The sequence below is a fragment of the Miscanthus floridulus genome, chromosome 14, assembly GCF_019320115.1.
Source record: "Miscanthus floridulus cultivar M001 chromosome 14, ASM1932011v1, whole genome shotgun sequence".
Taxonomy (NCBI): Eukaryota; Viridiplantae; Streptophyta; class Magnoliopsida; order Poales; family Poaceae; genus Miscanthus; species Miscanthus floridulus.
In genome coordinates, this window is record NC_089593.1 from 19,530,498 (window position 1) to 19,602,586 (window position 72,089).

A 72,089-nucleotide genomic window follows, 5' to 3' on the forward strand; every position below is an offset into this window, starting at 1 on the left:
GGTAAGCCATAGGATAAGATATATGATAAGTATTGACTAATAATAATGATAAATCACTCAGAGTACTCCTTTCTATGGCATTAGCATGGTCAGGTAGAATATTAGAGGAATAATTAATAAGTTATTTTTAATTACAAGTCAAAGCATACATTGATTAGTGCAATTATACCTAGTAGTCATTGCTAAGATCATCTTCATATCTATACATAAGGGATATTACTAAAGGGGGTACAAAGATTATACCAAACCACGCTCTTGACAAGATCAGGAATCCAAGCGAAGCTTGCTTGCCTCCCTCTAAACCTAGCCCAACTAGCTATGCCCTAGAATATGGTGGAGCTCTGAGGATGATTAGGGTTTCTGTCTTCTCAAATGACTTGATGACTAGGGTTATGCTCGGGGGGTGGTAGGGGCTGATATATATAGGCCGGAGCGTCCAACGTGAACCCTTGGATCAAACCGACTTAAAGGACGGCGTAGATGCAACCTAGGAGGCGGCAAAGAACTGACATAACAATAGGGACTGACAGGTGGGTCCTCTCGAGTCTTCTAGTGTCTTCTGGTGTTCGTTTCACTGCGGATAAGAGCAATTAAATCTGACATGTAGATCTACCTTGATGGTTTTCTGGATAAACCCTACAGAAAATACAGATTCATCAAAACTCATAGAATTTGTTAGTTTAAACCCCTAAACCTTCGTTGGTGATTATATTTATGCCCTTATGCATGTTATATTGATGGTTTATAATGGTTGTTAACTACCATCAATAGTAAGCCTACTAAAGCAGAGGTATAAAGTTATGATCTCGTCTGTAAGTATTTATTTGATCAATTCTCTTAGCCTTGTTCCCCTCTCCGGCAACGGCGTCAGAAATGCTTGTTGGCATTTCTTAGCATCACTCTTTACTAAGTTGTCATCCCTAGCAATGATGTCAAAAATGCATTGTTGGTAATTATTGAGAACACTTGTAAATTTATACATATTAAGTAATCCGCAAGCGCACAGATAATGTACCATTGTAGCATTTCACCCGGGAGTATGCCAAGTATCGTTATTTATATTTTCCATAGGGAGGAGCTATGGGGTTGCTAGACATATTGACAAATATATATACTTATGACAAGATCATTAACTCTCATGCTATAGTAGGGGTAAGTCAAATGATAAAAAAATGATAAGTGTAAGACATTGATAGTAATTCAAATATAGAAATAGATACTCATAAATATAATATGGCTAGGCAGAAGATTAGTTAAGAGCAAAAGATTCCTAAGTCATTCCTTACTAAGTCTTTTGTACACCCTAGTATATATACTTTCATCTATAGCATAATTAACTCTATATCTATGTATAAGGAACATTACTAAGGAAGATCAAGAATAGAGCTTGATTTCCTTTGTAATCGGGTTCTACTTGTTCTACAAACGGGGAGTGGACTACAAAGGACTCAATGAGAGTGTCACACTTGCGATCTACCACATGACCTAGAGTGTAGAGTGCATCTGTAGGTAAACAGTATTTAAGCACCATGCTTACATAATGTCGACCACTTAACTCACTCGAGTACTGAGCTAAGCGCTTTGCGAACATATGCATAAATTCATCATCAGTCATGACTAAATCAAGCTATAACCATAGCAAACTAGGAACATAATAAATAGAAACACAGTACTGAAGTAGCACAAAGTCATAAAATAAAGGGGGATAAAATGGCTTTACCATCCTCCAGACGACGAATCCAGAATCCTAAGCAATAGCCCAAACTCTGCTTAAATCTTGCTAGCTAGCCTATAGTAGAACTTTGAAGAATTGGAGCTCTATTCTCTTCTCTCTAGAAACCCTAATTTCTGATTTGATCTTGACTTATGATCGAATGCTTCAGGGAGGGGGATAGGGGCTAATATATATAGGCCAAAGCATCAATTCTGAGCCATTGGATCAAACTGACTTGAATAAACGGCATACATGCAATCTAGGAGGCGGTAGAGGAACCAACATCGAAGCAGGGGTTGACATGTGGACCTAGGGGGCTGGCCGGCCTATAGGTGGGGCCAGCCGACCCCAGCTGGCATCCTCTCGTGTCCCGCTTCAGTGGAGTGTCTTCTAGTATCCTCTAGAACCTTCTAGATTTGTTTACACCGTGGATAAGCATGATTTAATTTGATGATTTGATCCACCTTGACGGTTTTCTGGATAAACCCTGTTGAAAACACATATTCACCAAAACTCATGAAAATTGTCAGTTTAAACCCCCTAAGTCTATGTTGTTGATCATTTGCATGCATGAATTCAAGTCATATTGATGGTTCATTTGCATGCATTCAACCTGCCGCGCCTCCCATTCCGCCTGGGTCAGTAGCAACTGGCCTCCTTGCATGTTCACAGCTCCCCGCCGTGTCCACTCCTCAAATGCCTTAAACCGACCCATGGCTTTATCGAATGCCAAAGACTTTAGATCATAAAACTGCTCGATCCCGACCATGACGTTGAGGAATCATTCGGGCATGGTGTCGATCAGTTTCTTTACCATCACCGAATCCTCCAATGACCCGCCTAGGTTGTTGTATCTCACTGACATCATCGTCAACTTCCTAGCATACTGATTGAGAGTCTCCTCCTCCTTCATCTTCAGTGCATCGAACTCTGCCTTCAGTGTTTGCAGCCGCACATCATTCATGCGCTCTGTGCCCATAAACCGCACCTTTAGGGAATCCCACACCTCCTTCCCTGACTTCTTCGTGACTTGCATCAGCAAATCATCCAACAAGCACTGGAACAAGTGTGCCCGCACCTTCTTGTCCTTGTCGGCTGTCGCCTTCGTTTGCTTATGCGCTGATGTCCCCCCCCCCCAGCGGCTCAACCACTTCCCACCACCCCTGCTCCTCCATAATCGCCTGGACATGGATACTCCAGCTGGTGAAATTCTTCGCCGTTAGCATTGGGAAGACCTGATGGTGTCTCCCGCTGCTGCCTCCCCGACCTCCATCACCACTCATCACCAACATGGATGAACACTAGATGGGATTGGCTGTGTGAATTGCGGCTCTGATACCAGATGTTGGCAAAATAGGATCACAATCACACAACCATATACGTGGCTAACCAAAGCAATCGAAGATCAAAGCAATGCGCAAAGTAAGAACCGAGAACACAAGATGAACACATGGCAACCGCTAGGGAGACAGTGCCCCTTTTCACTCTAGATAGTCTTGGGTACAATGACAGATACAATGTGTCAAAGGCGCTAACTCACACCTTTACACGCCCACTACTTAACCCAGTAGCTAACTCACCTAGTACACACACCGAAACTAGCCAACACACATGATACAAGTTGCCACACTACAACTGACTCAACACAGACGCACTCTGGACGTGGTCACCGCGACAACTGTTGTTCCCGCCGTGCACCTCCAATTCAAACATGCCAGGCTTCTGCTTCCCGCTTCAGCTCGGCTCCAGCTTCTATGGCTTCAGGATTACATCAATAGTGTGTTTGCGTTCCTGGTGCAGAACGTGCGGGTCAGAGTCCAACGTTGACCGGCTACATGGGCAATGTGCTAGAGGCGCCCACGTGGCTGTTGGAAAAGGCCAAGGTTTTCCGGGCCTGCTGCTTCAAGAGGCTAGAAGCTCACACACGAGATCAAGTCCTGTAGTTGGCGAGCGAGCGCAAGGCAGCAGGGGGGCCGGTGCCAGCACTGGGAAGCGATTTCTTGGGCTCCATCATCAATAACGGGCCATGAGACAAGCGGGGTCACTGCGATGTGGTGCCTCATGCTCCTTGTTGCACACCCGGAGTGGTAGGACCGAGCACGCACCGAGGTGCTACATGTCTACGGCGACAGCGACGGCAACGCGTGCTGGACTTCGACGCAGTCGCCAAGATGAGGACGCCACACGTGGTGGTCCTGGAGACGCTACGCCTCTTCCCGCCCTCATCGTTCGTGGTGCGGGAGATGTTCCGCAACATGCATCTCGGTAGGCCATGCGCGCCCAAGGGATATACATACACAGTGCTAAGCATGAGTGGCCTGTCCCACGGTTGCTACGCCATGCACAGTGCGCATCGCCAGTGGCGCGACGGCATCATGCACCGCCCTAAGCTGCACGCATCGCCGTCCTTTCTGTGCTCCCATGCCGATCGCTTCCTCATCCTCTCATTGCTCTCCACGGCGGGCTGCGGCATGCTGTGCGGCAGCGCCAGGCCCAAGGCCACTGCCAGCATCAACCTCTAGTTTGGCATGCTGCTGGTCATCACCCACGCGAACTGGGCATGCGAGGCCAAGAGCTCGAGGTAGCTCACCGGAGCCAGCGGCGTCATGGTAAGGACAGTGGTGACAAGGTCTAGCGCACGCATCTGCTGGGTAGGTTCGCGATAGGTGTAGGGTCATGGTGATGGGAGCACACATCAACAGGGTGGGCTTTGGTGGTGGGCGTGCACATCAGCAGGGCACACCGGCGATAGGCACGTTGAAAGGACCTAGGATGCCGCCTAGAGGGGGTGAATAGGCGTTTCTTAAAATTAACACCTTTAAATGCGGAAATGATTAGTAAAGGGAGTTTCCAAAATGGAAACTCCAAATAACGAGTAATACCACCCCTCACAAATTAGACACAAAGTATACAAGGTATAAAGAATATATATATAGAAGCTACAACCCTGCAACACAAAGTTAGAACAGAGAACAAATATATTCAGCACTAGCAGGAAATACCGGATGTGTCCGGTATGTATACCGGACGTGTCCAGTATGCACGGTTTCTGCAGAGCAGCCCCAAACTCGCTCCTTTTGATTTCTATCTTCAAACCAAACTATAGGTATCTACTAGAGATGACAATATACATAGAGAACCTACACAAGAGCTAGAGCAACACAAATATCAAATAAAATGTGAATTGAGACACAATATTTGTTTTACCGAAGTTCGGACTCATTTGAATCCTACTCTCCGTTGAGAGGGTTGCGGGCGACCCAGCGAAGGTCAGCCCTAGAGGGTACCATGAAGGTCACTCTAGCCGGAGTCTTTTTCAACTCATTTTCCTCCTTCCACTAGTTGATTCCGAGGCGGCGGAATCGACCGTTACAAACTTTCCAAGGCACACCACAATCTCTCGGGTGCTCTTCGGCGATGCCTAGCCGTCTAGGACCGAAGAGTCTAAGAGTAACAAATGTGAATCACGAGATTGACAATATGCGCAAGTGCTCAAGTGGTGGCTTGCTCTCTTTTTCAAATTCTCTCTTAACCCACAAATGGATTTTGCGATTTGGATCACACACTCACTAAGAGAGGGTTTGAGAGAGTTGGCAAGGCTCAAAAACGTGTATGTGTATCAGCAGAATCAGTAGCCTCCAAAGGTGGAGGCTTGGGGGTATTTATAGTCCCCTTGGAAAAACTAGTCGTTTTATAGTCATTGCCATAGACTTACACTGCGTCAACGGTAACTGAGTTATAGTAACGTTGTGAGGCGTCAGAACTCCCAATGAAAGTCGGAACTTCCGATCGTCGGAACTCTCGACTCACGTCGGAACTCCCGACCCTTAGCACATTTGAAAACTACGGTAATTGAGTTAAAGTGTGTGAGGTGTCAGAACTCCCGACGCATGATGGAACTCCCGACCATTAGAACTCCTGACCCTCAAGGCATTTGAAAACTAGCCATTGGCCTCTGACCATCCATATCGGACATGTCCGGTATGACCAGGACAATGAACTCTCTAAGTCAGTTAAAGCGCAAGACGTCGGAACTCCCGACCATTGCCCGAACTCCCGACGAACCAACCCGAGAACAACAACTTTACCATTGCTGGGAAAATACCAGACACGTCCGGTATCCATACTGGACACGTCTGGTATTGCCAGACCAGCAAAAACAGGTTAACTCTTTTGTCTCTCAAACACTCAAAACTCACATGGGTTGGCTTGAGCACTTATGAATAATTATCTATCAACATGATGCATCCCTCTTAATAGTACAACATTCATATTAACTCAAATTTAAAGAGTATAACGAATTTAAACCTTTTGAGTTGATCTCTTTCAACAGAAGCCATGTATTCCAAACTTCATCAAGTGAGGGTGCCAACATGTCAACTTTGATCTTTATCACTTGAGCATAGCCATCTTGAGCACGTGACTTGATTCCATTCATTAAATATGAATAACTCCAAATGCATCAAGTCACTTCTAACACTTTGTCCACTATAGATTTGATCCTCCACATCAATATGACCATCATAGCTTGATTAGTACCTCAACTAAATGAAAGTACTTTCTTCTTCACCCTAGCTAGGTTCTTTGGCCGCCAAGCCGTCGCTTGCCCCTCACCCTTGCTTAGTACCTCGAAGCCTTTTACTTGCTATCTTCACCATCTCAAGCTATCAAGTCACATCTTGTGTTGAATCATCCATTCATTTGCATTGTTATCTTTTTCATTTCAATTTAGCAAGCTTCAAATATGAGACCATTCCTTATGCAATCCCTCATCTCTCATCAACTAATTTTTACCAGGCTTGCTTTCACATAGTACATGGAAATCCCACAATAAATAAGCCTTTGCATGAATTCCATTTGCATTGTTGTCTTGTGCTTGAACTAGATTGTTTATACAACAATACATCATTTTGATTTTCATTAAGTACTTGTGAGATAACCTATTACCTGTCCACACTTAGCAAACGGGTTAGACATTTAATCACGTTATCATTCAATCATCCAAAACCCACTAAAGGGCTAGATGCACTTTCAATCTCCCCCTTTTTGATGATTGATGACAACTTGATTAAAGCTTACAAAATAATATAAACATTTAAGCTTTTGGGTTCAATGATTTATGAGAGGCTTCCCCTTAATATGTGCTTCTGATTAGAATTTACAAAATGACCTCAAATGTCAATTGCATATACTAAAACATATATGAGACTCCCCCTAAATCATTGCATCCGTGGGGTGCATGTGTGTGTGACAAAGTAAAATCATGATGCATATGATAAGATATATCACACAAGAATAAATATAAAGATATCACATTAAATATTTTCATTCTAGCATGCATAGTCCTTATGAAAATAAATGCAACACATGTATGTCACACATAGCACTCATTACACATTTTCTCAAGTCCACAAGCCACTGATATATAAATAAAGATCATGTCTCAAGAGATACATAGATAAAGCATAAGTAAGTCTCATCTCTCACATGATACAATTTATCTCAAACTCAGGATACATCAATGAAGCTCAAAAACTAAAATGAAGCTCAAGAAACTATAGCCTGTAGTACATATCTTCAGGTACAAAGATAAGCAAATGAAACAAATATCATGAAGCTTTAATCAGTCTCTCTCCCCTTTGTCATCTATCACCATAAAGGTCCAACAATGACATACTAAGGACAAAGGGGCTACAAGCCGTCTCTGAAAGCTATGATCACTCATCTTCATCTCCACCAATATCCTCATCATCTAAGTGTGGAGCACCAGCTGGACGAGAACCACCTGCACTAGACGGGTCATAGCCACCAGACCCGTAGTAGCCAAAACTACCCATGAGGTCACCCCACCAGTCTGAAGCATACTCGTCTGTAGCACTGGGACGTGGCTCAGAGTGAGTAGGCACCCGAGCCTATAGTGGTAAAGTGTCAGGGTGCTTTGGTGCCTACTATTGCTGCTACTGTCGCTGAAGAAACTCAGCAAACTCTCTATCGTACCTAGCCTACTGCTGCTCCTCTGTCTCTGGCTCACTGGCTGCCTCATCTGATAATGGAGACCTAGGAGGATCAAGCTCAAGTCTAGCAGCAATCTGCTTCAGAGTTTGAGTGTCCTTCCTTCTAGCCTCTCTCTCCTTCTGTTGGCAGGTCTGGATGTCCTTGCACATCCCAAAGATAGCACTGAACATCTTACGAATAGGAGAAGGAGGACTGCGACGACGTGAAGAAGAACGTGAAGGAGCATGTGGTAGAGGGGAAGCTCCTCCAGCTGCTGCACCACCTGCCGGTGCATCTGCCTCTGGTGCTGCTGCTGCTCCTCCTGGTCTAGCTGGAGGTACCACAATCTCAGGCAAGTCTACAACAATCTTTAGGGCCTTATGTACCTTGTCATACTCAAAGATATGCCCTATGACCTACTCAATCATGTGCATGATATAGGGAACAAAACCACAGCCCTTGAGGGGCCTCTCGCCAACGCTCCTCATCTCGCACCATATGAAGTTAAATACACTGAAGGGCCGTGCACCTGGAGCCATCCTATGGAGCAAGTTCCTAGAGTAATCTACAATGTTGCCGTTGTCTCCACCCTTGCAGTCAATGGTCTTCCTGAACATCCTGTCCAGGTATCTATAGGTAGGGTGAAGACTTAGAACCTTCCCTACTGCTCCTCTCTCACCTCCTGATGGATACATGTAGGCAAGCTGCTCTAGAGGCAACACCTGCTCTGTGTGGATCCTATCTATCTGAAGATCATCATCTGGGAAGCCAAGTAGAGCTACAAAAGCATCATAATCAACATTGTACCACTGGCCCTCAAGCATCCAGTGCATACGCCTCTCATCCTCCTCAACATACAGAGTGGCATAGAATTGAGCAATCATCTCTGTGTTCTAGTCATGCTGGAACTCCATGATCTCATATACCCATGTATGCTCACAAATAGCAATAGCATGATCAATGGAGGACTTCTACAAATCTCTGACGTACTGCCAGTCAATCCACTGAGACCTGGCAATCACTGGGTTCCTGGTGAGGATCACACTGGTGTAGAAGACCATATGAAAGACTGTCTGAAATTGATGATCAAACTGAACCCTAGGCAAGCCCCTTGGATCAATTCTCCTCTCATCTCTGACCCTTTTGGTCATGTCTTTCTCTCGATAGTCAACTCTGGACACATAAGAGGGTACACTAGGTGGATGTGTCTCAAGTAATCCATAGTACATACCCTGGCCTGGCTGGTGCTGAGCTGGAGGTACTAGCTGCTCCTCCTCAATCTCCTGCTTATCATCTGAGTTGTCCACATCTGAACCTCTGTCAGTGCTCTTCCTTTTTCTGGTACTAGGCTCCACTCTATACTCATATGTATCTATGTCAGCGGAAGAACTATTGTCTCCCTCTTTGTACTGTGGAGCACCCCTAGTAGCTCTGGAGAGCCCCCTACTGCTGCCCTGCTCCTGCTGACTATATCTGGGATGGATGTCCTGCGTTGCCTTCTTGTATTTCTATAGTGCTGGATCATGCCTATGCTTAGACCTAGGCTCCTGTCTTCCACTCATGGTTGTTGTCTTGTATCCAAAGATTTACAAGGAATTTTACATACATACACAAACGATAGCTTATTTCAGTTGAAACATAGAAATAAGAATAATTATCCTATGCTCTACGATCACCTTAACCTAAACTATGTACATCCGTACCGATAAATGAAAAGAATCTACGTCATTTCGCAGCAAATAAAGATAAACCGCGTACACTCATGCACGCAGATAACTGCTCCCTATATTTCATCTACTAGTAGCAGTAGCTATACTTCGGACTTGCGTGCCATGCTAACCACATGATCAAAACGCTGCGCATCACAGGGGACCTTGAGGGGGGCTGTTCGTACCCAAACTGTTCCTCGGCCGCCTCCAGCAACGCAGCCATGCACGGCTCCTTGAGGTCGCTCACACGCACCAGCACCCTCGTCTCCGTCGTCCCTGCACCGCCCTCGCCGTCGTCGCCGTCGCGGACCAGCACTATGGGGAGGTACCCTTTCGGGACCCTGGTCTTCCTCTGCTTGTCGTCGTCGCGAGTGACACCGCCGGCGGCGGGCACACGGCTCGCCAACAAAGCGGCCTTGTTGCTGCTCGCTTTCCTTGTCGTCCAAGCGGCGGCCATTGTCGTCGCTGTTTCTGTAGTAACATTATATGTGCTGTTGGATTAGCTAGCTGTTTTGATCTTATGACTTGATCGATCGATGGTCAAACTTGATGATGGACAAGGGATGCAATGCCATGCAGGGGCTTATATAGTGGTGGATCGGAGGTTCAAAGCCAAATTGGACTTTTTCCAGATGAGTAGACAGACACTGCGTGGCTTGTGTGATTCGGCATAGTGATAGTGACCGGCCTGTGCGTATACGTACATGCATGCAAATTGATGAGTCGTCGGTATTACTGTCCCCATCAACATCGTTAATCAAACTTATTAGTAATAGAAGGCTCCTATATTGTAATGAAAACTATGGTGGGGTTTTTTTTTTTTTTTTTGCCGTGCGTGAGGATTGAGGACACGTTCGTTAGAGCTCCGGCTCCAACCAAAACAGATTCATCTATAGCTTCATCCGTGCAGCAAATTCATTCGAGGAGCTGAACCATTTTTTTTACTATTTAGCAAAACAGTTTCACCTAGTAGTCCAAAAGGGTAAAATGTTGATAATACCCATCTTTTTTTTCTTTTTTCTATTTTTTTCTGAAATTTATTTCCTTGTCTCTCTCGCACACCTGCCTCGTCTCTTCTTCCTCCCGTCGGTCGTCGCTCCCCTATTCCTCTTCCTCGCGCCTTCCCGCGCCGTGGCCGCGGCTCGTGGCGCCTCCACGGCCGCGCGCGTCGCCCTATGTCTTCCTCATCCCACCTCTATCAGGGCTGAGTCGCTCGTCCAGGCCAGGTTCCAGCGGGGACTTCGCTCCCCAGCCACTCTCTCCGGCGTCTCGTCCGCACGGGCTCGCCTCCCTCGCCGCATCTCGTCCGCATGGGCTCCCCGCCCCCACCGCTTTGCCCGCTGCATCTCATTCGCACGGGCTCGCTTCCCTCGCCAGGCCGCCACTCGCGCTCCTCTGTCCACTTCTCCAAGAGGCTCGCCGTGCTCGGAGGAGCAAGGTTCTTGGCTCGCAGCTGCGTCCGGCACCGGTGAGGAGGGCAAAATTGGATCTTGCCTCTCTGGCAATGCAAGGACGCACACGGAGCCGGTTGAAGCTCTTTTTTTCCGCTTCATCAGGTGGCAGCGGGCTATGAGAGTGCATTTTCTGAGGATCCTCGTGAGGAGAACCTACAAAAACAGCCGTTTGGTACAGGGAGCTTAAAAAAAACTGCTCCAGATTCTGCCTCGAAATCCACACCAAACTGCCCCTAATTATTTGCGTTTAGACTTGGACCTCGTTTAGATTGCAAAAAAAAAATGAAGCCGATAAATAGTACCACTTTCGTCTTATTTAGCAAATATTGTCCAATCGTGGACCAACTAGGCTCAAAAGATTCATCTCGTGATTTCCAACTAAACTGTGTAATTAGTTATTTTTTTACCTACATTTAATACTCCATGCAAGCGGCTAAAAATTGATGTAACGGAGAGAGAGTGAAAAAACTTGAATTTGGATGACATCTAACCAAGGCCTTGTAGTCAGTCAACCGACATCGTCTCTGACCACGTACGATAGTGTTCTAGGACGTGTGATCTTTCACCGGGTATGGGCTATATATAAAGGTAACATATCATGTGTAAATCAATCAATCTGTACAAATTTAAAAACTACTTATCAGAATCACCAGATGCTGATCTAATGGATAAGGTGAAGGGGCTTAAGTGCAAAAAAAAAAAGGCAACGGGTGAGGGTTTAAGCGTAAAAAAATCCCACCTCTCACCCCTTCTATTGAATCAGCGTATAGTGGTCCTAATTGGTAGTTTTTAAGTTTATTTGCATATAAATCCTCTTGTACTCTGGTTGGGTCGGCAGTTGTCACTTCCACACTTTTTTTGAATTTAGAGTTGTATGTAAAACTTCTATTAGGATCACACCACCCATGTTATAAATTGGTTGTTGAAGCCTCTTTCATGACTTCATGTCACGACACTCGCACGGAACGTATGGTACGTCTTTTATCTTTTAAACTCACAACATGTGTGCACATGACAACCACATATGAAAGTTATTGAATCAATCCTATATCAATTTGTCGGTGTAGAAAGTGACCAACACGTAAATATTACTAGTTTTATCGTACGTTATGAACGGATGTAGCCTAGCACTCAATGACATAGGGTTTATACTAGTTCAGGCAACGTGTCCTACATCCAGTTTGACTCGGTCGGTGACTTTATTCATGAGCCCAGGTGCTCGAAGTTTGCTGTGGGTTTACAAACGAAAGGGAGTAAGATGGGGGTGCAAGAGGTCCGGTCGAACCCTGATCTGAAGGGCCGAGAGTGACGGGAGCTCCTACGTGCGCTAAGTATTCGTACGTGTGCTCGAGGTTTGAACCTGATGGTTCGGTTGTTGTGTGTGAGTGAACTGAGGGGTCCTTTTGTTGGGAGTGAACTCATCCCCTTTTATAGATGAAGGGGACGGCCTTACAAGCGAGAGAAAGAATACGTATGCTACTAAATCTTGTTGCTCATGTCGTCGGGTACAAGATGATGGTAGGCGCCCATAACACTGTTGTTGTCAGATGCATGTGGGAGGTTTTACCGTATTCACCATGTATGGTAAATGACGACGTCCACAACACTATTGATGCCCAGAGGTATGTGTGGGGAGCCTTACCGCGTTTGTCTGGTATGGGAGTTGATGGCGCCCACAATACTGCTTGGGCTCTGGCATGCCTGAAAGGTTGCAGGACACCTTTCTGACATGTCCTGTCGGTTACTGTACTGCAGGTGTGCAGGGTACGGTCCTTGGTATTTGTGGTCGACTTGAGTGTCCTACCTTACTTGCTCCGTTCATTTCCTGGTCCTCATCGAGCGGGCGTCCCCGGTCAGTTGGTCCTAGTCGGCTCCGACTGCGTCAGTCGGAGAAGAGCTGTAAGCAGGGGTTCGGTGCACCCCGGTTGGAGACGTAGGTCGGAGTCGGAAGCGGTGTTTGGCTAGGACTTCTAGTCGGAGAGGCGGGCCGGAGTCGGAAGCGAGCGTTGTTCCTCCTTGGCCGGACCTTCCGGTCGGAGAGGCGGGCCGGAGTCAGAAGCGAGCGTTGTTCCTCCTTAGCGAGGCCTTCCGGTCGGAGATTGGATCGCCCTTCTGGCCTGTCGTTTAGGTATTTGGGCCGGCCCAGGAGTTGCGCATCGTTCACAACGTTGTCTGCTGGGAAGCTGGTCCATGAAGGACCCCGAGTTTATGAACCCGACACAATTTTTCATATAGGAGTATGGGTCATGGAATTTCTTTAGTCTATAGTTGAGCAAAGCCCGATTAAATCCACCAAAAATGGCTAGCTCATTACTATTTGCACGAGCATCACGCGACAAATTGTGCAACTTGTTCCAACACATGGAAATATTTTCCAGCATTATTAAAAAGCGAAAAAAAATCTTTTATCTCTCGCTCTCTACACTCAATCCATCAGTTCAGCATCCCACACTCTCTCACCCTTCTTATTTTGAGTTTAGAGTCGTAAAACCTTCGTTGGCATTGCACCACTCATGTCATGGACTGGCCACTTGAGCCTGTTTGTGGTGTGGCATGTGTGCAGGCACGTGGATCGCCTTCCACATCTTTTCTAAATGCACAATAGTTGCATTAGTAGTCATCTATTTAAGTTGAGACGACGAGGTTGACCCTTTATTGCACTTGTATTTATTATAGGCCTTGGAGTATATTTGATTTAAGGTTGGACCAAGGCCAATAAAATCCAACAGAAATTGCTAGCTTATTAGGGCATTCCCAAATGGGATATTTGTGGTCGTTTATATCCCTATTAATTATCCTGCTAGCTAAGCAAAAATCTGACCAGTCAATCTAATTAATGAGGAAAGAGAGAAAATCTAATGAAACTGTTTCTTAGGAGGGAAATCACGTCTACTCGTCAACCTATAGGTACAAGTAAATCGCTACTTTGGCGTTGAGATAAAACGAGCGGTTTCTACGCAGGCGGCCCCCGCGATAGGACTTCCTCCTCCGCGCTTGTTGTAGCACCGCCGTCACCTAGGCCGCACTTGCTACCACGCTCATTGCGCCGCCACCGCCCTTTGAGGGTGGATCAACGATCGCAATGCATGGCTAAACATCACATAAACCGAAAACCAAAACCCATGTAAAGCAACTCTTATTGGATTGGGACGCGTTGCACCAAAACCTTTAGAACACAACCCACAACAAGTGCAACCAAAAGAAACATAACAAAGAGGCAACAATCCCCACCAGAAGGTCCCAAAAAGCATGACCTTTCGCACGCATGAGACTATTGCATTGGGTAGTCTGCGTAGTGTTGAATTATATCCTGATCAAACTTCCCATCCTTCCCAGTGATGCCCAAGTTCCTCAAACTATTGCACTGGCCAAGGCGAGCACTCCGATGAAACAACGATCTATCATAAGACTTGCGCCTGCATCTTGTTATTGTTGTCAATGGCATCCTCATTATTGATAGGAGATGCATATCATCGTCTGGAGGTGGCATCACCTCCAGTAGTAGATCGATTAGGGGCTACGGTGAGGTAGGGCTATCGTCGTCGAAGACAATGATAGGGTTTTCTTCCTCATCATCAGATCCATCTCCCACCAACACGATATCCTCATTATGGGTGTCAACCTGTGCTCCTTCAATCTTCACGATGTTGATATCCATGTGAATAGTTGCCTGAGCAGTTCGTTTGATAGCTGAGGCTCTCTCTCTCTCTCTCTCTCTCTCTCTCTCTCTCTCTCTCTCTCTCCTTGATCTATCTCGACAAAAGGTTGGTTGGATCCATCCTTGGTGACAGCGAGGGCAATGGGGGGGGGGGGGGGGTGAGTAAGTTGAATTGGCCTGTCCAAAGGGGTTTAGTCCATTTCGCCTATCTATTCACATCAGAATTTTATATAAATCTAGATAGATTGATTTTGGGGTCATCTTTTTCTTCTTCATTTGACTTCCACGCTAACAAGCTTTTAGAGTTGTCTTTTTTCTTCTTCTTTGTTTGACTTTCACACTGACAAGCTTCTCAAGTATCTGTCAGACAGTCGCCGCTATCTCACCCTTTGGTCCACTTGTTTAGGGCAGCTTAACTCAAACTGCTAGATTTGGCACCCTTCCGGCCACAATGATGGTAGGGACAATCTAAAGTGGAGGCGGGCTGGCTGAGCCTTCACTCCTTACAAAATTATCCAAAGCCTACGCTTCAGCTCTAGATGGGACGACTTCTCATGCCAAGTTGCCCACCTTTGTTGCACTACCACATCTCCGCAAACATTCTTCGCCATGGTCCGCGGATATCTTTTCTCCTCTGTCGTATATCCAAAACCTTAAACCCTGAACCCTTAGCAGTAACACCAAAATCCCCTAAACCTCTTGTATCTTTTTTATTAAAAAAAAGAATATGGTCAGGCGAGATTGCGCTCATAAGATGAGCACGTCGTAGGTTGGTACACCGACAAAAAGGATTCTTTCCAAACCAACGGATCAATTGAGGTCCTGTTGAACTATAAACAATACAACAACCTGTTACTCTGTTAGACCTGCTCCGTTATTCTTTGCACGTACGCGTAGAGCTGGGAGCACAGCAATCGTTATTCTTTTTTTTTTCTTTACAGAAAGCTACGTAGTAGGTTCCTTGGGCAAGCAAAGACGTTTGCTCTGAAAACGTTCCACCACATTTCTGCCGCCGTACGTGTACGAACGACGACTGAACAGCAAGAACCAATCAAGTAGCCTTTCCGCCGACCTGAGCCTGAGCATCTCTTCATTCCAAACCCACCCCGGAGAGGAATGCATCCGTGCCGTGCTACCAATGCAAAGGCACCACGCCGGGCGCTGGCCATCCTGCCTCCAAGCTCGATCAAGACGCGCTCACATTTTGGGTCCAGTCCAGACCTGCTCCGACTCCGAGGTTTAAGCCCCACAGGAATCCACCCCACACGCATGGAACCACCACCACAGATCGTTCATGCCGCCGCGGCAAGCCAGGCGGGCGCCAGCCATGGACCTCGACCTCGACCTCGCCGTGCAAGTCACCTGCCCGCCCGCGCCCGGCGAGGACTTCGCCTTCGTCACCACCGAGACCGATGCCGCCTTCCTCGTCCTCGCCCACACATACGCACGCAGCATCCATCCTGATCGATCGATCGTCCGCTCGTAATTCTCCTCCGATCCGTTGGCGTTGCGTGCGCGTGCAGGCTACGCCAAGGATGAGATCGAGGTCAGCGTGGGCGAGGCCGGCACGGAGGTGGCGGTGGCGTGCGCGAGCAAGGACGCGTTCACGGTGGACGCCGCGGTGGGGAGGCTCCGCGTGGCGCACCGCCAGTTGGTGGACGGGTTCCACCGCGTGTTCGACGTGCCGCCGGGCGCCGATGTGGCCCGGATCACCGTCGGCTTCGACGAGGACGACGGCCTGATCGTCGTCATCTTGCCCAAGCTGCTCCCGCCGGACGGCGACGAGGAGGAGGCGCGGCTCGACGTCGAGAGCTCCGGCTGCGTGGAAACCGACAGCGACGTCAACGTCGAGGAGGAGCTCGACCTCGGCGGCGACGAGGAGGCGTCCAGCCTCGAGCTCGAGCACGAGGACTGGATCGACGTCGAGTCGGAGGAGTCGGAGCCCGAGCCGCCTCCGCCTCCGCCGCGTGACGTGCCGCTCGTGACGGAGCTGCCCGTGGTCACGGACGTGGCCGTGGAGACTCCGGTGCCGGTGGAGACGCCGGTGCCGGTCGTCACGGACGTGGCGATGGAGACTCTGGTGCCGGTGTGGCGGTGGAGACTCCCGTGGAGGTGGAGGAGGAGGACCGATACGTGCCCGTGGAGACGCCGGTGGAGGTGGAGGCCGAGGCCGAGCCGCGGGTGGTCGACATCGAGTGCGACGTCGTGTTCGACCCGCCGCCGGAGCCGGAGCCGCTGGTGGAGACGCCGATCGAAGTGCTCGGGCCGCCACACCGCGAGCCCGACCCTCCGGCCGACGTGCCGCAGCCTCCAGTGGACATACCCTGCGACGTAGTGGAGTCGAAGCCCGAGCCGGCCGTCGTGCAGGAGCCCGAGGAGCCGCCGCCGCCGCCAGCGGAACAACCTGTGGAAGAAGAGCCACCGGGGAAAGAGGAGGAAGAAGAAGAACCCGTGCAAGAGCCGCCGGCGGAAGAACCTGTGCGAGAAGAGCCGCCCGTTGAGGCGCCGGCAGAAGAACAAGAACCCGTGCAAGAGCCGCAGCCGGTCGAGGCGCCGGCCGAGGAACCTGTGCAGGAGCCACCCGCCGAGGAGCCGGTGCAAGAGCAGCCACCGGCTGAGGCGCCAGCCGAAGAACCTGCGCCGGAGCCGCCTGCCGCCGAAGAGCCCGGGGTGGAGGTTCCAAAGCCAACGACACCACCAGCAGAGGAGAGTTCGGGAGGGACGACCGAGTCGGAGGAAAGCAGCAGCTCTGACGGTGAGGGGAACCGAAACGGTGGCAGCAGAAATCGTCGCGGCAACAAGGGAGGAGGGCGAGGGCGGGGCCGGCGGCGGCGACGGCGACACGGCGGGTTCCGGCTCGGCTTGGTGGTCGGCCCCGTGCTGATCCTGCTCGCGCTCGCGGTGGCCGCGGCCAGGCGGCGGCAGCAGCAGCAACAAGGCCGGTGAGCCGGGCGGCTTTGTCACCGTGCATGTTGTTGGGCACAGGAATGACAGACACAGGTGTTGTGCGCAGTAGTGTACGTAGCGGTGCAGTGAGTGTGGTGTGTGCTAGCATTTTGTGAACGCGTGGTGTAGAGCGTAGTATGGAATGGAGTTTTTCGTGTGATTGCTATAACAAAGTACAGATGATTTTTCAGATTGCAAGCATCTGTTCCGAGGTCCTTTACGCTTCAAACAGAATTTCTCAATGTCATAGTTTTCTTTTTTTGTATTCAAGGTGCTCTTTATTACTCATTCATACCAGCTAAATCGCTGGTCACCACAACCTTAATCTCATGAGGTACACCCTCCCAGGTAGCCATATGCCCACTGCGAAAATTATAACCATGAGCAGCCAAAGCGTGTGCCACTCCATTACAAACACGATTTCAAACACTGATGTTACAGGAAGGGGACTCTGTAGCTAACAACAGTTTCATCTCAGTAATGATACCTCCGACCGCAGAGAGCCTGTGATCATCCGACTCCAGAGCTGCCTTGACGAGCGTAGCATCCGTCTCGATGTGTAAATGGGCGATCTCCATCCGAGCAGCTTCTTGCAAGCCCGCTGCGCAACCCAGGAGTTCTGCATGGAACGCATCCAGCAAGAAACCCTCTCCTCCTGCCCCCGCCTTGATTATCTGGACTTAGTCATCTCTGATCACAAAGCCCCACCCGCCGTCCTTCCTCTCTCTTTGCTAAACGCTCCATCATAGTTCAGTTTCAGGACACCCTCTGGTGGTTTTTTCCATCTAGGTCTCTGACTGTTATCCGATAATAGCGTGCGAGCCGGTGTTTTCAGAAATTTTGCAGCGTAGAGACTGCTGCCAAATTTGCCACCTCTGTATGTGACCGACTTCTCCCCTCTTCCCTTCTCTTGTTCCTCTCATTCCACCACATCCATAGCAATAGGATAACGATGAGTTGCTCCTTACCCCGTAAGCCCAGTATGGACTCTATGACTTATTCTTGCCGAGCCTGCTGCCATCAGGTTGTTGCACCTGACCCCTTCCAAATTCAGTTTGCGCCATGCAACTTTCACTTCCTTGCACTTCAAAAACAGATGCCCGCCATCTTCATCTAGTCTGTTACGTACAAATGCTGCAAAGAGTATCAGTCTTCACCCCCCTGTGCTTTAGGACTATCTTCACAGCTAGAGTATTGTGGTTAATCCACAAAAAATGTTTGACTTTCGGCGGGCACTCCAGTCTCCATATCTGTTTCCAAAACTCTAACCCCCCGTTACTACCTCCTACTCCAGCATGACCAAGGCTTCTTTGTCCACTAATTTCAAAAGCTTGCTGCACTTTGTACACAGACTTCACATAGAATATACCTTTCGCATCAAAATGCCACCCAATGACATCATCCATCTCCAAGTGTGTTGGTATGGATCAAATGATTTGGACGTCCTCCTCTCTGAAAATTTCTTCAAGCAATGGGATATCCCAATGTTTAGCGTACGGGTTTGTGAGCTCATCCACCTTGGTGATGAGATTTCTTCATGGTAACTGCTTGATTGTTGTCAGTAGTAGTACCAGATCCTATCTGGACCATACGATACTGAAAACAGAAACTTACCTATTTACATGGGAGGATACGTTGTGATTTTTCAGAGGCACCCTACGTATAGAGACTACTGGACCATCTTTGTTTCCATATAATTCTACTTTGATAACATCAACAAGTTTGTCGCGGGGAAAGTTAAATGTGCCCTTGAGGGCATATGCTCCCATCCTCATTGTTGTTGGATTCGTATTGGGATGGGTGCATTGCAGGAGAGAGACACCCAATGTGAATCCAATGGCAATGGGGATGGGAGCACATGCCCCTGAGGGCAAAAAAAACTACGTCGGTTCGTTGAAAGAAGAGCCGCCAGTGGAAAAAATGTGTAAGAGGAGCCGCCCATTGAGGCGCTGGCTAGAGAACCCGAACCCATGCAAGAGCCGCTACCGGTCGAAGCCCCGGCCGGGGAACCTATGCAGGATCCACCCGCCGAGGAACCGGTGCAAGAGCAGCCACCGGCCGACCGAAGAACCTACGCCGGAGCCGCCCACGGTGGACCTTCCAAAGTCAGCGACACCACCAGCAGAGAGTTCGGGAGGGACGGCCAAGTCGGAAGAAAGCAGCAGCAGCTCTGACGGTAAGGGGAACCAAAACGGTGGCAAGAAAAAACACGGCAACAAGGGAGGAGGAGGGCGAGGGCGGCAGCGTCGCGACGCCGACACGGCGGCGGCGGTGGGGACAGCAGCAGCAAGGCCGGTGAGTCGGGCGGCTTTGTCACCGTGCATGTTCTTTGGCACATGAGTGACAGACATAGGTGTTATGCACAGTAGCGTAGCCGTGCAGTCAGTGTGGTGTGTGCTAGCATTTGCGAACGCGTGGTGTAGCGCGTAGTATGAATTGGAGTTTTCGTGTGTGTCGGGTTCATAAACCCGGGGTCCCTCATGGACCGGCTTTCCAGCAAAGGCTCGGCTCAGCAGACAACGCGCAACTCCTGGGCCAGCCCAAATACCTGACGATAGGCCAGAAAGGCGATCCAATCTCCGACTGGAAGGCCTGGCCGAGGAGGAATAGCGCCCGCTTCTAACTCTGACCCGCCTCTCCGACCAGAAGGCCTCGCTTCCGACTCCGGCCCGCCTCTCCGACCGGAAGGCCGGGCCAAACGCCACTTCCAAACTCTGACCCGCGTCTCCGACCGGGGATACACCTAACCTCTACTTACAGCTCTTCTCCGACTGGCACAGTCGGAGCCGACTGGGACCAACCGACCGGGGACGCCCACTCGGTGAGGACCAGGTAATGGGCAGAGTAGGTAAAATAGGACACTCAAGTCAACCGCAAATACCGAGGATCGTACCCTGTACACCTACAGTACCGACAGGATATGTCAGAAGGGTGCCCTGCAACCTTCCAGGCATGTTAGAACCCAAGCAGTGTTGTGGGCGCCGATATTTGCCCTATAGTGTTGTGGGCGCCATCAACTCTCATACCATGACAAGCACGGTAAGGCTCTCCCCACATGCTTCTGGCCACCAACAGTGTTGTAGGCACCATCATTTGCCCTACATGGAGAACACGGTAAAAACCTCCCATATGCGTCTGATAATCAACAGTGTTATGGGCGTCTACCATCATCTTGTACCCGACGATGTGGGCTACAAGACTTAGTAGCAAGCGTACTCTCTCTCTCTCTCTCTCTCTCACTCACTTGTAAAGGCCATCCCCTTCATCTATAAAAGGGGATGCGCTCCCTCCCAACAGGGGGATCAATCAGTTCACAACTCAAACAACACACACATGATCCGAACGACCAAGGATCCCAATGAACAATAGACGCTCGAACACTTAGCACATAGCGGAGCTCTCGTCACTCTTGGCCCTTCAGACCAGAGTCCGACCGGACCTCTTGCACCCCCATCTTTCTTCCTCTCGTTTGTAACCCCACAGCAAACTTCGAGCACCTAGGCTCAGGAATAAAGTCACCGACCGACTCAAACTGGACGTAGGGTACGTTGCCTGAACCAGTATAAATCCTGTGTCATTGAGTGCTAGGCCACATCCGATCACAACGTACGGCAAAACTACAAATATTTATGTGTTGGTCACTTTCTGCACCGACAGTTGGCGCCGTCCGTGGGGAAGACTTTGTACGTTCACACTTTTTGTCATCGGATGGCCCACTTTTCCGCCATCTTTGCCATGGCGGGCTCAAGCGATATGAGTCGCTTTGGCTCATTGGAGTTTCCCGCACTCCCACCTGTTGGGATGTGGGTTCCACCCATCTTCGAACCGTCCCAGACATTCCTCTTCAGAAGCCTAGACTTCATCGTCGACCGGCTCAGCGCGCTCCACCTCTGTGAGGAGGCACCCATCCCGGCCCCCGTCAGAGGGGCGCCCTCCATCGGCTACGGGACACCCGATGACTTTAACGACGAGGCGCCTGCGCTTCATTCCGAGCATACGCTCTGCTCAAACCCCGCTGTGAGTAATGTACGCTTTGTTATTTACTCGCTATTTACTATCTTTCGCCGATTCTCCGGAGGGACGCCGTTGTCCCCGCCGCGACCGCCATGCAACCAATTCCCCTATGGCCTCGCATCCCCCATGGACGCGTATGCCCGAGGGCTCTGAAGGATGCTGGCGCCGCCCCTTCTCACATCTGAATTCATGGGGATGGCGAGCTACGCTCCCACCTGTTTCCACAACCTTATGGATGACGATGTTGAGAGCGACGGCTCCAACATCGGCGACATCGAGGCACCTAGACACCCTCTGTCCTGGAAGTGCACTATGGCAGATGCCCTAGGACAACCGCCGGTGGTGGTGGAGTCTCTACAGACCCACACCCCTCTGGACCCTCGTGCGGATGCCCTTGCGTGTGCGTAGGCGCATGGCGAGGAGCTATGACAAAGGCGGCAGAACTAGTCGCCACCTGCGCAGCGCGCTCGACGCACCACGATGCGCCCCGTGCGCGTAACCCGACGAGCGGTGCCCGGGGTCACACCCGCTAGGTCCAGCATGGCATCATCCATGGGGGGAACAATCCTCCATAGTTCGCTCGGGCTAGCCAAAACATCGCTGTGGCGCTGATGCTCCTGCATGGCCTTCCCGAGCCAAACAACCCCCGGGAACAGGCAATACACCAAAACCTTCGGGCACTGGTGGAGACCGCCGCCGTTCAACAGGCGGTAGCTCCACGTCATGACACCGACTCATGGCCTCCCTCCCCACCAGGGGGTAGGGACACACCAGACGCGTCGCTCCATCCGCTCACCAGTATAGCCACCAGGCGCGGAACAGGAGGGCGCAGCCACGCCACAGCCTGACCCAGCACCCGCTCCACACCGACTGCCTGTGCATGAATGCCTTGGGCCAAACCAAGACGCTCACAGCATCATCAGCAGCCGGCCTTGGGCCCGACATGATGATGACATCCATCGGGCGGCAGTGAGAGCAGACAACACGGGCTCTGACCGGACCATCGAGGAGACTAGGGAGACGCACCCCAGGCATGGTCGCCGACCAAATGACCGGAGTCCTAGCCCGGATGGCCTAGGACCACGGGCCTTTGCCTGGCGCATCTAGAGAGCGTCGTTCCCACAGTGCTTTTGACCGCCGACCAACATCACTAAATATACCGAGGAGACGAATCCCGGTATATGGCTCGAAGACTTCCGGCTCGCCTGTCGAGCCAGGGGAGTGGATGATGATCACTTCATCATTCAGTATCTCCCCATCTATGTAGGGGAACATGTTCAAGCATGGTTCGAATTTCTCCTGCATGATAGCATCCGTGACTAGGCGGACCTCAAGAGGGTCTTCGTTGGGAACTTCTAGGGAACGTATGTCCGTCCTAGAAACTCCTAGGACCTCAAGAGCTGCCAGTAGGAGCCCAGCGAGTCCCTGCAGGATTACATCTGTAGGTTCTCAATGCAGTGCAACTCCCTACCTGATGTCGTCGACACGGACGTCATCAACGCATTCCTCTCTGGGACAACCTGCAAGTCCCTAATCCATAAGCTTGGCTACTTGAAGCCTTGAACCACCCGTGACCTACTCAACATCGCCACGAACCATGCCTCCAGCGAGGAGGCAGTTAGAGCGGTCTTTAATGGAGGCTAGGACAAGGGCAAGGCCAAGCGCGAGGACCAAGACGAGGGCCCCTCCACATAAAGGGCCAAGAAGAACAAGAAGGATTGGCGCCAACAGACCAACTCTGCGTTGGTCGCCGTAGCTGATCGCGTAGGCAAGCAGCCCTAGTAGGGCATGCCTGACCACTTCAACAAGCTCATGGATAGCCCGTGCACCAACCACGCCTACCCCGTCAAACACCTCTACAAGGACTGTGAGCTCCTCAAGCGTTTCCTACGATAGGCTGGCAGGCCAAAAGAAGGGAAATGGCAAAAGGGCGACAGCCAAGAAAGGAGGCGCAATGGGCAAGGACGAGGATAGCTTCCCTGACCCTAAGGAATGCATCATGATCTTCAAGGGATCTGACGCCATCTGCTCCAAGTGCTAGCATAAGGTACGCTACAGAGAGGCATGTGCCACCGAGACGGCCGTCTCCTCCTTCCTTAGCTGGTCGGAATCTCCGATCACCTTCGATTAGAGGGACCATCCCTTCCACGATGCCAGACCAGGACACTACCCACTCATCGTCGACCCCATTGTCCACAAGAAGTGTCTCACCAAGGTGCTGATGGACGGAGGTAGTGGCCTCAACATCCTCTACGTCGACACCCTCGACGCCATGCGTATCCCCCAGTCGGAACTCCGCCTAGCGGGCTCTCCCTTCCATGGCATGATCCTAGGAGCGCAGGTGTACCCGCTTGGGTAGATGGACCTGCCCATCACGTTTGGCAACCGAGCCAAATTCCGCTCGGAGGTCCTCACCTTCGAAGTAGTGGACTTCCTAGGGTCCTACCACGTCACCTTGGGGCGACCATGCTATGCCAAATTCATGGTGATCCCCAACTATACCTACCTCAAGCTGAAGATGTTGAGACCGAACGGCGTCTTCACTATGGGCAGCACCTTCTCACATGCCTTCACGTGCAACCATGAGCATTTTGAGCTCGCCACCGCCGTCATCAACTCGTTAGAGCTCCCACAGCTTGGGGAGTCATCAACCCCAGCAGTCCCGGACTACAACAAACCAACCTCCTCGACGACCTTTCACCCACTCGAGGAAACCAAGGCGATAGGAATTGACCCCATTGACCCAACCAAGAAGGTGCGGATCGGGACCTAGCTCTCGGCCAAATAGGAATGCGAGCTCGTCGACTTCCTGTGCGCCAGTCGTGATGTCTTCGTATGGAAGCCATCTGACATGCCGGGCATACCCTGGGACGTTGCTGAGCACGCACTACGCCTCATCCCAAGCTCGAAACCCACCAAGCAACGCCTATGCTGCTTTGACGATGAGAGGCACAGGGCCATAGGCGAGGAGATCACCAAACTCCTAGCGGTCGGATTCATCAGAGAGGTATTCCACTTTGACTGGCTTGCCAATCCTGTTCTTGTTAAAAAGAAGACCAGAAAATGGAGAATGTGCGTTGATTATACTGGCCTCAACAAAGTATGTCCAAAGGATCACTTTCCTTTGCCGCGCATAGACTAGATAGTCAACTCCACCTCAGGATGCGAGATCCTCTCTTTTCTGGATGCCTACTTAGGCTATCAACAGATCACGATGAAAGAGTCCAATCAACTCGCAACCTCGTTCATTACCCCGTATGGTTTGTACTATTATGTAACCATGTCTTTTGGTCTAAAGAATGCTGGCACCACCTACCAAAGGTGTATGCAGCAATGCTTCGCTGACCAAATCGACCCGCTAGATCAGCCTGGTTAAACCGAGCGGCCGAAACCAACAATCGCCGTCTATGTTGATGACATAGTGGTCAAAACGGCTTAAGCTTGCGACCTGATCGCAAACTTGGCCGCAACGTTCATGAACCTTCGAAGGTTCAACATCAAATTGAATCTCGAGAAGTGTGTTTTTGGGGTTCCGAAGGAGAAGCTGCTTGGATACATCATATCTAAACACGGCATCGAGGCCAACCGTGAAAAGATCACGGCCATCTCCAACATGGGCCCCATACACAACATCAAGGGCATAAGAGGCTCACCGGCTGCCTGGCCACCCTGAGCCAGTTCATCTCCTGGCTTGGCAAACGGGGGATGCCACTCTATGAGCTCCTCAAAAAGACGGACACCTTCATCTGGACTGAGGAAGCACAACATGCTTTGGAGAGCCTCAAAGTGTCACTGACGTCGGCCCCAATCCTCATTGCTCCTGAACGGGGAGAACCCCTCCTCCTCTATGTCGTGGCAAGAAACCATGTGGTGAGCGCCGCCCTGGTCGTCAAAAGGGAGGAGCCGGGACACCACTTTAAGGTCCAGTGACACATATACTTTGTCGAGGAGGTACTCACCGACCCCAAGGTCTGGTACCCCTAGGTGCAGAAACTCCTATATGCCATGCTGATGGCAACCCAGAAGCTCCTGCACTACTTCACCGACCATGAAGTCACAGTCGTCACTTCATACTCGCTCGGAGACATCGTCCACAACCGTGACGTCGTGGGACAAATCTCCAAGTGAGCACTCAAACTCATGGGCCACGACATCAGGTATATCCCCTATACCGCTATCAAGTCTCAAGCTCTCATGGATTTTGTTGCTGAATGGATGGAGGTCTAGCTACCGACCCTAGATGTCACCCACGAGTACTAGACAATGTACTTTGACGGATCTGTAATGGCGCCCGACTTGGGGGTTGGAGTGGTTCTAATCTCCTCGGACGGGAGTAGGCTTCGCTACGCTATCTACCTCCATTTCTTGGCCTCAAACAATGTTGTGGAATATGAGGCCCTCATCAATGGGCTATGTATCGCCATCGAGCTCGGCGCTACGCGACTCTACGTCCACGGTGACTCAGAGTTGGTTGTTGACCAAGTCATGAAAGAGTCCTCCTACAAAAACCCCCTCATGGCAGCATACTACTAGGAGGTATGCAAGCTCAAAGACAAATTTCAGGGGATTGAGCTGCATCACGTCCCCTGAAAGGACAACGATGCCACTGATTTTCTCACAAAATTGGCCGCCAGACGGGATCCGTCTTCGAGTGAGATCTTCATCATCGATCTCCATGAGCCATCTGCCCGCATCCTAGAAGGTCCAAGCCAAACACACCCCGACACCAACCCGGTGCCCGAGGGCTCCAATCCCGACGCCAAGCCGGCGGTCAGGGGCTCTGACCCCAGTGCCTCCATGATGACGTCGCCCGCTAACGTCGCCGTGTTGGCACTCGATCAAACTGACTGGCGAGCGCCGCTACTCGCCTACCTCCTTGAGGAGGTTCTCCCACCCAAAAGGACTGAAGTTCGATGGGTCGCTCGATGAGCCAAGACCTTCATCACGCTCGGTGATGAACTCTACAAACGGAGTCCTTTAGGGGTGCTCATGAAGTGCATCCCTACCAACCAGGGGAAGCAGCTCCTCCTCGAGGTCCATGCCGGGATCTGTGGACATCACGTGGCCCTGAGATCACTGGTCAAAAAAGCCTTTCACCAAGGTTTTTACTGGCCCACCGCACTATGAGATGTAGAGGAGGTTGTCTGTAGGTGTGAGGGATGCCAATTCTATGCTTGGCAAACTCATTTGCCGGCGCATGAGCTTCAAACCATCCCCATCACCTGATCGTTCATGGTCTGGGGCCTCGACATGGTAGGACCCCTCAAAAAGGGCCCGGGCGGCTTCACTCACCTGCTCGTAGCGGTCGACAAGTTCACCAAGTGGATAGAGGCCAAGCCCATCACCAACATCCGCTTGGAAGAGGCGGTCAAATTCTTCCTCGACAACATCTACCGGTTTAGCGTTCCTAACTGTATCATCACTGGCCACGGAACTAACTTCACCGGGAAGAAGTTCCTGGACTTTAGTGATGGGTATGATATCAGGATTGACTGGGCCTCGGTCGGACATCCACGTACTAATGGTCAGGTTGAACGTGCTAATGGCATGGTTCTCCAAGGACTTAAGCCACACATCTTCAACCGACTCAACAAGTACGTCGGGCGATGGGTTGTAGAGGTCCCAGCGATCCTCTAGAGCCTAAGAATGACCCCGAACTGATCCATAGGGTTCACACCCTTCTTCCTGGCCTACGGAGCTGAAACAGTGCTGCCCTCCAACCTCGACCATGGCACCCCAAGAGTGAAGGCTTTCGATCGTGACCGGGCCACGGAGTCTCAGCAAGACGCTATCAACCTGCTCAAGGAGGACCATGAGATAACCGTCATCCGCTCCGCTCGGTACCAGCAAACTCTCCACAGGTACCATGAAAGGAAGATCAGGGGGAGGATCCTCAAAGTCGGTGATCTCATACTCCGGAGGACCTAATCAACGAAGGAGAAACACAAACTCTCTGCACCATGGGAAGGTCCCTATACGGTGACCGAGATGATCCGATCGGGTGCCTATTGACTGAAGGACGACAACAACAGCATTCTCACTAACACTTGGAACATTGAACAGCTATATCGTTTTTCCCCTAAATTCGGTCTTACCGCTTTTATTCAACACTTACCCCTGTAAAGCACCCCAGCCTAAACACTTTCGGCCTAGGTCGCTCGGGGGCTCCATGAGGGTACAATATCACCTCTCTTTTTTACTATCACATGGTAAAAACTTTTCACCCAAACAAAAGGGCATTCCATTCCTTTGATTACCCTACGTGACTTTGTTTTTACTCCCTACCAAGCGCACCCCGCCACAACCTACGGTAATGAGCAGCCGAGCCTTGCAGGCCATGCCTAGGTTCTTAAAAGTTGCAGCCTACGAAACAAATGGGCAGGTGCAAAAAAAGAAAGGATAAAAACAAAGCTATGCTAGGATAAAAAACAAGGAACAGATAGTAATTCTATCACAAAGCAGAACTGATGTATTCATTAATACAAAAACTATTCATATGGGGGCTCCCCCATGAACTTAACAGTTACATTTGCTGACTACTTCTACTCCAAACGCTACTGTGGCCGCTCGACGGCATCGGCTGATGCTAAAGGTGAGGCCACGACACATGCCGCTGGACATAAACCACCACCGCAAGGGCCCCACCCGGTTCTGCTCCTTCAACTTTGTCGAAGCGCAACGGGTACCTCAAGGGCGTTGCACCCATAGATGCTCAGCAGAAGAGCATGGAGCTCCGGACCTTCTCATGTAGTCGAGGCAGCTCCTAGATAGGGACGTTGTTCGCTGAAGTATGGCCACCGTGGCTAGAGGATGCCTTATCAAACTTTATGAACTGGTCAACCGGAGCAGCTGCAAGGGTGAAACCCCCCACTAGCGTAGTCCTGAGCGGCTTCCCCTCCGACAAGACTCTCCCAGAGAAGATTCGCCAGAAGGAATCCACATGCGGCTCTATCCCAATGAAAGCCACGTAGACGGTGACGAAGCCGATGACGTGTAGTACCCTCCAGTGCGCCACCTCCTTCAGCGGAAGCAGCCCCTTCTCGGCGAAGGCGCCAACACCACCTCATGTACGCTGGATGACTCCTAGCTCGGCATTGCGCTCCAAAATCATGAACGGTCTGTGAATTCTCCTTAACCTCTCCTTTCCCCTATTTAAGGAGGAGATGCAGTAGTTGAAGAAGGGCAAAGGATTGGAGCGAGAAACCCTCTCCCTTCCCCCATTCAATGCGGATGGAAAACAACAGGACGCATGACCGATAGGACACACCCTGCCCGATAGAACGGTGCCTGGTCAGACGAGACGTGGCCTAGGTATGTCCCACCACTACCACACGCCGGGCGCAAAAAACAAAGTGCCACCACGCGCAGGTGGCCCTCCACCTTCACAGGCGGGACTTGAAAAAGCCTAACTACGGGATTTTTGTCCAAGAGAGACCATCGGGCTTCCTAAGTCGATCGAATGGCTTAGGCAAACACCGAGAGACAAGTAAGAAACAGAGGGATGCCCCATGTGGGCCATGCCGACTCCATCACAAACGACGAGCGTGGATCCCGGTCAGACATATCCGATAGGAGCTCCTCAAACCCCGTCACTCGCGTCATCGAGGTAACATTACCAAACACCCACTATTTCTTTTATATCATCATTCATTCACCTGTTGTCATTCGTACATTCATACATGCATTCATGTTCATTCATTCCATACATCCGAAGCATCGCATATACAGTTAAATGCATCACAACGCTCCGTGTTGCGTCATGAAGCGGCAGTTGCCTCATTCAACATGAGCAACGACCGATCGGGGTTTGAAGGCCGACCCACGAAGGGCTCGAGGCCACCCCGCGTCAAACAGAGCTAGGGGAGAAAACGCAGATGAGCCCCGAGCGGCCCTCACCCAGTCCGCTCCGAAGTAGACAGTGTCATCTCAACCTTCTCGTTCAATCCTAACCTCGAGCCATGCCCATAGAATCTCCATCGAGGGGAGGCCAGCGGGCCACCCGGGTTGGTCTCCAAAATGATCTAGGCATCTGTCGAGTTGTGGATTAAGGAGCAGTGGAATGCCATATGAGGGCTATGCCGACCTCATCACAAACAACAAACCCAGATTTCATTTGAACATGCTCTTTAGCGAGCTCACGAGTGCGTCACTCGAGCCATCGAGGCAAGCGACGTTAGCTCAGCCCCTCTAGTTGCGAGAAACCATGGACGGGGTAATGCACGAAAACTCAACTTGACCCCTACCAAGCCCAATGGGGCTTAGGGGCTTAAGACGCCCAACGCCTCGGCACGTACGACTCTAGGATCTGGGAGTCCATCTCGCCTGATCCCCAAACTGCCTCGGCTGCACCCGATGTCAGGATCTGCGACTCCATCTCACCCGATCCCTAAAACCTGCCTCGGCTACGCCCGATACTAGGATCCGCGACCCTGTCTCGCCTGATCCCTAAACTGCCTCGGCTGCGTCCGACGCTAAGATTCACGACTCTATCTCACCCGATCCTTAAACTGCTTCGGCTGTGCCCGACGCCAAGATCCATGACTCTGTCTCGCCCGATCCCGAAAAACTACCTCGGCTGCGCTTGACGCCAGGATCCACGACTCCATCTCACCCGATCCCTAAAAACTGTCTCAGCTGCGCCCGACGCAGGATTCGCGACTTTGTCTCGCCCGATCCCTAAAACTACCTCGGCTGCACCCGATGCCAGGATCCGCGACTCCATCTTGCCCGATCCCTAAACTGTCTCGGCTTTGCCTGATGCAAGGATCCATGACTCTGTCTCATCGATCCCTAAAAACTGCCTCGGCTGTGCCCGACGCCAGGATCCGCGACTCTGTCTCGCTAGATCCCTAAAAACTCCCCTGGCTGCGCCCGATACTAGGATCCGTGACTCCATCTTACCCGATCCCTAAACAGCCTCGGCTACGCCCGACATCAGGATCCACGACTCCGTCTTGCCCGATCCCCCGTCTCGCCAGATCCCTAAAACTCCCTTGGCTACGCCCGACGTGCACACTCGCTGACAAAACCCCTCAGGCGATTCTACCCGAATCGCCCGGGGGCTCAGGGGCTACACCCACGGGTGCGCTCGTGCGCACCCTCTGTCAAGACAAAAATCCCCTAGACGATTCTACCTGAATTACCCGGGGGCTCGGGGGCTCCTATCGGGTTCATAAACCTAGGATCCCTCATGGATCGGCTTTTCGGCAAAGGCTTGGCCCAGCAGACAACGCGCAACTCCTGGGCCGGCCCAAATACCTGACGATAGGCCAGAAGGGCGATCCAATCTCTGACCGGAAGGCCTGACTGAGGAGGAACGACGCCCGCTTCCGACTCCGGCCCGCCTCTCCGACCGGAAGGCCTCGCTTTCGACTTCGGCCCGCCTCTCCGACTGGAAGGCTTGGCTAAACGCCGCTTCCAAACTCCGACCCGTGTCTCCGACCGGGGATACACCGAACCTCCACTTACAACTCTTCTTCGACTGGCGCAGTCGGAGCCGACTGGGACCAACCGACTAGGGACGTCCACTCAGTGAGGACTAGGTAACGGGCGGAGTAGGTAAAATAGGACACTCAAGTCAACCACAATACCGAGGGTCATACCCTATACACCTACAGTACCAACAAGACATGTCAGAAGAGTGCACTGTAACCTTCCAGGCATGTCAGAACCCAAGCAGTGTTGTGGGCGTCGACATTTGCCCTACAGTGTTGTGGGCGCCATCAACTCCCATACCATGACAAGCATGGTAAGGCTCCCCCACATGCTTCTGGACACCAACAGTGTTGCATGCGCCATCATGTGCCCTACATGGAGAACACGGTAAAAACCTCCCACATACGTCTGACAATCAACAGTGTTATGTGCGCCTACCATCATCTTGTACTCGACGACGTGGGCAACATGACTTAGTAGCATGCGTACTCTCACTCTCTCTCTCACTTATAAAGGTCGTCCCCTTCATCTATAAAAGGAGATACGCTCTCTCATAACAAGGGATCGATCAGTTCACAACTCAAACAACACACACGATCCAAACGACCAAGGATCCCAACGAACAACAGACGCTCGAACACTTAGCACATAGCAGAGCTCCCGTCACTCTCGGTCCTTCAGACTAGAGTCCGACCGGACCTCTTGCACCCCTCATCTTTCTCCCTCTCGTTTGTAATCCTACAGCAAACTTTGAGCACTTGGGCTCAGGAATAAAGTCACCGACCGACTCAAACGGGACGTAGGACACGTTGTCTGAACCAGTATAAACCCTGTGTTATTGAGTGCTAGGTCACATCCAATCATAACGTATGGTAAAACTACAAATATTTACGTGAGTCTGATTGCTATAGCAGAGTACACATATTGCAAGCATCTGCTCCGAAGTTCTTTACGCCTCAAGCAGAATTTTCTGATCAATCAGTCTGTTCGGTTGGCTGATTCGTATCGTTGCTGATTCGTAAAGAAGTATTGTTGTCTAGTTTGTGTGAGAGAAAATACTGTTTCGACTGGAAATTTACAATCGTTTACGATAAGCCAAAGCCAAACAAACAGGCTGAATGTTATAGTTTTCTATCGTATGCACTGCTACCTCTGTAAAAAATATAAATCACGGTAAGTTAAAGAATCTTAATTTGGATAAGCTTATAAAAAATTACATTTAGATCTTTAATTATGTTTTATGATTAATCTAATAATACTTATTACGTATCATAAATATTAATACTTTTAAATAGATATTTGGTTAAAATTAAATAATTAAGATTTACGATTTTTTTTTTACGGAGGGAGGAACAACTGCACAGGTCCGGGATTTGGGCGGAGCCGTTTCCGTATTCGTTGGGCGGAGCCGTGGAGGACTCAGCTCGAGCCGAAAGCCAAGTCGCCGCTGGAGTCCGCGATTTGCTGCGTGGACCGCAGCCCGGGCCCGTGCACAAGCCATCCAACGCATGCGCATCCAACCCGCCCAGCCCAGCCCATACAAGCTCAATTTCATCCGGACCACGAAGTGACGTCACTCAAGCGTCCCCGGTTCCGGCCCGGCCCAGCCCACCCAATCATAGCCAACTACACGACACCCACCTTGCCGTCCTCGGCTCCTCCACCCCCGTCCTCCCCTGCCCCGTCGCGTCCGACACTCGCCGCTGGCAACTCCCACCGCCGCCGCTGCAGCAGCCGCCCATCCGCTTCCATCGCCTCACGGACGCCTCCCGCTCCGCCTCTCCCGCCGCCCTCCTCCGGGTCCCTCGGCCGCGCCGTGGCGCGTTAAACCCTAGATCTGCTGCCCCCGCGCTGGCCGCGGCCGCGTCCCGACGTCGGCGCGCCGCCGATCGCCGCACGTCGCTCGATTCCAGGTGACGATCGGTTGCTGCTTTCTGCGGACTGCGTATCGTGGTCACGCTGCTTAGTTCATAGTTCAGCTTTTAACAACTGATCGCTCCATCTCCACTGTTTTGAATCACCGCTGTTACCGATTAATGGCTTGATTCGTGCCGAGTTTGATTTCTGTAGTGCTCGGATTCCTGCTTGGGCGCACGTGTGAGCCAGTGTTGCAGCGGTTGGTAGAATTTTGACCTTATTCTCTAGTTGTGAGTGCCAGTGTTATCGGCACAGACTTAGGTTCATGTGTCTTTTGCGTTGAACTGCTCATTGAACCCATGCTCCCGTTTCCGTAGTTTAACTAGCTTGTTTGGATACATGTGTGAAGTTTTCAGCTGATAAATTTTAGGAAATGCTGTTTTTGGCATTAAATGATCTTATTAATATATATGGGAGGCCCAGAGTGTCTACCTTCCGTTATTTTGATTTCTGAATTGCCACGTTTCACACGAGGGTTGTTATGCATGTGTGGCACTACTAGATGTTGTTTGTACCTTCTCTATCTGTGCACAGATTTTTCCGATTAGGTACTTGCTGAAAGCTATTTCTTCTTGTGCTATGGTGGACCATACTAGCATGTATTAGTTGTGATCCTAGTGCCCTTATGAAATATTTATCACTACTTTGTAGGTTTAGCTGCTCCGAGTTTAGATAGGTTCCTTCAATGCATCGTGTTGGGAGTGCTGGTAACACGGCTGGCTCGACTCGACCGAGAAAGGAGAAGCGCTTCACATATGTGCTCAATGATGCTGATGATAAAAAGGTATGCTGTCTATTAAAATAAGCCATCATTTGCAGCTCTTTCAGTTTTTCCCTTTAGAACTAGCTGTTCGCAGGTCTAATATATACATTTGAAACAATCCATATTTCATTCAAAGGTCTTGCTAATGCATTTATTTCTGTTTGTTTTCAGCATTGTGCGGGGATCAATTGCTTGGCTTATCTAAATGGTTCCACATTTAGTACACGTGATTATCTTTTTAGCGGGAGTCGTGATGGTACCTTGAAAAGATGGGAATTGAATAATGGGGATGCAAGCTTCTCAGCAACTTTTGAGTCTCATGTTGATTGGGTAGGCCTTTTTCTTTTCTTTTTTCTTTTTACTCAACTAGACTTGCTGTTTGAAACAGCAACCAGTGCTTGAAATAGCCATTGTGTTCATAAATTTAGTTATGTTTCTTTCAAATGTTCTCTCCGAGTTAGGCCTATCATATCCATTCCCCCATCTATATATTTAACATGATGTCTGAGGTCTACTATTTGGATCCAAAGCTGAGCACATTTGTTCTAGTGTCCAACTGTCCATATATTTTACCATCAACATTTTAATTGACATTTCGAGTTCGTTTTATTAACAGACATCTAGATTGATATGTTCAAGTTGGTTTCCATCATTTTCTGCCCTTTCTTCTTTACTTTTTCTTTTTTCCGTTCTTAGTTGCAATGTTTAAATCAGAGCACCACTGATTTATATTCGACAAAATTTAACAAAGGGCTAATGTCAAAGCGGGACTTCAAATTATTATTTTTTTGTTTGGCATATTTGCTAGATGCTTTGTTATTTTTTTTAGAACAAAACAACGTAACCTGTAAAGAAGAGTAATCGCATGCTTTAGGACTAGTAGTTATCTGTGTCCTAATATGCCTGGAAATTTGGGAAGGTGGTGGCAGTGTATTTAGAGATACCTCCTTGGGAGTTTGAAACTAACACTTAATTTCTGTTTGTAAGTGGAATAGTAGCGTGGCTGGGTGTTTTATATTGTTTAAACTTTTCTTTATTGTGCAGGTTAATGATGCCATTATAGTTGGAGAAAAGGTTGTTTCCTGTTCCTCAGACACCACAATAAAGGTTTGTTTCCTAACACTTTCTCCTCTTAAATATTGTTCGCTGAGCGTGCACATCTTTCATTTCCTAACTTCACAGGTCTGGAATTGCTTCTCTGATGGTGCCTGTACCAGGACTCTCCGCCAGCATTCTGATTACGTGATTTGTCTCGCTGCTGCTGAGAAGAATGTAATATTATCCACGCTTCTGCTTTTCTGTGGTACTTTTAGCTTTGTCATTTTTGGTTTTACACTTGTTTTTGTGCCTCTGAATTGTAGAGCAATATTGTAGCCTCTGGTGGTCTTGGTGGTGAGGTTTTCGTTTGGGACCTTGATGCTGCTCTTGCTCCTGTAGCAAAATCTGTGGATGCAAAAGAGGATGAGGTTCCTAATGGAAACTCTGGGCCTGCTTTGTCAACATTGTGCAGCGTAAATTCTAGTAGCAATATTGCTTCCTCTAATGGTCAATCACATGGGTACAATCCAATTGCCGCCAAAGATCACAAAGACTCAGTTTATGCACTGGCTATGAATGATACAGGAACCCTTCTTCTCTCTGGTGGCACTGAAAAGGTATTACGCTCTTCATCTAACAGTATAAAAATGGATTTTTTCTCTGTGATTAGGAGACCAGTCAACAGCCAGTTTCAGTAGGCATCCCCACCCCCCTAAAGAACTATTTACTTTATTTGCAGGTTGTCCGAGTGTGGGATCCGAGAACAGGTTCAAAAAACATGAAATTGAGAGGGCACACTGACAATATCAGGGCCTTACTTGTTGATTCTACAGGGAGGTTGGTGTCTAGGCATATGCTGTTCCAGTTCCTTGACGACATTGCTTAAACATCAAACCACATCTTCCTTATCACTGCACACTTCACTTTCATCCTAAATGCTTCCATGATTATGTATCAGTAATGTTTGAGTTTACGTATGTACGCATGTGTTGACAAATTGACAGTTGTAATACCAAGACATTTGTGTTTCCTGGTTTACAATTTAGGCCCTGTTTGGATGCAAAGTATTTTTGGAGTTTTAGAAAAATACCATGGTTTTGCGAAACACATAAGTTTTGGAGCACCATGAAGTGTTGGATGCAACAAACTTTTTGGTTTTGAAAACCATAATAGTATTTCTAAAACTTTGGAGTTTTAAAAATTCCACTCTACCTCTTCTTTCTAAACCTTGGTTTTGCACATCATGCACATCTATGGGTTCTAAAACTGCAGTTTCTTAGGGGGTTTTGGTTCTTTAGTCGCTTCTAAAATTCATGTCACATCAAATGTTTAGATACTAATAAGGAGCATTAAATATAGATTAATTACAAAACCAATTACATAGATGGAGGCTAATTTGCGAGACGATTTTTTTAAGCCTAATTAATCTGTCATTAGCACATATTCACTATAGCACCACGTTGTCAAATCATGGACTAATTAGGCTTAAAAGATTCGTCTCTCAAATTAGTCGCAAGTTGTGCAATTAGTTTCGTAATTAGTCTATATTTAATACTCTATACATGTGTCCAAACATTCGATGTGACAGGAATTTTAGGAGGGACTGCAGTAACCAAACATGGCCTTAATACTATGGTTTCTTGATGCTACAGCATCCGAACATGCACTTACTGTTCGTTCATAAAGATTTTGGATTTCTATTATTTGTGCATGAAAGAGAAGTTTGTTTATGGATGAGTTTACATATGTTGACTGTTGTAATACCAAGACATCTGTGTTTCCTTGTTGTTTACCATGCTAGTACTCAGATTGCCTGGTTTACTGCTTGCTCAGAAATATTTTGGACTTACAATTATTTGTGCATAAAGAGAAGTTTGTTTATGGATGCATGGTTTTATAGTTTTATTTTTTTTCCTGGTCAGCAATCTTTTAATGCAGTGCATATAGGATAATGTTTGCTCCAGAAACACTATTTGGAGTCAGTCAGCACTCAGAAATAACTGTTTATATCATCAATCAGTTCAAATGAGGAATTTAACCGTTTAGATTAACATGTTAACGTCAATGGTGACCTGAGTTTGCAGAGTCGATGTCCTGGTTACCATCCAAGTTGAGTAATGTGGCATGTAATCCACTTTCATGTTAGTGCAATGAGTTGATGTGGAAATGGCTTATCCGCTTATGTGACACATTATATAACTATAACTATGATGATTAAACCATGGTGGTGTACCTGGAGGCAGCTGTTTTTTTTTCACATTTTAACCTGAATATGTTTTTTGTATGGCCAAAATACTGATTTTCTGGATGATAACACTGAGTGATCTCTCACTGTGGCCTATCAGTTAAGTCCTGTCTGCTTTCACCAAACCACGTCCTAATCATTTTTTAACGATGTTTTCAGGTATTGCCTATCAGGGTCATCTGATTCCATGATAAGGTAAACACGCAGCTCCAACATCCCAACCATCTCCCTCTGTTCCATGTGTAGCATAAATGCTGTGATTAGTTTGACATCATAGGTACATATTTTTATATACTTTGCAGACTATGGGATCTAGGACAGCAGCGTTGTGTTCATTCTTATGCTGTGCATACTGATTCAGTTTGGGCGCTTGCAAGCACTCCTTCATTTGGTCATGTCTACAGTGGTGGAAGAGACCAATCTGTGAGTTAATTGTTTTGTGTGTATTATTGAATAGTCACTATACTTCTTCATTCTGAACTTTTATGTATTCCCTGTATTGCAGGTATACCTAACAGATTTGTCCACAAGAGAGAGTGTTTTACTGTGCACAAATGAATACCCTATTCTACAGTTGTCTCTGCAAGATGACACAATATGGGTGGCAACAACTGATTCTTCTGCTTATGGATGGCCAGCTGAAGGGCACACACCCCAAAAGGTCTTCCAAAAGGGTGGTTCATTCTTAGCTGGGAATTTGTCATTCTCAAGGGCAAGAGCATCTTTAGAAGGATCAGCACCTGTAAGCATGAGGGTTATCTTCTTTGGTCAAATTATATTTCTTTTTTTGAAGACGCTGTACCACATGCCATGATTTTTGGGTTTCTGCAGAGACACCATTAAGTTACTCTGTTTACTAGTAGTATGAAATATACGGACCATAATATGGGTGTCTGTTGTGCATAGTTGACACCATACTTGCAGGTGTAGAGGTTAACTTGAACTTGTCTAAGTGCTATTTTTGGTAGTATTAATTGCATAGGATCTAAAAAGTTCTGTAAAGAAATAAACTTAAGCTTGAGATCTTTCCCAAGTGCTCCCAGTAGGTCTTTCTTCTCAGTCTAGTATTCTGGTGATTAACAGTTTCACTTTAACTTCTTAACCTACTTACTATTCGGTTGTTGCCCTCTAGGCTCTAGTGTAATTTTAACTAATGGTAATTAATAAGGGCTTGCGATCTATTTCATTTTAGGTTCCTGTATACAAAGAGCCATCATTTGTTATCCCAGGAGTTCCAGCAATAATTCAACATGAGATAATGAATAATAGAAGGCATGTACTGACAAAGGTGAGATTTTTTTACTTATTCTTTATTACTAAACTGCAAAGAGTGGCATCATGATATGTGCACTCATCTCCTTCAATGCAGGATACCACTGGTTCAGTCAAATTGTGGGAGATCACCCGCGGTGCTGTTATTGAAGACTTTGGCAAGGTTCTTGTTTGCCCTCAATTTCTTGGATGTTTTTCCCTCGGATTTATACACATTGTTAAGAACTAAAATCTGCTCATTTGTATCCCATTTTTTTATCACCGCAGTTCTTACTTGATAGCCTTTTGAACTAGCAAGATTTTTGTAGAATGCTAAACTCCTTCATTTTGATTATGCAGGTTTCTTTCGAAGATAAGAAAAAGGAGTTGTTTGAGATGGTATTACTGAAATGTCATGATTTCTATGTTTTATTAAAAAAAATTGCTGTGTAATTTATTAATTGGTTATTGATTATTAGGTAAGCATACCTGCTTGGTTCACCATGGATGCTCGATTAGGATGCTTGTCTGTCCACCTGGATACTCCACAATGCTTTTCTGCAGAAATATATGCGGTTGATCTAAATGTTGCTGGAGCACAAGAAGATCTCAAGGTTTGTACAGCCACATATCATTGTGTGTACTGGTTACATCTGTTTTCACACTTCAGTCTATAGAATTTTGTTGACCCTTTGAATATTGCTGTTAAGAGCGTAGGAAAGATACTTTTCTTCGTTGATGGATTTTTAATTCTTAGTTGCTGAATAGTATTTATGACACATCAATACATGCATTTTGGCAAAACTATGATTGCTGCTACCTACAGTTCAGTGAAGTGAGATACTGAGTCTACCCAATCTCATCTTCTGAATGGTTCTCCCAATAATTGTGCAGATTAATTTGGCTCAAGAGACCCTTCGGGGTTTGCTAGTTCATTGGAGTAAAAGAAAGCAGAAATCTAGTTCGCACAGCTTGTCTAATGGTGATAGTTCAATAGGGAAAGATGTTCCGTCAAAAGACTCGCCCCGGTCAAGATCTGAGGTGGACGATGTCACTGAAAACCATGCAACTCATGTGCTTCCATCATTTGAGTTTTCTACAGTTTCACCTCCCTCAATTATCACGGAAGGTTCTAGTGGAGGGCCTTGGAGAAAGAGAATTACCGATTTGGATGGAACTGAGGGTGATCTTCCATGGTGGTGTGTGGACTGTGTTACTCACAATCGATATCCAAAGGAGAATACAAAGTAAATACTCAATACAATTCCTAATTTCTCCTCAGATGATATTTTTCCCTTGATATATGATATATCTTAAACTTTGTTTGTTGTCTGGGAGAGATTAACTTGGAACATAATAGCACCCTTCTATTTTCTAAATTTTAAGCTAATGTGGTTTTTAAGTTCATGGTGATTGATATGTCTTCAAAACAGTTCAGTTGGGGAGAGCTTTCATAATATTTCTATTTAGCTGTGATTATGTGCTACTTACAGTATGCTAACTCAAAGACATTGAACTTCTATTTTTTAATGAATTGTTCATCTTTGAGTTCTGGTAACTACATATTACTTTATTCAGTCAACAACAACAAAGCCTTTAAGCCCCAAACAAGTTGGGGTAGGCTAGAGTTGAAACCCAGCAGAAGCAATCAAGGTTCAGGCACGTGAATAGCTGTCTTCCAAGCACTCCTATCTAAGGCTAAGTCTTTAGGTATATTCCATCCTTTCAAGTCTTCTTTTATTATCTCTACCCAAGTCAACTTCGGTCTTCCTCTGCCTCTCTTCACGTTGCTCTCATGGCTTAGGATTCCACTACGCACCGGTGCCTCTGGAGGTCTTCATTGGACATGTCCAAACCATCTCAACCGGTGTTGGACACGTTTTTCTTCAATTGATGCTACCCCTAATCTATCACGTATATTATCGTTCCGAACTCGATCCCTTCTTGTATGACCGCAAATCCAACGCAACATACGCATTTCCGTGACACTTATCTGTTAAATATGTCGTCTTTTCGTAGGCCAACATTCTGCACCATACAACATAGCAGGTCTAATCGCCGTCCTATAAAACTTGCCTTTTAGCTTCTGTGGTACCCTTTTGTCACATAGGACACCAGATGCTTGCTACCACTTCATCCACCCTGTTTTGATTCTATGGCTAACATCTTCATCAATATCCCCGTCTTTCTGTAGCATTGATCCTAAATATCGAAATGTATCCTTCCTAGGCACTACTTGACCTTCCAAGCTAATATCTTCCTCCTCCCGAGTAGTAGTGCCGAAGTCATATCTCATATACTCAGTTTTAGTTCTACGGAGTCTAAAACCTTTGGACTCTAAAGTCTCCCGCCATAACTCCAGTTTCTGATTCACTCCTGTCTGACTTTCATCAACTAGCACTACATCGTCCGCAAAAAGCATATACCAAGGGATGTTTCCTTGTATGTCCCTTGTGACCTCATCCATCACTAAGGCAAACAAATAAGGGCTCAAAGCTGACCCTTGATGTAGTCCTATCCTAATCGGGAAGTCATCCGTGTCTCCATCACTTGTTCGAACTCTAGTCACAACATTGTTGTACATGTCCTTAATGAGCCCGACGTACTTCGTTGGGACTTTATGTTTGTCCAAAGCCCACCACATAACATTCATTGGTATTTTATCATAAGCCTTCTCCAAGTCAATAGAAATCATGTGTAGGTCCTTCTTCTTCTCCCTGTACCTCTCCATAACTTGTCTTATTAAGAAAATGGCTTCCATGGTTGGCCTTCCGGGCATGAAACCAAATTGGTTCATAGAGACCCGCGTTATTGTTCTCAAGCGATGCTCGATAACTCTCTCCCATAGCTTCATAGTATGGCTCATCAACTTAATTCCCCGGTAATTAGTACAACTTTGAATATCCCCTTTATTCTTGTAGATCGATACCAATATACTTCTCTACTCATCAGGCGTCTTGTTTGATCGAAAAATATGGTTGAACAGCTTGGTTAGCCATACTATAGCTATGTCCCCGAGGCATCTCCACACTTCGATTGGGATACCATCCGGTCCCATCGCCTTACCTTCTTTCATCCTTTTCAATGCCTCTCTGACCTCAGATTCTTGGATTCTCTACACAAAGTGCCTATTGGTGTCATCAAAAGAGTCATCTAACTTAAAGGTTGTGTCCATATTCTCACCATTGAACAATTTGTCAAAATACTCTTGCCATCGATGTTGAATCTCATCCTCCTTTACCAAGAGATGCTTCCTTTCATCCTTAATGCACTTAACTTGGTTGAAGTCCCTTGTCTTTCTCTCACAAACCCTAGCCATCCTATAAATGTCTTTCTCTTCTTCCTTCGTACTCAAATGTTGGTAAAGATCCTCGTACGCTCTACCCTTTTCCACACTTACAGCTTGCTTTGCAGTCTTCTTTGCCACCTTGTGCTTCTCTATGTTGTCCACACTCCTGTCATGGTAAAAGCGTCTATAGCATTCTTTCTTCTGTTTAATAGCCCTTTGGACTTTCTCGTTCCACCACCAAGTATCTTTAGCCTCACCTCCACTTCCTTTGGTTACTCCACACACCTCTGAGGCCACCTTCTGAATGTTGGTTGCCATCTTCTCCCACATGTTGTTTATGTACTCTTCTTCCTTCCAAGAGCCCTCTTTGATAACCCTTTCGCTGAATACCTCTGACGTCTTCCCTTTCAGTTTCCACCATTTTGTTCTTTCAATCTTAGCTTGTTTATCCCTACGGGCACGCACCTGAAAACGAAAGTCTGCCACCAAAAGCTTATGTTGAGAAACAACACTCCCCTGGTATCACCTTGCAACCCAAGCATGCTCGTTTGTCCTTTCTTCTTACGATGACAAAGTCAATCTGGCTAGAGTGTTGTCCGCTACTGAAGGTCACTAGATGAGATTCTCTCTTTCTAAAGAAAGTGTTGGCTATCATCAGGTCAAAAGCTACCGCGAAGTCCAGAACTTCCTCCCCCTCCTGATTCCTACTACCATACCCAAAACCTCCATGAACTGCCTCGAAACCTGCGCTTGTAGTCCCTACATGCCCATTAAGATCTCCTATAAAAAGCTTCTCACTACTAGGTACAGCTGTAATCAGGCCATCTAAGTCTTCCCAGAATTGATTGTTTCTTAGCACTCTCGTCGAGGCCTACTTGGGGGGCATACGCACTAATTACGTTCAAGACCATATCATCAATGACAAGCTTGACTAAGATAATACTATCTCCTTGCCTTCTCACTCCCACCACACTATTCTTGAGGCTCTTATCAATCAAAACTCCTACTCCATTCCTATTCGTGACTGTCCTTGTGTACCAAAGCTTGAAACCTGTATTGTCTACCTCCTTCGTCTTCTAACCCTTCCATTTAGTCTCTTCACGCATAATATATTTACACGCCTCCTAGTCGCGGTATCAACTAATTCTCTTAACTTATCTGTAAGCGACTCTACATTCCAACTACCTAAACGGATCATAGTTGGTTCGACTAGCTTCCTTACCCTTCGCACCCGTTGACTCAGATGCGAAGACCCTTGCTTATTTTTCACTACACCCGGGCGCCGATGTAGCACGCCACTAAGGATGCGACGACCCGATCCTTGCTCACTTGACACCGTGCCTAGATCGCGACACGGCGCGTCACGGGGGTGACGACCCGGCCCTTGCTCATTTAACACCATACCCGGGTTCCGATATGGCGCGTCGCTAAGAGGGTTACGCCCAACGGTTTTCTTTCGGGTTTCATCTCCATTAGAATGGCTAGATTTAACGTTGGCTCGCCACGCCTATCACAACCCTCCTCCTTTACCAGGGCTTGGGACCTGCTATGTTGAGACAACATAGGCGGAGTTATATTACTTTATTCAGTCCTGTTAGTTTTTCTCCTGTACTATATCTTTATACAGAGAATCACATGCAGACTGTCCCTAGAGCTTTGTGTAGTCCAAACAGTCGGATAGTGAACTATTGAAAAACATGTGTACAAATACATGCATCAGCATCCAATATGGTTTTGTTTACGCCCTACTGGACATTTGAGCTACTGAAGATTAATGATGCTCCCTGGCCCCTGCTATGTAAATGTGATACTGGGTGCCCTATGTAACCATTGCTTTCATGGATTATTTCTTCTTCTGATGTTCATTTATTTATGTAATGCAGATGCGGCTTTTATTTACATCCTGCTGAAGGCTCGCCTGCGCCAAACATAACTCAAGGGAAGCTTAGTGCTCCACGGATATTGCGAATTCACAAGGTAAGAGTTCTCTAAATCATTGGTCACAGCAAATGCAAGATATCATCAAATGGTGAATCCTCTAGCACACAACATATGATAAAAGCGGTTGTTGGAGATAGGGTGGGGGTGGGGGGCGGGATGAACTTTGTTAGTAAACTAGTTTGCAAAACAGCTAACTATCAACATGTTTGCATTAGACTAGCCAAGCATATACCATTTTGCATGCAACCTTAAAATAGTGATGCTTCAGGACACTAGATTTGAATCATTCAGATATTTACAGCTTGACTGAATAGCATAGAGTAATTTATTGTCATTATAAAGGAACTTCTGTTATTGTGTAAGTCATCTTATTTACTCCCTGAAAGTTTACAGCTATTCCATTTCGTTGTACAGGTAGCTAACTATGTGGTTGAGAAACTCGTGCTTGACAAACCATTGGATGGAGGCTCTGACAGTGCGTTTGTTATGGGATTGACTTCTGCTCAATCACAGCTCTCAGCGCTAGATAGTTCTTCACGGCTTGGACTAAAGTCATGGCAAAAAACAAAGCCATGTATTGAGATACTGTGCAATAACCAGGCAAGTTCTCTAAATATAGCTATTTCATTATATAGTTAGACACGTTTTTACCTACATTACAAACAATTGGAAGAATACCCTGGTCCCTGTTTCTGTAGGAAAAAGAAAATTGCACAACAAACTACGTACAACAAGCTTGTGTTGTCATAAGATTTCAATTGATAATTTTCTTCATTTATTTTCCACCTTTGTTAATTGTTTTCTCCATCAATAGATTCCTATGATTATGGTGCTACTTTTAGCTCTCCATGTTTTCAAAGTTAGCTGCAGTGTGTCGACACCTTTTGAGCAGAATCCAAATCCTTAGCTAGTCAAACTCCTTAGTTTTTCTGTAAATTCTGCCATACGCTCTTTAGAAATATATCTTCTGTTCCAGTTTGAACTCAATTAATAGAGATATTCGTGGGACTGTATTTATTTGTCTCATATATTTCCTGATATTCCCATGTTTGTAAATAAGCACTATAGAAATGTATTTGCAGTAAACTACCCTTATCTCCAGAATCTAATGCTTATTTCATGTTCTTCCCCTATTGCTCTTGATTTATTTATGTGGCCTGCATTATAAAGCAATTTGCTGCATAGTCTGTCTTTTGCTGTTGGGCTAAAGTGTCCTCTGTGGATCAGGTTCTATCACCAGAGATGAGTTTGGCTACAGTGCGAACATATATATGGAAGAAGCCAGAAGATTTGATTCTTCATTATAGAGTGGTCCAGTCGAGATAATCACGGCTTCAGATGTACATGCTCACATGGTTCTCCAGATATGTTCAGCATGTCTGCACGATAGATAGTGTTGTTCAAGATCACCTTGGCTTAGAGAGGAAAACGTCATCTTACAGAGGAAATATTTTGCTCTTGTGCCCCCGTAGCCGTTCCCAGAATCGAGACTTGTTTGCTTCTTTGTAAAGTTCCTGATCTTGCCCTGGTAGTAAGATGTATCATAGCACAGGTATAAGGTTCTCTGCTGGCTGCCAAGCTTGTAAATGTAGAAGATTGGGTGCTTAATAAAGATCAAATGGATATGTTTTCTTTTTTTTCTTTCTCGTTTTTCTTTGACAACGTTTGTAAGGAAAAAGGCTGATGCTCGGCTCAGACCGTGACGTTCCGAGGTCGATTATTGGATTTAACCCTGTCACATGCTCTTGGACCTGTTTGGTTGAGATCAGGGTAAGAGGTGGACTGGATGTCGTGAGCAATAAAGCTGTTTTTGGGATATATGTTTCGAGAGCTGCTATGCGCGACGGATTAGAAAGATTGCAGAGACTCGGAGATCTTGTGAACCTTTGCAGTACAGTTATGTATTTTTTTTCCTAATAATAATAATAAACTCAAGATCGTACGACAAGTCGACAATACGGGTCATGTGAGTTGCTGAATGGTGTTTTTTTTTTAATTATCTGTAAGCGTTTTACATTGAAGTATAAATGTAGAGTGTCTCACAAAATTCTGGTAAAAACTACCGCCCTCGTTCCGAACATAATTTAATTTTATGCACATTCTTTTTTTTTGTTAAAGTTTCTAAAGTTTAAACGTATATAGTAGAAAACATAGAGAAAAAAGTCTAGATCACCCTCTCACCTATAACAAGGAGTCTACTTCACCCCTCAAACTATGAAACCGTCTGTTTTACTCCCTGAACTTTCCAAAACCGTCTATTTTACCCCCTGGGCGGTTTTCAGCGGCGGTTTTGCTACAGTGACAGCGGGTTTGCTACAGTGACAGCGGATTTGCTACAGTACCGTCTGGTTTAAATTTCTTTTTTTTTATTTATTTTCGATACGTTTTTGAAAAATCATAGTAAATCATAGAAAAATCATAAAATGAAAAATCTAATTTTATTGGACTCCACATGAGTAGATCTACACAGTGAATATATAATACGGTATGCTTTAGTATAAATTTTTTTTGTAGCTTTAGATTAATTGAAAAATCTAATTTTGTCTGTAATTAATTAGAATTTATCTATAACTAAGTTATACATAGTCCAATGAATACGAAATTTTTACTATAGTTCAAGCATACAATAATTAGCGTACCATAAAAATTTCACCACAATTGGACCATAGAAGCTGCAGCTATGAATTATTCCAATTAATTACAGATAAAATTAGATTTTCCAATTAATCTAAGGCTACAGTAAAAATTTTGTACTAAAGCATACCGTATTATATATTCACTATATAGATCTACTCATGTGGAGTCCAATAAAATTAGATTTTTCATTTTATGATTTTTCTATGATTTACTATGATTTTTCAAAAATGTATCGAAAATAAATAAATAAAAAGAAATTCAAACCAGGCGGTACTGTAGCAAACCCGCTGTCACTGTAGCAGACCCGCTGTCACTGTAGCAAGACCGCCGCTGAAAACCGCCCAGGGAGTAAAATAGACGGTTTTGAAAAGTTCAGGGGGTAAAACAGACGGTTTCATAGTTTGGGGGTGAAGTAGACTCCTTGTTATAGGCGAGGGGGTCATCTAGACTTTTTTCAAAACATAGATATTACGTAAGGGCTGCAGGTTACAGGAGCTTTAGTAGCACCTGGGGTTCTAAGTTCGACTAAGTTTGACTGTTCCCGTCAATAAGTTTGTCAGATCAGTTTTTTGAAGGTGCTCGTAGGGTGACTGTTCCCATCAATAGGCTTGTCGATTAGTTTTTGAAGGTGCTCGTACTTGTATAATCTTAAAAATATATATGTTTATGAAAAAATGTTTGATATCATAAATATTAATAATTTTATATACACTCCTCCGTGTAAAATTATAAGTCGTTTTGACTTTTTTTTGTATATAGTTTTGCTATGTATATAGACATACACTATATTTAGATATCTAGATACATAGTAAGTTTATGTAAAAAAAGTAAAAGCGACTTAAGGTCGTGTTCGCTTCGTTGAGAAAATAAGCTGAAAAGTACTATTCACTGAAATGTTGTGAGAGAAAAATATTATTTTTTTACTGAAAAAATATGCATCTCGTTCGGATGGTAGGCTGAACAGTAAATTTTGGATGGTTTCGAATAATTTAATAGTATTCTGTGAGAGAGAATAAACTAAAATAAACTGAAACAAGCGAGAAATAGTACAATCGAACGCCGTGATTATTTATAATTTGGAACCTAGAGAGAGAGTAGTTAGAGGGAGGGAGCCGGAGCACCCACCCCCAGCTCCCCATTCCCGTCGTCCACGGTCACCGGTCGGGGGCACCAACCAAATACCAAGTGGCGTCCTGATCGGCTGTGCTTGCGGCGGCCGCAAGACACAGCACACAGCAGAACCGAGAGCACGGCCGTCTCGAGGCCGAGCAAGCTCGGGACGAGCCGCCGGATCTTGACCTGCCGTGCCGGGCGCTGCCGTGTCCAACAGGCAACAGCGATCACTCTCACTCGCATTCACGCAGACAGAGGCAGTCACAGGACACGACACACCGGCTGCCCGGCTGGCATATTCCCCGTCCAAATCAATCAAGCACAGTGTCGCGTGGCAGAGGAAAGAAAGAGAAAAAAGAACCGTGAAGCACAATCCCTTCACGCGCGCCCCGCTGCCCGTGCCCGTGGCGAAGAACCGGATGATCGTCCCCCTCCCTGTCGCATTTTTTTATTTTTAACACTTTTTTAAACTATTTTAAAAATGGATACTGTTTTAATTTTTTTTAAACTAATACTTTTGAACATGGCTGTTTGCACGACGCGATTAATTCACGCTGTCGCGCCATGCATGGCGGTGCACCAGGGGCAGTCAACGACTGCGGCGACCGCTGACATGATAGGTCTGAAGCGCCACCCGTCACGGCACGGCGGGCCGCCGCGCCACGCCACGCATCACAGCGCGGCAGACCCCTTTTTCCAATGTCTCCGTTCTTAGACGAGAAAACGCATCGCCGCACCCGCCCGGCGAGCCCACGGCCGCCACGCCCCCGTGCCCGCCCGGCGAGCCCACGTCCGACACGCCCTGCCCGGCGCAACCCCGGCCGCCGCACCCGCCGCCATGTGCCCATCCTCCCTTACTCCATCTCCATCTCCCCCTGCCTCGTTGCCTCCCTTACTGCCGCCGCCACCCCTCCATCTCCCCACTGTCGCGCGCCCCCCCGTCCTCGTCGCCGCCTCTCCATCTCTCCGCACTGTCTCTAGCCGTGAAGGACATTGCTGCGCTACCCATCGTCGTCCTCCAAAAGGGGGGGGGGATTGCCGCCGGCCGGCCGACCATTGCCGCCGCCCTCCAGAAGTAGTCCGCTGTCGGCCGACCATTGCCACCGCTGGCCATCTTCTTTCCATTGGTGGATTGTGGTGACCCATAATCTTTATCGAGATAATGCTCTTCTGCATCTCTATCAAATTTTTTTTTGCTAAGGTTAGGATTAAAATTTAGTTTGACTGGATAGAGATTTATATAATTAGTTAGCAAAGATATTTAGTGAAGTTAGTAAATATAAGTTATGTATAATTTTACAGTTAGTTTTGCAGTTAGCTAGATATGTATAGTTAGTAAAGTTACTTAGTATAGTAAGTATAGATATTAATATTAGTGTGTTTAGTGTAGTTAGTTAGTATAGTTAGTTAGAATTGTTGGTATAGGTATTAATATTAGATTAGTTAGTATAGTTAGTTGGTATAGGTGTAGTTAGTATAGGTGTAGCCAGTTAGTTAGTACGCACGACGATTTCGATAACCTGATGAAGTTTCTGAAATGCTTTTGTAGATGAATTGTTGTGTTAGAGTTTTCTACGGAGAAAGTGTTAGGAGATAAGATGGTATGTTTGAGGATATGGAAGAAGAATTGAAATGATTGATGAACCTCCTAGTTTCTACGATTTTTGTGGACGTTTGAATGAAAAGTTTGGCGGTGATTATACACTGAAGGGGAGGTTTGATAGTGAAAAGACTAGGGCACACTACGTGATGATGCCCTTGCGGAACCATGTTCACTGGTCCCGCTACAATAGGGTAATCTAAGGTTCCAATGTGGCCATGGCTGAGGTGGTTGTGGAGAATGGGTATATGATTTCATATCTTGCATCTAATAAAATGGTTGTAATTTAACCATCAAAAATCAAAACATCACAAATTAATATCAATAAGAACCATTTGCATTACAACAAATAAAATATAACCTACACTTTGGTAAACATGTAAACTATATAAAAACTATACTTTGATCACAAAAAAATAAAATTTGGTACATCAATATATGTGTCCATATATTTATTCACATATAAAAATTGAGATGCAAACTCAAACAAGCAAAATTCATATAAAAATTGACCTTAGAATACATGGTAATCATAATTCTAACTAACCAATTAACCTTAACATTAGCAATCCTAATCTTAATCCTTCAATCCAATGTTTTAACGAACTTATATTTTTCTCCATACCCTAACTACTCATTCAAATCATTTGATCCACCGTGGAGGTCGAGGAGGAGCTTCATTACCTTGACAAGGCCGAGGAGGAGCTTCGGGAAAGAAAGGGAGGAGGCTGGCAAGGGAGAAAAAGTTGGTGGCTGGCCGTGGTGGAGCCAGGAGGCAATGGCGCAAGCGCCACGAGTGGCCTCACCTTGAGTCGGGTAGACAGACAGAGGGAGGGAGCCAGCGCCGCAATGGGTAAATAAAGCCTCAGTGGTCGCCGCGGACGTTGACCGCCCCATGCCACGCCGCCATGCATGACGCGGCAGCGTGAATTTGCCGCGTCATGCAAACAGACGCGTCCAAAAGTGTTACTTTTGAAAAAAAAAACAGTGTTAGAATTAAAAATAGTTTAAAAAAAATGTTAAAAATAAAAAAATTATCCCTCCCTCTTGTGACACGGAGCATGATCTCCTCATGTGCCTTGCCCTGAGGCGGTGTCCGGTAAAGCGCCGGCCGCCACCAACCAAACGTCGGACGCGATCATCACCACCACAGATCCCTCCGACCGCCCGCCTCCGGATCCATCTCGTCTCCATCGGCGCGGCGGCTCCCGAGTCCCGACACCCGCACCTTCCTTTCCATTCCATTTCCATGCGTCGCCTGCCTTGACGCCCGGCCCCCGGGCTGTCTCGGTGCCGCATGGGCCCAGCGTCCGGTGCCCTGGAGGTATCGTACGTACTGTACGAGTACTCGAGTAGTAGCTTGGGTGTACGTATGTACAAATGCGCGCTATACTAGAGGTCAATTAAATCGGTCGCATAGTTTAAAACTTCAAAACTCCAAGAGCTCTTGCCAGACATTGACGTGTCGAGAGAGTTACCCAGCCAGTCAAAAAAATCTGACAAATGCCTTGTTTAGATTAAGTTTTTTCACCTTTTTTTTCGTCACATCAAATCTTTGGACACATGTATGGAGTATTAAATGTAGATAAAAAAATAACTAATTACACAGTTTAATTGTAAATTACGAGACGAATCTTTTGAGCCTAGTTAGGCCATGACTGGACAATAATTGTCAAATACAAACGAAAATGCTACAGTATCAAATACTGATTCGTAACAGCGATCTAAACAAGAAAAAAAAAGGAAAAGAAAACGGAAATCCCTTTCGCTTTGTTTCTTGTTTTTTTCCTGCCTTTTCCTCTATTTGACATGTGACGTACAATACAACGCAAGCACTGCCCGCCATCAGCTGGGACCAGCCACGTCAGCACATGAGGCCTGGCCCACCAACTCTGCGGCCGCGGGCCCACAGGCGGAGACTCCGGCGTCGCTGCTGTCAGTCGGGACGCGGGACCGTGGACCACTGACCAGCGACCGTGGATCCGGGGCCCACCACCACCGGGCCTGGGTAGGCCAGGCCTGGAAAGCGAACGCGTCATCCTGCGGAGCCTGCTTTGCGGTGGAGGATGGATACCGTGACGACACTGTAGACACTACACACGCTTTCCAGTTTCCAGGAAGGCGGCGCGGAGAGATTGGGCTTTGGCTGTCTCTCACATGTGGGCCCACCGTACCCGCCCCCTAGTCCACCACCTGCACCTGTACTGTACAGCTACCGCCATCATCACCAACCCCCTCCCCTGTAAGAGCAAGTATAATAGCAGGCTGTAAGTCGACTAAATGCTGAGGTAGAGGAGAGAGAGGAGAAGTGGGCTGTAAGCTTACAGCCGGCTTGGGCACAAGAACCAAGAAAATCTGTGAGAGAGACAAGTGGGCCATGTATTAACTGTAAAGAGCTAACCACTGTATGAGTGGGCTGAGAGAAGGCTGCAAAGAACCTTACAGCCAGCAAGCCGGCTGTATTATTAGCCTTGCTCTTAAGGCCTTGTTTAGGCCTTGTTTAGTTCCACCCTAAATTCCCAAAAAGTGCTACAGTATCTGTCACATTGAATGTTTGCGGTCCGTGTATGGAGCATTAAATGTAGACGAAACAAAAACTAATTGCACAGTTTGGTGGGAAATTGCGAGACGAACGTTTTGAGTCTAATTAGTCCATAATTGAACACTAATTACCAAATAAAAACGAAAGTGCTACAGTAGCCCTAAAGTCCAACTTCCTACAACTAAACAAGGCCTTAGTTACTCTATACTCCATGTCTTATCGAATGTTTAGACATATGCATAGAGTATTAAATATAGACTAAAATAATAATAATTACACAGTTTGTAACTAATTTGTGAGATGAATCTTCTAAGCCTAATTAGTCCATGATTTAACAATGTGGTGATAAAAGTTACATGATTATCTAGCCATAGATTTAGCATATATACTGACATTTTGGATAAATAGCAAGTCCTAAAACTTGAAGTAGTACGGGATTTAGAGATAGAGGGGGAGAGAGAGGGTACGGAGGTGCAAATCATCGGTCGTCTTCGTAGAAGACGAGCTGGCCATGGGTTTGTTTGTCGGTGGCGCAGTGAAGCCCGATGGTGAAGGCGTTGTCGCGGTGGCGACGGTGCAGAGGCGGCGGTGGCCGGTGGCAGAGCTTCCCGTCGCTGGCAGCGCCCCCTCTCTAGATCGGCTAGGGTTAAGATGTAGGTGGGGTGTCTGGCGGCTCAGGTAAACCTCGTGCCTTGTGTCTCGGTCCCCACCTCTATTTTTTATAGCGCTGTGCGACGGGGGCTCATCAATCATAGAACGGTTGGGTGCCCCAGATCAGGGCGTGAATCTAAGGGTCAAATTGACCGTTGAGTCAATTGGTGGAGATTAATCTAATATTCTCTCCTTGATCTCACCTTATGACTTAAACTTAACTTACTTTATCTTGTTCCCATTCTATCACAGATAAGTGCATAGAGCGTTCCTCATTGTTACGGTTATTTGCCATTAGATTAAACAGCTACAATGCATCTCTCTGTTTTGAAACAGATTCTCAACTAGGCCCTTATTGTCCAGGAATCATAGACTTTCCCTTAAACCCATGCCGGCTAAGTGTTCTCTGAACACGCTGGGTGGTAAGCCTTTTGTAAGCGGATCCGCGAGCATCTTTTCTGTTCTTATATGCTCAAGACTAATTATATAATCCTGGATTTTGTTTTTCACAACATAATACTTTATGTTAATGTGTTTGGCAGCACCACTTGATTTATTATTGGGATCATAACATACTGTTGAATTATTATCGCAGTATAACTTGAGTGGTTTATGTATGTCGTCTACCATTTTCAACCCAAGCATGAATTTGTTAGCCAATTCACCTACCCTGTGGCCTCATAACATGTTAGAAACTCGGCATACATTGTGGACGATGTAGTGACGATTTGCTTTGAGCTTTTTCACGATATAGCTCCTTCTGCGAGAGTGAATTTGTATCCTAACGTGGATTTTTGTCATCTCCCACATAATCAGAATCCGTATACCCCTCTATGTGTAGGGAATCAGATCTTCTATATATTAGTATGAGACCCTTCATACCTTGCAGGTAACGCAAAACTTTCTTTACTAATTTCTAGTGTTCTATTCCTAGATTACTCTAATATCTGCCAAGTAACCCGGTAACAAATTCTAAGTCAGGACGAGTACACACTTGAGCATACTGTAAACTTCCGACAGCTGAACTATATGGAACCGCTTTCATTTAATCGATCTCATATTAGTTCCTGGGACATTCAAATTCCCCATATCTGTCGTCCTTGACTATAGGAGTAGGTGAAGACTTACAATTTTGCATACCGTATTTCTTTAGAACTTTTTCTAAGTATGCCTTTTGTGATAATCCTAAAACCCCTTTTCTCTATCTCGATGAATCTCTATTCCTAGGATGAATGAAGCTTCACCGAGATTCTTCATATCAAACTTCGAGGATAAGAACTTCTTTGTTTCTAGTGGAAAGATTAACATCAATGCTAGCGAGCAAGATGTCATCCACATACAAGACTAGGAAAATGTATTTCCCATTCTTGAACTTTTCATAAACGCAATTGTCCTCTATATTTTTTTAAAACCCAAACTTTCTTATTGTACTATCAAACTTTAAATACCACTGTCTTGAAGCTTATTTTAATCCGTAAATAGATTTCTTTAGGCGGTATCTCATACGTTCTTTTCCTTCCACAACAAAACCTTTCGGTTGTGCCATGTAAAACATTTTTCTCTAGATCCCTATTTAGGAACGTCGTTTTTACATCCATCTAATGTAATTCTAAATCGTAATGTGCTACAAGCGCCATTATGATTCTAAAAGAATCCTTACATGAGACTAGATAAAATATCTCATTATAATCTATGCCTTCTCTTTATGTGAAACCTTTCGCCACAAGTCACGCTTTAAACCTTTATATATTTCCTTTGGAGTCATGTTTAGTTTTGTAGACCCATTTACATCCTATTGTCTTGGCTCCTTTAGGAATTGTTTCTAAGTCCCAAACATCATTGGTTTTCATTGATTTCATTTCATATTCCATGGGTTCAAGCCACTTGGATGAGTGAGCGCTTCTCATGCCTTCTTTAAATAAGATGGGATCACCCTTCATTTGAAATTTCTCACATTCATAAACTTCGTAGTCATCAGGAATGACTGATCTCCTGACTCTTTGAGACCTTCTAGGGGCCTCGTTAGATGACACTTGTTCTATATGAAGCTGTTGTTGCTCTCCCTCATGTGTGACAACGGGTTCTTGGGGATCCTAAAGGACATGTTCCTTATGTTCATTCATTGTTGCCAAAAAGGAACAAACAACAGGTGCTGTTACTACAATATCTTGCACTGTTGGTACAGCAATAGCAGGTAGTGTGAAGAATGACTTTTGAACCATAAGAGTGGCACATATACTCGCTTCTTTTCAAAACTAATTTCTCGCGCTACCATGCTCTCTCTGATCATATCATCCTCCAAGAAGACAACATGTCTTGTTTCTTCAAACTTCGTTTGTCTATCAGGACAATAGAAACGATAACATTTTGACTTTTCTGGATAGCCAATAAAATGGCAACTAACTATTTTGGAGTCTAGCTTTTCTATGTTTGGGTTAAAGACTTTTGCCTTAGCTGAACAACCCCACATATGTAAATAGTTAAGTGAGGGTTCCTTTCCTGTCCACAACTCATACGATATTTTGGGCACCGACTTACTTGGCACTCGATTAAGAATATGAATGGTGGTATTCAACGCCTCCATCCATAAACTTATCGGTAAAGAAGAGTAACCTACCATGTTTCTCACCATATCTATTAAGGTACGGTTGTGTCTTTTAGCTACTCTATTCTGCTGAAGCTCGTCGGTGTAGAATACTGGGCTACTATGATATTTCCCTGTAAGAACCTTACAAAAGATCCAAGAACTTGGCCATATAGGGTGTATCGACTGTAGTACTCTCCCCCACGGTCGGATCTTACTATCTTAATCTTTAAATTATGCTGATTTTCTATTTTAGCCTTAAATATCTTAAATTTATCAAATGCTTCTGATCTTTCCTTAATTGGATAAATATAGCCAAAACAAGAATAATCATCTGTGAATGTTATAAATAAATCATAACCATCCACACTCTTCACAGGAAAAGGACCACAAATATCTATGTGGACTATTTCTAAAATTCCTACGCTTTGTTTGACATCTTTCTTTATTTTCTTAACGTACTTTCCTTTTATGCAATCAATGCATTGCTCTAAATTTGAAAATTCTAAAGGTGAAAGAATTGATTTCTTAATCAATCGCTCTATTCTCACCCTTGAAATATGGTCTAAACGGCAGTGCCATAATTTTGAAGATACATCATGCACTCTCTTCCGCTTATTTGTTGCATTCATAGACGATGAAGCATTCTCATTCTCAGTGCTCACATAATTCGCATTCTCATAAAGTGATAATAAATAAAGCTTGTCTTATCGGAAGGCAAGACCAACACACTTATTATTAATCACAATCCGACATTTGTCATTACCAAAATGACAATTATATCCATCGTCATCTAGTCATGAGACACTTATCAAGTTTCTACGCAAAGAGGGTACATAAAGAATATCTGAAAGCTGTAGTCTAAAACCATCATCTAAATCTAGAGAGAGATCTCTAATGGCTTCAACTTCAGCTTCAACTCCATTTACATCTTTAATTCTTCTTTTTTCTCTTTGTAGGGTCCTCCTTGTACAGAATTCCTATAATAAATTTGCAACATGAATAGTTACACCTGAATCAATCCACCAAATAGATTTTGCATAACTTAAATACAAGGATTCATCTATGAATGTAATAAAATTCTTACCTCTCTTTAGAAGGCTCTTTAGGAAGTCTAGACAGTGAAAGGTCCTAATATGGCTAGAGGGCGGTGAATAGCCTATTTAAAAATCTATAAACCAACTAGAGCAATTTGATTAGTATGACAAATAGCGAAATGCAAACTTGCTCTAGCTCTACGAGGGTTGCAAGCCACATATTCAATAATTCTAGTTACTGTGATCACTAGACACAATTTGCTAAGTCACTACTCACTAAGAGCTCTCACACTTGCAATACTAAAGAGCTCCACTAGATAAACTTAAGCTACAAAACAAGCTCTCAATTCTAGCTACACTAAAGAGCTTGCTACAACTAGTTTGTGGGAATGTAAATGAGTAAGTAATGTGATTATACTGCCGCGTAGTGGAGTGAACCAATCACAAGATGAATACTAATTCAATCATCGGGAGAATACCAAAGGGCAAGAGACAACCAATATTTTTCTCCCGAGGTTCACGTGCTTGCCGGCACACCAGTCCCCGTTGTGTCGACCAACACTTGATGGTTCGATGGCTAATAGGTGTTGCACTAACCTCGTCCACACAATTAGACACCGCAAGAACCTACCTACAAGTGAGGTAACTCAATGACATGAGTAATCCACTAGAGTTACCTTTCGATGCTCCACCGGGGAAGGCATAAGACCCCTCATAATCACCGCAATCGGAGCTAGAGACAATCACCAACCTCCACTCGACGATCCTCGCTGCAACAAACCGTCTAGGTGGTAGCAACCACCAAGAGTAACAAGTGAATCCCACAGTGAAATACGAACATCAAGTGCCTCTAGATGTAATCACTCAAGCAATGCACTTGGATTTCATCCTAATCTCACAAAGATGATGAATCAATGATGGAGATGAGTGGGAGGGCTTTGGCGAAGCTCACAAGGTTGCTATGTCAATGCAAATGGCCAAGAGAGTGAGCTAGAGCCGGTCATGGGGCTTAAATAGAGAGCCCCTATGAATAGAGTCGTTGGCTCAATTATTGGGCTGACCGCGGGACGACCGGACGTGCCGATCATGTGCACGTGTCCTATTCAAATTGTTTAACCATTCGCGCCCAATGGGTATCTCTACACATAGTAGTGCTAGTGACTGGACGAACCATTAGAAATCGATCGGACACAGGAGACGCAGTGTCCAGTCGAGTCCAGAGAGCTCCTAGAGTCGCTCTAGGCCGATCGGACGCGTCTGGTCACACCGAACTGGACGCTCTCAGCGTCCGCTCAATTATAGCGTTGAAAACTCGAGACCTGTTGGTTCATATCGGACGCATCTGGTGTGGTGATCGGACGCTTCTGGTCGCTACGTCTGGTTGAGTCCTGAGAACTCCCAATGCCGCTCAACTGTGACCAGACGCGTCCGGTGTGGCCGATCGAACGCACCGCTGTGTCTAGTCCACTCTGGACCAACACCTCGCGCTCCACGTCACCTCGACCGGATGCTAAATAGTGATTTCTCAGCGTCCGGTTACTGCAACGACCTAGAGTTCGGTCACCTCGTCAATTCTGCCATGCCTGGACAGAATACTGAACGTGTCCGGTATGGATATCGGACGCGTCCGGTCATATCGGGAAGATACCGGACGCGTCCGGTCCACACATCGGACGCGTTCGGTCACCCCGTGACCAGTGCATTCAACTCCTTTTCAACTCTATCTTCTTTTTCCTTGTTCAAATATACCAACCACCAAGTGTATCACCATGTGCACATGTATTAGCATATTTTTCACAAATGTTTTCAAGGGTTTTAGCACTCCACTAGATCCTAAATGCACATGTAATGAATTGGAGCATCTAGTGGCACTTTGATAACCGCATTTTGATATGAGTTTCACCCTCTTAATAGTATGGCTATCGATCCTAAATGTGATCACACTCACTAAGTGTCTCAACCAACAAAACAAAAAAGCTCCTATCAAGTTTCACCTTTGCCTTGAGCTTTTTCTTTTTCTTTTTTCTTTTCCAATTTCAAGCATTTGATCATCACCATGCCATCACCATCATCATGTCATGATCTTCATTTGCTTCATCACTTGGAGTAGTGTTACCTATCTCATAATTACTTTGATAAACTAGGTTAACACTTAGGGTTTCATCAATTCACCAAAATCAAACTAGAGTTTTTAGACAGTCCCTTTGGTAATGTCCATGCTTCTTGCACCATTTACACTGATCCTTTTTAACTTGAGCATTGTTGTTCTTCTAATGGTGGTCATTCTGAGGGGCTTTCCTTTGAGGTTTAGCATTTTTATTGAACTTCTTTTTGTTGTCCTTCACAAGGTTAGCAGAGTCATCCTATGAGCTTTTTAGCCTCTCCTGTTCTTGAACACACATTGCAATGAGCTTCTCTATATCCCATTTATTGAGCTGCATGTTTGAAAGCTCTAGTTTGGTTTTGGTTAATTGATGAAACCCTAAGTGCTAACCTAGTTTATCAAAGTGATTATGGGATATATAGCACTACTCCAAGTGATGAAGCAATGGCGAAGATCATGACGATGGTAATGGCATAGTGATGATCAAATGCTTGAACTTGGAAAAGAAGAAAGAGAAAAACAAAAGACTCAAGGCAAAGGTATAAATAGTAGGAGTCATTTTGTTTTGGTGCTCAAAACACTTAGCGAGTGTGATCATATTTAGGTTAGATAGCCATACTATTAAGAGGGGTGAAACTCGTATTGAAATACTGTTATCAAAGTGCCATTAGATGCTCTAACTCATTGCATATGCATTTAGGATCTAGTGGAGTGCTAACACCCTTGAAATGCTTTGTGAAAATATGCTAACATATGTGCACAAGGTGATACACTTGGTGGTTGGCACATTTGAGCAAGGGTTGAAACCTCACCGGCGGAGTGTTCACCCATAGAGTGCGGATAGTCCGATGGTGCCACCGGTGCCCTAGATAGAAAAGACAGGGGTTCACAGAGTGACCGGACGTTGGTGTTGTTGTGACCGGACGCTAGGTTCAGAGTCCGGTCAGCAGCAGCAGTGAGCATGCGTCTCGGTCTTGTGACTGGATGCTAGCGCGGAGAGTGACCGGACGCTGGCAGGGTGCGTCTGGTCAATACTGACGTACGCTGATGTATGGTGCACAATGGAGACATTGAGTGATCGGACGCTGGGTGAGTTCGGTCGGGCATGAAAATTCGTGTTTGGAACCTTACTAGAAATGATCGGACACTGAGGTCCAGCGTCCGGTCACCTCGCAGCAGCGCGTCCGGTCATCACTTAACCATTGGGATCGGGTGCTCAGTATTTGAAGAGAGGGGACACGTGGCGTGTATCACACGACCGGACGCTGGGTCCAGCGTCCGGTCAATCTAACCGGAGCATCCAGTCAGCCCGTGTTCAGTGCAGTGAGTAGTCTAATGACTCTATTTCGTGGGGGCTTCTATTTAAGCCCCATGGCCAGCTCAAGCTTACTCTCTTGGACATTTGCATTGATATAGCAACCTTGTAAGCTTAGCTAAAGCCCTCCCACTCATCTCCATCATTGTTTCATCATCATTATGAGATTGGGAGAGAATCCAATTGCATTGCTTAAGTGATTGCATCTAGTGGCACTTGGCATTTGTGTTTCGCTGCGGGATTCACTTGTTACTCTTGGTGGTTGCTGCCACCTAGATGGCTTGGAGCAGCGAGGATTGTTGAGTGGAGGTTGGTGATTGTCTTTGGCTCCGATCGTGGTGATTGTGAGGGGTCTTATGCCTTTTCCGATAGAGAGCCCAAAGGTAACTCTAGTGGATTGCTCGTGTCATTGAGTTACCTCACTTGTGGGTAGGTTCTTGTGGTGTCCAATTCTGTGGATGAGGTTCGTGCAACACCTCTTAGCCGCCGAACCACCAAGTGTTGGTCGACACAACGGGACTAGCGTGCCGACAAGCACGTGAACCTCAGGAGAAAAATTGGTTGTCTCTTGCCCTTTGGTATTCTCCCGGTGATTGATTTAGTATTCATCTTGTAATTGGTTCACTCCTCTACACGACGGTATAATCACTCTACTCACTCATTTATATTCTTGCAAACTAGTTGCAACAAGCTCTTTAGTGTAATTAGAATTGAGAGCTTGCTTTGTTTTTTTTAAGTTCATCTAGTGGAGCTTTTTAGAGTAGCAGGATTGAGAGCTCTTAGTGAGTAGTAATATTACAAGTTGTGTGTCTAGTAATCATTGCAACTAGAATTGTTGGATAGGTGGCTTACAACCCTTGTAGAGCTAGAGCAACTTTGCATTTCGCTATTTGTCATACTAATCAAATTGCTTTAGTTGATTTGTAGATTTTAAATAGGATATTCACCCTCCCTCTAGCCATATTAGGACCTTTCAAGTGGTATCAGAGCGGTGGTCACCGTTTGATTAAAGGCTTAACAACCTTGGTGTCAAATTATGGCGTAAGTTGTATTCAACCATGTGGGGGGCAAACCACCGTTCTTTGATGGCACATGCTATGATTATTAGAAGAGAAAGATGATGATGTATCTTGGTTCAATCAATGAAAGTATGGAAGGTGACCGAGAATGACTATGCTATCATTGATCTCGATGACCCTACCAACCAAGACAAGACCAACAAGCAATGCAATACAATGGCTCTCAACACCATATACAATGCCATTGATTCCAAGGTGTTTGAGCAAATCAAGGATTGTGAAAGAGCAAATGAGGTGTGGAGGAGATTGGAGGAAACATATGAGGGTACACCGGCGGTGAAGAGTGCTAAGTTATACATTCTCAAGGATAAGTTGACAAGCTTCAAGATGAAGGAAGATGAGAGCATTCCGGAAATGTTCCATCGGTTGCAAGTGATTGTAAATGATTTGAAGGCCTTGGGAGAGAAGATCAAGGATGATGATGTTTCTCATCGGTTCTTGATGTGCTTACCTCTAAGATTTGAGATGTTGAGATTACTTATCATAAGAAGAGGATTGAAGGAGATTACCCCTAACCAATTACTAGACGATGTCATGACCCAAGAGACATACCATGTGGAAAGGGAGGGGGATGACAAGGATGACAATAAGGAAGAAGAAGAAAAGAAAAAGAAGAGTATAGCATTCAAGGCTAGCTCATCATCATCCAAGAACAAGGGCAAGTCCAAGAAAGAATCAAGTGATGATGATAATTTTAGTGATATGGATGATGAAGCTATGACCCTCTTTGTACGTAAGATGGGAAAATTCATGAAGAAAAATGGCTATGGTGCAAGAAAGAGAAGAGATCACACCAAAAGCAAAGAATATGTGAGAAGATGCTACAATTGCAAGAGTTCCGATCACGTTGTAGTAAATTGTCCCTACAATAGTGACAATGATGAGGATGAGAATAAGAAGCACAAGAAGGATAAGAAAGAAAAGAAGGAGAAGGAGAAGAGAATGACCTTCCAAAAGAAGAAGAAGGGTGGAGGCTATGTGGTCACTTGGGATAGTGATGGCTCTTTGAATAGTGATGACTCTAGTGATGATGGCAAGAAATCTATCAAGAAAGCACTAGCAAGCATTGCCATCAACAACAAGCCCTCCATCTTCGACACTCCTTCGACATGCCTCATGGCAAAACCCACCAAGGTAAAATATGTTGTGAGTGATAATGGTGAATGTGAAAGTGATGCTTGTAGGAGTGATGATGATGATGATGAGGAGTACTCCAAAGAGGAGCTCATGGACATGTGTAAGCAAGTGCATACTTGCTTTGAGATGAAGAGAAAGGAGTGCAAGGAATTGAACAAGAAAGTCAAATTTCTTGAGCAATCTCTTGATGAGCTCAATGCCACTCATAAGAGTCTAATGTAAGCCTATGAGAAGCTTGGCAAAGCTCACTCTAAGCTTGAAAAAGCTCACTCCTCTCTCATCGAGCAAGTCAAGAAGGAGGAGGCCAAGAAGGAGCAAGTGATCGTGTCTTGTGATGTGGGACTAACTTGTGATCTTATTGATGAAATTTTTTATAAGCCCATTGTAGTTGCTCCCACTAACACTTCTTGTAGCACTACTACTTCTACTTCACCTTTGAGTGATGGTCTCACTTGTGATGCCTCATTAATGGTGGAAAATGATACCCTCAAGAAGGAGGTGAATGAGCTCACTCGTGCCTTAGGCAATGCTTATGGTGGAGATGCCCGCTTGCTAAAGTGCTTAAGTAGCCAAAGGTTTTCTCTCAACAAAGAGAGATTAGGCTATATCTCCAAGAAAGGCAAGGCAGCCTTTGTCACTCCCAAAGTTAACTTTGTAAAGAGAAATGGTCGGTTTTGCAATAGATACAAGCAAGTTGGGCATGTAGAGCAATATTACAAGATTAACAAGAACAAGCTACCTATTGTATCCTCAATTAAATTTGATTCTTGTTACAAGCTTGTTAAGGGTGCCAATGGTGTGAAGGCTAAGTTCATTGGTACACCAATTATGGGCCCAAAGAAGAAGGCCATTTGGGTACCAAAGACCTTGGTAACTAACCTTCAAGGACCCAAGCAAGTTTGGATACCTAAAAAGAATTGATCTTCTTTTGTAGGTCAATTATAAAGCCAGAGGAAGACATTGGGTGCTTGATAGTGGATGCACACAACACATGACCGGTGATCCAAGAATATTCAATTCAATTAATGAAAACAAGAGCGATGGGATTGATAGTATCACATTTGGTGACAATGGCAAAGGCAAGGTCAAAGGGCTTGGTAAGATTGCAATATCTAATGATTTGAGCATTTCCAATGTGCTAGTAGTAGATAGCTTGAACTTCAACCTATTGTCGGTAGCTCAATTATGTGATCTTGGTTTTAAGTGTATATTTGGTGTGGATGATGTAGAGATCATAAGTGTAGATGGCTCTAACTTGATATTCAAATGATTTAGATATAAGAATCTATACTTAGTTGATTTTAATGCTAGAGAAGCTCAATTGTCAATATGTTTGATCACTAAGTCTAGTATGGGTTGGTTATAGCATAGAAGGCTTGGTCACATTGGAATGAAACAATTAAACAAGTTGATCAAGCATGACTTAGTTAGAGGCTTGAAAGATGTCACATTTGAGAAGGATAAGCTATGTAGTGCATGTCAAGCCGGAAAGCAAGTTGGTAACACACATCCTAAGAAGAGCATGATGAGCACATCTAAGGCTTTTGAGTTGATGCACTTGTTTGGTCCAACCACATACACTAGCATTGGTGGAAACAAATATGGATTTGTGATTGTGGATAATTTCACTAGATACACATGGGTATTCTTTCTTATTGACAAGAGTGATGTGTTTGCAACATTCAAATCATTTGTTAAGGGCATTCACAATGAGTTTGAAACAACCATCAAGAAAGTTAGAAGTGACAATGGTAGTGAATTCAAGAACACTAGAATTGATGAGTTGTGTGATGAATTTAGAATTAGACATTAATTCTCAACCAAGTACACTCCTTAATCAAATGGCTTAGTTGAAAGGAAGAATAGAACTTTGATTGACATGGCAAGATCAATGTTGAGTGAGTACAATGTAAGTCATTCACTTTGGGCCAAAGCAATCAACATGGCTTGCTATTATAGTAACTGACTCTATTGTCACCCCATGGTGGAGAAGACATCTTATGAGCTTTTGAATGGAAGAAAGCCCAACATAGCATACTTTTGGGTTTTTGGTTGTAAATGCTACATACTGAAGAAAGGCGCTAGATTGAGCAAGTTTGAAAAGAAATGTGATGAAGGTTTCTTGCTTGGTTACTCCACTACTAGCAAGGTTTATAGAGTTTGGAATTTGGCTAGTGGTACTCTTGAGGAGGTTCATGATGTGGAGTTTGATGAAACAAATGGTTCCCAAGAGAAAGATGAGAATCTAGATGATGTAAGAAGCACTCAATTGGTCAATGTAATGAAGAACTTGGACATTGGTGATATAGGGCCTAGAGAGGTGATTGATGTTGAAGATGACAAGAATCAAGTGTTCTCTAACTCAAATGTGAAAGCTAGTGGTTCTCATGATCAAGTTCAAGCAAGAACTAGTGATGACAAAGTGCAAGATCAACAACAAGTGGCTAGTTCATCATCTCAACCAAGTGATCTATCAAATGTAAGCAATCAAGTGTAAGTGCTTCAACCAACCAATGTTGCAAAGAGATCATCCCTTGGACACTATCATTGGTAATATTTCAAGAGATATGCAAACTAGATCAAGATTGGCTTTATTTTGTGAGCATTTCTCATTCGTGTCATCCATTAAACCTAAGAACATAGATGAAGCTTTGAAGGATGTTGATTAGGTCAATGCTATGCATGAAGAGCTAAACAACTTCACAAGAAACCAAGTATGGGAGTTAGTTGAGAGGCCTAAGGATTATAATATGATTGGAACCAAGTGGGTCTTTCAAAACAAGCAAGATCAAGATGAGATAGTAATAAGGAACAAAGCAAGATTAGTGGCTCAAGGTTACACTCAAGTTGAAGGTCTTGACTTTGGAGAAACATATGCCCCGGTTGCAAGATTGGAAGCAATTAGGATCTTGTTAGCCTATGCTTGTTCCCACAACATCAAGTTGTACCAAATGGATATGAAGAGTGTATTTCTCAATGGGTACATCAATGAGCTTGTGTATATTGAGCAACCTCCCGATTTTGAAGATGAGAAGAAACCCAACCATGTTTACAAGTTGAGAAAGGCTTTGTATGGATTGAAACAAGCACCAAGAGCATGGTATAAGAGATTGAGGGATTTCCTACTCTCTAAGGGATTCAAGATGGGAAAGGTTGACACCACTCTCTTCACCAAGAAGCTTAGAAATGACTTGTTTGTTATGCAAATCTATGTTGATGATATCATATTTAGGTCAACAAATCAAGATTTTTATGAGGAATTTGGCAAGATGATGGAAAGTGAGTTTGAGATGTCCATGATTGAAGAGCTTAGTTACTTCCTTGGTCTTCAAATCTAGTAAATGAAGAATGACACATTTGTGAGTTAAGGCAAGTATATCAAGAACATGCTCAAGAAGTTTGGAATGGATGGTAGTAAAGCTATTAGTACACTAATGGGGACAAGTGGAAGCTTGGATAGTGATGCTAGTGGCAACATGGTGGATCAAAAGATGTATTGGTCTATGATTGGAATCCTACTCTATGTGACCGCATCAAGACCGGATGTGATGTTTAGTGTATGCATGTGTGCTAGATTTCAAGCCTCACTAAAAGAGAGTCATTTGAAAGCAACAAAGAGAGTATTGAGGTACTTGAAGCATACATAAAATGTTGGATTGTGGTATCCCAAAGGAGCAAGATTTGAGTTGATTGGATATTCGGACTCCGATTATGTGGGATGCAAAGTTGAGAGAAAGAGCACATCGGGCACATGTTAACTATTGAGAAGATCACTTGTGTCTTGGTCATCAAAGAAGCAAAATAGTGTAGCACTTTCAACCACCGAAGCAGAGTATATTTCGACCAGTAGTTGTTGTGCTCAATTACTTTGGATAAAGGCTACTTTGAGCGACTTTGGAATTAAATTTAAGTAAGTGCCATTGCTATGTGACAATGAGAGTGCCATAAAGCTCACCAACAACCTGGTTCAACATTCAAGAACAAAGCATATTTGTAACACCCCAGGTGTTTAGCTTCCACATTTGCACTTGCATTTCATGAACATGAGTATCATTCATCCATTCATAAGCTTATATCACATGAAACATGATTTTGAAACATTGCAACATGTTGCATATTTCATGTGTGTTGTTTCTTTTATGAAATGAATAGTGTGCAACACTTAAGTGCAACATGTGCAACTCACTTTAGTTAAACATGGTTAGTTAGTACCATGCAACAAGATCATGAAACATGTGAAACATGACTATGAAACAAATGTAACGTTTTATTGGTTTTTCATTGTTTCAGTACATGCAATGCTTGATTCTTGTGTGACCAATGTGTGGTGTGGCTAATAATTCTCTTGAACAACTTAGTGACACCTAGAATGTCATTTGGAACATTGTTCATGTTGATCATGTTGCCTAATTATGATTTCAAATAGTGGTTTGACTTATTTTGACTCATGAACTCTTTTGTTTGACTGATTAAAAAGTGTAGCTTAGAGTGTTTGCATGTCTGAGCAATCTAAAGAAAAGTTGTAGCAAATTTTATAAGGAACAAACTTTGTTTAGAAGCCAAGTCATGAAAATATGTGTAACATGCTCAAAAAGGTCCCACAAGTTAGTTTTGGGGTTGTATTTGACACTTAGAATTTTTCTAAGTATAAGGGCTGGACTTCAGTTTCATGTACCCAACTTATTCACCTTGTAGCTCCCAAACAAAGCCGAATTAGCTTGAGCTCCAATTGGCAAAGTGGAAGATCACACTTAGTACTACAACTTTGTCAACTATGCCATGAGCTGAATCCTCATGGGTTTGGAAATATGGAGCGATAAACTTGCTCTATCAGTCGGTTCATTTGGAAACTGAATTGGATTTCAGACGTGCTACAGTACCCGACCGGCAACAGGACTTCACTGCCACGTGGCACCACATGTCACCGGCCGCCTGCCTGGTCAGGCCACATCGGCCCAGAGCTCGGCAATTGAAGCCCCAGCACGCCACCGAGAGCCCCCCTATGCCACATTTCATTTCTTCGCTTCCTCCGCTCACCACAGCAGTCGTAGTGGGCCGTCATCGTCATCACCAGCTCCGCCGCGCTCGCGCCTACTCACCGCTGCACCACGGCCACCACCGTCCCAACCATAGCTCCGCTATCGCCTCACGGACCTCGTCGACATCCTCGCTGAGCCATCCAAGCTTTAGGTGAGCGGCATTGCCGAATCCACGCACCACCGCGCCATGGCCGCCATGGTCGCCACCGGTGATCTCATGCGGACACGCTTGACAGCTTCACCGTAGCCAATAGCAGTAGCGTAGGCAGGTCTGCCTTGGTCACTAGAAGCTGATGCGCACCTTGTCCAGGCACCTAGCGCCAGGGTTCGCCGAAGCGCCGCCATGCGCCATGGCTGAGCCGCCGTGCGCCATGGCCGACGTACCTAGAGGTTGATAGAGCTTAGGTTGAGTAGGTCAATCGATGCGGGAGGTCGAGGTAGTCACGGAGGTAACCTCCTCGTCGCCGGTGAAGTCGCCGTCGGTGAGCTTCACCGCTGCCGCGCCGTCGCGAGCGCCTCCCCTGTTCTGGTGTCAATGACAAGTGGGTCCGGCTGACAGGTAGGTCCCACGCGTCAGTGACTGTTTGTTCAAAAGCTAGTTCAAATTTCTAGTTTTGAATGCTGTTTTGTGAATTTTGTATCTCCAAATTGGTAGATCCAAATGGGGTGATTCAAATTTTGGTAGACTCACAGTGAAGTCTAGTATTTAAGAAAAATATGACATGAGCACATGATGTAGAAAGTTTGGATGAATTAAATAGGAACTTGAAATATGTTTTTAAATACATGCAAACTTGTTTAAATTATATTTGGAGTTTCTGTGATCCAAAAATTATGACATTTTGTGGGTAAGCTATTCTTGATTAGTAGAAGCTCTGGTAAAAATTTGAGAGTCATTGCATGTATGGTTTTTCGGTTATAGATTTTCCTTTTATCATCGATAGATACTTGTGTAAATTTTTGTAAATTATCTAGGAATCCTATGACCATGAAACTTTGTGGGTAGTATCCTAGTACCTTAAGGATGCTAGAAAAAATATGAAATCTGTTGCTTGACACTTTTCACTAAGGTTTCCTAATTATGTCATTTTAAGCCATTATATCTTATTATTTTTGTGTAGGCTGTTGTACTTGCTCAAATGGTGTGAAATTTTTATGGTAGTCTGCTTAGAGCATGTAGTATCTACTGTAATTTTTGTAGATTTAATGGTGTAGTTTTCATGTATATTTACCATTTTATCTAATTAATTAAATAAATTAAGAAAGGTATTAAAGGAAATATTTTGGTGAGGAACACCCTACTTTCTGGTGTTCTTGTGATATGTGTAATGAGTGAGTAGAGTTAGTTTTGTCCAATTATATGTTTACGTCATAAGTTGATAATTATTTTGTTGGCATTATGTCCCTCTAGATATATCTGGGGACTTTATAAAGTTCCTCATGATATTTTGGTTTGCTGTGAATGTGATGAATACAAAAGTTGTAGATAATTTATGTATCTAGCTCATGTCAAAATTTTATGGCATTTGGCCTAGTAGTTTAGGAACTACAGCTATTTAAAGTTAGGTTCCAGTTTTGCCTACTCTCTGCCTTGTGAAGACAGAGTTTTGTGGATTAAGGAATTCGACCTGGTAAAGGTTAGAATCATGCTTAGAGGTTTGAAAAGGAATTGTAGACAATTTCATAAGCTTTCTAAATTGTCTTATTGCATGTCATTTGGATTTATAAATCTCCAATTATGTCTAGTTTACTGTACCACTATATAGTCTCTATTTTGCTGAAATACAAATGCTTGAGTGTATGCTTCGTTGCTACGCCCTCGTTGATTGTTTAAGGGCTAGCCTAACTTGAGAACATGCTTAGGTGCAGGTGCTAGGTCATTAACTGAAGATGAGTAATTATACATGAGGTTGTATAAACTTGGTAAGTAAAGTGATTTGAATAGAGTTTAAGTGGAATATGCAGACTACAGTGAACATGTGCATTCCCCGAGCATCCTTGACTTCGTTCATGTGCATCCATGATATTTATCTTGCGCATTCATGCAATAGGTGTGCTGGAGAGAGTGACATTGCTGGAGTTTGAGGGAGCCAACCAGGAGGAGGAGCCCGAGGTGCAGGAAGCCGACGAAGCAGCCGCCGTGGAGTAGTTGCCCGAGTGCCCTGACCACCAGCCTTCCTCTTTCCTAAAAGGCAAGCCCCGGAGCATATTAAGTCTTCCATGTTTTACAAATACATTGAGTACCTTTTATTCATTGATGATGCATTAAGTATAGGAGTTGGTTGGAACCAATTGTTGCATTATATATCCCTCCTTGTCTAGATATCGCACTGGAATCCTATTTAAGTTCAGGAACAGGTTAAATGCTTAGCCATGCTTAGTGCGGTAGAAGTCAGGTGATTTCCTATCACCTGCGAGCTTTAGGATGAGGTGGATCATGGTTGGCTATATTTGCTATCATGGAAAAGAACCATGTTAATAATGAATTAAGACCGGGCGGAGTCTTGTGTAGGTTTGGACATAGTGACTCTATCTGAGTCATTTAAGGACCGATACGTTGTATGTCCTTATGTCATATTGAACGCAGCCTAACACTTAGCTGGCCGGATAAGTCGTTCCGACCGCGAAGCCTAGTAGCTTGGTTTAGGCCAGGAACGCGAGCAGGGGTCCGCAATCTGGATGGAAGTAAGGATGTGCAGGGAACCATTGGCGTAAGCCCAAGGGCGGGTTAAGTCACCGAGCACTCATGGCAGAGTGGTTCTCTGATTTTGTGGCACTATTTAGACTCGCGACTTCTGAATTGTACCAACGGTGACTTGTTTGCGACCCTGACGGGGGAAGCAGGGTTTGTGTTAGGAATACCCCTCCAGCTGGATATGAATCGATTCGAATCACCGTCTCTCCCGGATAGTGAGAACTTGACTGAGCAGCGACAACGTAGATTCAATTAATTGAACAATATGGTTAAATGGATGATGATGATAAGGTTGCCACAATGTATACCTGATATGGTTATTAATGTTTACATCCTAATAAAATGATTACTTAGTACAGGTGCTAATATAGATGACAGGTTAATGGCTAAAAGTCACTGCTAGTTCAGGTTAAGAGTTGATCATTATTACTTATGCTTTTCCGCAAAAAGAAAGTGTCAGCCAGATCCACTAAATTAAGCTATGCATAATCCTTGGTGTCATTTGTTTTAGTTTCCGACGGGTAAGTCTAGCTGAGTACATTCCCGTACTCAGGGTTTATTCCCTCTTATTGCAGATGACCTCCTATATCAAGGATTCTGTAAGTATTGTCTCCACCCGACGGGTGATGAAGACTAGATCATGGGCATGATCTCTGTTTCTCTTAGCTGAATGCTTTTGCGGCTTGTGATCAGCGAACCAATATTTGTATTTGAACTCGGGTGTGTAAGTTAAACTATTTGCTTCCGCGTACTTTACAAGACTTGTTTTGTAATAACGATGACTTTGTGATGATGTAATCTATTTGCAAACATCTACGAAATGTTGTAACGTACGATATGTTATGTTGAATTACTATGACAATATTGATGTCCGTCATCATTTCATAAGAGATCACCAATAAAAAGGGGACATTTACATTGAGAGTGTGGGCACCGAAGATCAACTTGCCGATATCTTCACCAAGCCACTTGATGAGAAGAGGTTTTGCAAGCTAAGGAGTGAATTAAACATACTTGACTTCTCCAATATGTGTTGATGCATCCCCAAATTTATATATGACATGCCTCTCCTTCGAGCAATCCAAGGTAAAAGTTGATTGGCATGGCATACATCTTTGCTAAGGACATATTTAGTGCATCTAGACATATTTCACATTTGAATAGGCTCATTCATGAAAATCAAATGAATTTGATGCTTGTATGGTACCACTATTGCTTGTATGTTTGAAATGATCTAGTGATAACATATGACATGTTTGTGAGCTTGTAAACCTAGTGTTTGATCTAGAAAATAAGCTACAAGTGTTTAACTCAACATGGTACAAGATAACCCTTATTTGGAGGTGTGAAGAAGCTTGTCCTTGGATCAAACTGAGTTAAATATCTTTTGTAAGTAATCTAGATTGAACCAAATTGAGAAAATGATCTTCATTTCACATGGTTTTACCCCAACCTATCTATAATTTGAGCTCGCCTTTTGTGCTAATTGTTGACAAAGGGGGAGAGAAATTCACAAAGATAGTAAGATAGGAGGAGCAAACAAATGAAATGATATTATAAGGGGATCAATAAAAAAATACACATAAGTAGGGGGAGCAAGCTCATAAACTTGTATGTTGTACTTGAATGTGCATTTCATATTTTTGCTTGCATGACACAAGTTTTAAATTTGAATATCCATGCTTGTGTGGTGTATGCTAGTTATAGGCTTGAATGATGAAATGAGAGACTAGCATGCATAGGCTAAAGTAACTAGACTTATGTTCATTATATGACAACTAGACCCTTGCTAGTAATGTTAATTTCATGGGGTATTCTAGTTTTTGTGTATGTCTAGTTACTAATGGTGCTAAGGAAAGTATATTGGTGCACTTCGATTGGTATCACGCTTCAAAGGTCCATCTCTTATACCTTAGCATCATTTGGTAGACATTGTCTCCTATATTTCCTATCTAAGTATATGTGCAAGATACAATCCAAACTCTTAGCACGTATGTAGGGGGAGCAATTACTACTATTTAGAGTTTATGAAACTTGTCCATATTCTTTTACACATGGTAAATATGCTTAGGCAAGCAACGTGGATTCAATTAAATTTCAACTCATATCTTTGTGAAAGGGTTGTCATCAATTACCAAAAAGGGGAGATTGAAAGCTCTAGTTTGGTTTTGGTTAATTGATGAAACCCTAAGTGCTAACCTAGTTTATCAAAGTGATTATGGGATAGGTAGCACTACTCCAAGTAATGAAGCAATGGCAAAGATCATGACGATGGTAATGGCATGGTGATGATCAAATGCTTGAACTTGGAAAAGAAAAAATAGAAAAACAAAAGGCTCAAAGCAAAGGTATAAATAGTAGGAGCCATTTTGTTTCGGTGATCAAGACACTTAGCGAGTGTGATCACATTTAGGTTAGATAGCCGTACTATTAAGAGGGATGAAACTCGTATTGAAATGTGGTTATCAAAGTGCTATTAGATGCTTTAACTCATTGCATATGCATTTAGGATCTAGCGGAGTGCTAACACCCTTGAAATGCTTTGTGAAAATATGCTAACACATGTGCACAAGGTGATACACTTGGTGGTTGGCACATTTGAGTAAGGGTTAGAAACCTCACCGGTGGAGTGTCCGCCCATAGAGTGCGGACAGTCCGACGGTGCCACCGACGCCCTAGATAGAAAAGACAGGGGTTCACAGAGTGACCAGACGCTGGTGGTGTTGTGACCGGACGCTGGGTTTAGAGTTCGGTCAACAACATCAGTGAGCACATGTCTCGGTCTTGTGATAGGACGCTGGCGCGAAGAGTGACCGGACGCTGGCAGGGTGTGTCCGGTCAATGCTGACGTACGCTGACGTATGGTGCATAGTGGAGAGATTGAGTGACCGAACGTTGGGTGAGTCTGGTCGGGCATGACCAGACACGTCCGATCATGAAAATTCGTGTTTAGAACCTTACTAGAAACGATCGGACCCTGAGGTCTAGCGTCTGGTCACCTCACAGCAGCGTGTCCGGTTATCACTTAACCGTTGGGATCAGGTGCTCAGTATTTGAAGAGAGGGGACACGTGGCGTGTATCGCGCGACCGAACGCTGGGGTCCAACGTTCGGTCAACCCGTGTTCAGTGCAGTGAGTAGCCCAACGGCTCTATTTCATGGGGGCTTCTATTTAAGCCCTATGGCTGG

The 72,089-nt window shown here is 45.5% G+C and overlaps 1 protein-coding gene and 1 pseudogene across 1 annotated transcript; both read left to right on the top strand.

The window, feature by feature from the left end:
- The first annotated feature begins 15,645 nt into the window (after positions 1-15,645).
- LOC136503143 (uncharacterized) lies at positions 15,646-17,475 on the top strand (annotated as a pseudogene).
- A 15,115-nt stretch (positions 17,476-32,590) lies between these two features.
- On the top strand, positions 32,591-45,004 carry LOC136505037 (uncharacterized). Its single transcript, XM_066500110.1, has 18 exons — positions 32,591-32,837; positions 33,493-33,625; positions 33,776-33,934; positions 34,649-34,711; positions 34,787-34,876; positions 34,966-35,259; positions 35,382-35,479; positions 37,047-37,082; positions 37,190-37,310; positions 37,393-37,629; positions 38,080-38,175; positions 38,257-38,322; positions 38,499-38,537; positions 38,618-38,752; positions 39,033-39,385; positions 43,311-43,404; positions 43,783-43,968; positions 44,596-45,004. The coding sequence occupies exons 2-18, from the start codon at positions 33,527-33,529 to the stop codon at positions 44,692-44,694; spliced, it is 2,265 nt and encodes a 754-aa protein (XP_066356207.1). The 5' UTR covers positions 32,591-32,837; positions 33,493-33,526; the 3' UTR covers positions 44,695-45,004.
- The last annotated feature ends 27,085 nt before the right edge of the window (positions 45,005-72,089 follow it).

Coding starts and splice junctions, on each gene's coding strand:
- LOC136505037 (XM_066500110.1), top strand. CDS start 33,527: ATGCATCGTGTTGGGAGTGCTGGTAACACGGCTGGCTCGACTCGACCG. Junction 37,630..38,079: donor CTTTAGAAGGATCAGCACCT/GTAAGCATGAGG, acceptor ATTTCATTTTAG/GTTCCTGTATACAAAGAGCC. Junction 38,323..38,498: donor TTATTGAAGACTTTGGCAAG/GTTCTTGTTTGC, acceptor TTGATTATGCAG/GTTTCTTTCGAAGATAAGAA.